This window comes from Athene noctua, chromosome 1 (assembly GCF_965140245.1).
Source record: "Athene noctua chromosome 1, bAthNoc1.hap1.1, whole genome shotgun sequence".
Lineage (NCBI taxonomy): Eukaryota > Metazoa > Chordata > Aves > Strigiformes > Strigidae > Athene > Athene noctua.
The window spans coordinates 137,872,132-137,941,743 of NC_134037.1; the positions used below are offsets into that span (position 1 = coordinate 137,872,132).

The window sequence follows — 69,612 nt, forward strand, 5'->3', positions numbered from 1 at the left end:
GTTAATGGGCTGCATTAAAATTAAATAGAGATGGTGTTAGCTTTCCAAGCAGCATGGGGGTTGCAGAAGGGCTTCGCAGCCCCCGCGAGAAGATGGAGGTGCAGTGTGAAACAAAACCAGGGCAAACCTTTCCCTCCCTCACTGCCCCCCTCCCCTCCATCCTCAGCAAGTGTAAACTGGGGTGGGCCCACTTTTTTCCTCCTCCCCGGGTCAACACAAGCCAACCCCCACCATCGCTTCCCCTGCCACCAGCTTGCATTTCTGCAAAAGGGATGACAGTCTTGTCAGTGTTGCTGTAAATCTGAATTTTTCGTACGTGGTCGCAACTCTCAGAGAGATGACAGCCACTTACCAGCTGGCCACCGGAACGAGGAAGGACCCGGGCAGTCTGCAAGACCAAGTCAGGCTTTAAAGAGGAGGATGATAATAACACATATCCATCCCCACTCCCACCCCTGTCAGGAGGAGGATTTATACTCCTTCTTACAAAGGACTTAAGAAGTCATTTAGGCTCTGCTTCAGCAAAGCACCTGCTTAACTGTTTGCTTTGCTTCACTGCGACTGGGACGCACAGTTAAGGGTATGCTTAGAGGCACTGCTGGGTAGGAATAAACTTAATCATATACTTAAGCTTGAAGAGGTGTTTAAATGCCTTGCTAAATCAGGGCCTTGCACCTGAGGAAAGCAAAAGGAAAAAGTTGCCAAACCAGAACAAAAGAGTGGCTTTTGGAAAAATGAACTGGTTTAGGTTCTCCATTCTGCATTTAATGGAAATGGTGCTGGTCTCTTCTCACGGGTGGTGACAGAACAAGAGGGAACGGCTTTAAACTGCAACAGGGGAGGTTCAGACTGGACATTAGGAAAAGATTTTTCATGGAAAGAGTGGTCAGAGAGTGGAATAGGCTGCTCAGGGAGGGGGTGGGGTCCGCATCCCTGGGTGTGTTTAAGGGTCGTTGGGATGAGCTGTTGGGGGATGTGGGGTAGGGGAGAACTTTGTAGAGTCGGGCTGAGGGTCAGACTTGATGATCCCGAGGGGCTTTTCCAACCTGAATGATTCTGTGACGTATTTCAGGGGCAAACAATTTTCACAGATAAGCAGAAAGAGATCCCCAATGTACACAACATGCAGGTAACTGGGATGAAAGCAAGCAGCTTTTCTCAAGCTTGCCCCACCATTTCAGGGAGGACTGTCATGGCAGGCCTTTCTGAAGGAATCCATTTCATAACCAATACATTTTTGAGAACTGCAATTACTTTGAGATTGCAGTCCAGAAAAGATAAAAGACAAGCTATAAACACTGTCCTCCCCCAGTTCATGGATGAAGGCTTCAAATATATCTGTCTCACAGACATGCAAACGCCTCAAGCAATGTGCTTCAACTGATGTATTTATGTATCAAAGAAATGTCATACCTAAATCAAAAGTATTAGCACCTCTAAAGAATGCTGTTGCACCTTAATTTGCAAATACCTGTCTCTCCTTCTCTCTTAGGGTTGGACAGATCTATGTAACAGCGATGAACAACAAACTACACTCTCATGTACCTGCAGCAACATACTGGCATGATCCCAGCTGGACCGACGACATGTTGGGTCTCTGGAACAGCAGAGCTGCAGGAAATCTTGTGAAACTTGCTTACTACTCTATGGCCCCGCAAGTTGGGGATAGGCTGCTGTTGGCTAAATGGTGATTTGGTGGCAGAAATAACACAGGGTGCACCAGGAGCTGGACAGACTTAAGAGGTGGCAGGAGATGGTCGTGTGGCGAGGGCTGCCTCTTGCTTCTGGCTCCTTCAGAGGTAAACCCTGGCACTCCTGGGAAGGGGGATGGTGAGTAGCTAAGGGTGAGGCAGTTCAAACAAACTCACTGATGGGGCTGAAAACCTCTACAGGGCTCCCTGACATGGCTCTGATTAAAAATTCAGAGCAACAAGTATCTGCAGCTGGAAGGCAGCGTACACACCTGTTGCTCTCCTTTCTCTTTTGTGCTCCTGGGCTTGTTCTCTCTTTGCCCCTTCAGGTCATCCTGAAATGAAGTCCTCCTCCTACTCCTTCAGGGTCCTCATGTCTGTCCATCTCTCAGGCCCCTGCTAGCCCTGCATCTGTCCCTGTGCAGCCACCCACCCCTGCCCATCGCCCACATCCTGAGCATGAAAGCCGGCTGGATTAATCCAGCACAGAGCACATTGTGTCTCAGTCATGACAGGCTCACTAAGGCATGCAGTGCTGATAAAAGGCAGCTCTGATGGGCTCTGTCAGGGATCCCGGAGAAACAGCGTGGAAAAAATCTGCTAACCCACATCCCAGCCTGGCGGCCAGGGCCTGGAGACAGCCAGGCACAGAGGGGAGCGAGGGGAAGCACTTGTGGTGCTGGCAGGTCCCTCTCCAGGCTCAGCCCCTGGGCATGAGCTGGTGCTTCCCGATGCCCTGGGGTCAGCGGAGACCTCACAGGGCCAAATCTGGGCTTGCATGAGCCCCCCAGGTCCTGAGGATGCACCTTGGGATAGCCCCCCTCTGCCCAGCTGGCCAGGGTATTTTAGATATTTATGGAGCTATAGAAAGGGAAGTCTGCCTAAGCCCTTCAGTGCATCCTTCTGCCTGAAAGTTGCCTCTGGGTATTTTTCACAGTGCCGTTCCTCACAGCCATGCACCACAAGGTAGCTTTTTGTGTGGATCCTTTGCTCAGCACTCAACACGTAAGTTACACACAGACCAGCAGGAGAATCCCCAGTGCCCTCCAGTGTGCTGGAAAACTGTCTCATAAACAGCCAGGAACCTGCGGCGGGTGAAATCATCCTCCAAGCAGGTGTGCAACTCACTGTAATGCTGTCCCAAAAGGTTAGCAAGTGCCTTTGCTGCAAATAGGGTTCTGCCTCAGGCCCCATGCGATTCAACAGCTTGCCTGACCACAGGAGTGGAGATAATAGGGACCACATCAGGGATATTGCAGAGAAATGAGGATAATATTAATGTGCACCACTGAGCTGGGAGGAGTTGAAGCCATGGGGTCTGTATGGGAAGGCGGGAGCAGATTTCCAAACAATCTAGATAAATTGGAGAATTGGTCTCAAATCAGCAGGATGGAAATCACACAAGAGCGAGTGCAAAATACCACAGTGAGGTGTTGGAACTCAAATGCAAAATGGGGACTAACTGGGTAAAGAGCACCGCTGCAGGAAAGGCTCCCGGGATTGTAGACAAAAACTTAGTCAACGCTGTCATGCTGTTTCAAAACAGACAAGTCTCTTGACGGGATCCATTAGTGAGAGATTCATAGGCCAGGCATGGGAGAGAATGACTGTGCTGCAGTTGGCCCTGGGGACGCCTCAGCTGGGGACGCCGGGCACAGAACTCTCTGAACTGGGTAAACAAACTGGGGAGCGCTCCGAGGTGCAAGAGCAAGCACGATAAAAGCTTTAGCAAACATAATCTTTGAGTACAGATTGAAAGAATTGGGTTTGTTTAGTCTGGAGAAGAGAAAACTAAGAGGGAACATAACAGCCTTTCAATACATAATGGCTTGTCCTAAAGATTACAGAGTCCAAGGGAGGAGCATGAGGAGAACTGGAGTTGTTTTGCAGCAAAGATTTAGGCCAACAGAGCAGTAATAGGGAGGCTTTGGAGCTGATGAGGGATACTGCAGACTCTCCTTCATGGGTACAACTTAAGCGGAGGCCAGAGAAATGTCTGTCAGGGATGGCTCTGCTATAAAAAATCTTGCTTCAGAAGATGAGGCCGTCTACGAGACCATAACCAAGCACTCAGTGGTGTATTCCTTCCCCATCCTGCTCTCCAAGTGAGCCTGCAGCTTTACTTACAGCCCCTCTCCAGCCAGGCAAGGCAGTGGCGTTACCCCAGGGAGAAAGTTTTCTGTAAAGTGATCATCCATCACCCTTGCCTCCCCACTCTAACTTGTCACCTCCCCAAGCCCTTCTGCATACCCCAGGTTCTCAGTGGGTTTCCAAAGTTCATTTGTGCTCCATTATTTATGTGCAGTTGACTTGTGAGACCCCAGCAGAGAGATCCAGGAGGTCTCAAGTTGCCATGCGTGTACTAAATAACAATACCCATCCCAAAGACCTTACTGTCTAAATAGAGCAGAGGAAAATTACTTCCCACTAAGAAATGTGGGGGCTACAGAAGGCTACATCAGGAGAAGCTGAGAGAAAGAGACCTGTTTACCCAGAGCAGAGAAGGCTAAGGAGGAATCTACTTGTAGTGGGTTCAATTATCTAAAGAAGGTTAAAGAGAAGACAGAGCTAGACTGCACCTGGAGGAGGCCAGTGAGAGGACAAGAAACAGTGGGCACAGGTTGCAATAATTGGAGATGAGAAGGCTGAGGGGAGACCTCCTGGCCCTCTCCAACTCCCTGAAACGAGGGTACAGAGAGGGAAGATGAGCCTCTTTAGCCAAGGAACCAGCGCCAGGCCAAGAGGGAATGGCCTCAAGCTGCGCCAGGGCAGGGTCAGACTGGCTCTTAGGAAGTATTTCTTTGCAGAAGGGGTTGTTGGGCGTTGGAATGGGCTGCCCAGGGCAGGGGGGGAGTCCCCATCCCTGGAGGGGTTGAAGAGTTGGGTTGACCCAGTGCTGAGGGATCTGGTGGAGTTGGGAACGGTCAGGGTGAGGTTCATGGTTGAACTGGAGGAGCTTCAAGGGCTTTTCCAACCCAGATGATTCTGTGATTCTGTGAAGAGAAATGTTCATTGGAGCTAAGGAAAAAAGTCTTGTCTGGGAGGATGTTTCAGCATTGGAACAGGTGTCAAATCTCCATCCTTGGAGATTTTCAAAACTCAGCTGGACAGAGGCCTGGACAACATTATGTAACTTTGAAAATAGCCTTGCTCCGAGTTGGGGCCAAGGTTGGAGGCCGGCCAAGGTCCTGTCCCACCTGAGGTGGCAGGTATCCTATGTAACCACCTATGCACCTGAACCCTGCCACTGGTGCTTCATACAGCACCTTCTCTGCCACACCGGACTCTCTTTATACAGGAATTTCTGTCCCTTTGCCCCATGAGCCTTTCTTTGGTCTTTATGTTCTGCAAAGCTGGATCCCCACTGTTTGCATCAGGCCTCAACCCATTGTAAAGCACTATGTAATAACAACATTTCTTGATCGTGATTCACAACAATAGCTACCACCCAAGATCTTGGCTCGCTGAGTAGTCCAGTATCTAACAGTGTTCAGTTCAAACCAATATTATCTGCATCCCCACCCCCTCTGACTCCAGCTTCAGAGCCTGGCCAGCATTGAGCCCATGCTGTTCCTGTTTGCAAGCCCTAAGCACCCTGACGGCTGCTTGGAATTAAGAGGGAGCACTCGGAGATGAACTTTTAGTGGTGCAAACTGTAGGGAAGGCTAAAGTCCTTGCCGGTCTGTCACTGATTTATTGATGCCTCCCTAATTGTGGAATGCCAACCATACATGGAGATCTGCAGAAAGAAAGGACTTGGCTTGAAGGAAAGAGAGGTCATCGCAGGCAAATCAGACACAGGCACCAAGAAATGTTTGGGGTTTGTTCTGTTTTTTTTTTTTTTTTTTTCTTTGCTGCTGCAGCAAATGTAATAAATGTGCATCTGCTGAGCTGTTTCTATTGACAAGAGTTTTCCCTTGTTCCAGATTTGGCCATAACTCTTCTTAGTATTTGGCCTTAACTCTTCTTAATAACCCTGATTAGCAGTGATCCGCCCAGCAAGGGTATGTGTGCATATGTATGTGAGAGGGAGAGACAGTGCTCATTTCCAAAGCAGACTATTTTGTTCATCCTCTGCCAGCTGTTTTTTGGATAGAGGTATTTTTTCCTTCATTCTTTTGGGTCATAATGTAAGCATGAATTTTAAAAAGATCTGCTAAAGTAAGATTTGATAAGTTCACTGATGTAGTAATACACCAAGCAGAAAAAAAAAAAAGACAGCCAAAATCACAGACCTTTTCTCTAGGCCTTCTTATATATGAATGTGGGTATTTTTTTAATGAAAAGTTAATCTATAGCAAACAGTGCAGAACAACATGTGTTCATTTTGGAAAGTGCAATCTGCAGTAGTTCCTCACCACTCTAACACACATCTTTTGTGCCCTCTTCTTCACTTCCCCCTCTTGAGATGGAGCAGAGCCCTGGTTTAGCAGCCGGCATCTGTTGCCGATTACAGCGGCTTAAGATTTTCCCTCTGAGGAGCAGAGGGGGAGCAGATTGGGGTCTCTGTATGTAGCTGCACACATCTCTTCTCTGGCACTTCACATGCTGTCACTCCTCCCCTCCAGAATGGCTCTTCCAGACCCTCCTCAAATCAGCCCTCTCCCACATTAGCCTTATACACCACGCCTGTGAGATGGATCCTGTTGCTTCATCCAGTCTCAGAACTAAAAAGCATTGACTTGAGGGCACATCAGAGAAAACGTGCAGACTACTTTATACTTTGGATCAATCATATTAATTGGGCATTCTTGATATAGCCTGCTGAGGCATGGCCAAATGCAGCGTCCAAATTAGGCTCTACAGCAGACAAACTGTCGTTAAATTGAGGTTTCCGAGTCATGCTATTGAAGCAACAGTCGTGGTGAAGTATTTTATTAATAACTTTTGTTGCAGAACTTTATCCCAAAAAACAGTCTAAAAATGGTACGAATCATAATTGCACTTACATCTTGTGGCACAGGGTTATTTTGTCATTTATTTATGTCAAGTGGATTTTTTTTTTTTTTTTTTGGCTATTTTAAGCATTCTTCACTGTAGCCAGAAGGCTTGCTCCTGCCCTGCTTTGGTTGCTGCAATATAACTCTGTTTATCGAAGCAGGTTTTTCCCCAGTGCCCAGACCTGACGGTTCAAGCCTCAGGTCTGGTTTGGGCATAGGCCCAGTTGGCTGACAGAAGTCAGATAAGGTGGGGAGAGCAGCTCACAGGCATGGCTGACCAAGCAGAGACTCTACAAAATTTCAGACACGTTGGTTTGAGTATGGCTGGTGCTGAGGAGGCTCTAAGGAGAGAACAGCCTCTTGCAGCACAGGAGCGAGAAGCAGCAGCAGAAGGCTGTGTGTGGCAAAGTCTGTGCAGCACCTTCCCGCACTAAACTTGGACCCAGTCTCTGGAAAACTCTTGCATTCCCCTGGCAACAGATTCACTTTCCAAAACAAAATGAACTAAAACAGAATAATTTCCTACGAATTAAGTCAGGATGGAACATAAAACACAGGCAGAGAATTATACATATGTGACATACTTGAACCACCAGGGAGAATGATTTCATCTAGCATCCAGTGGACTAGTAAAGAGTCAGCAGCCCCCGAGGAGAAAGCCATTAACACACAAACACATTTTATGCTGGCCAAGGTGAGAAAGGAAGGGCTGTAGGTACTGAGGTGACAGCTGCTTTAGGATCAAAGGAGAAGGCTGAAAGGAAACTATAAAACTAACTTCAGATCTGGATGTGGGAGGCTGTGTGAACAGGGGGGAAAACTTAATTAAATGTGGCAAACAATGACTATTTTTTCTGGGGAAGAAGCAGCGATGATTTCACTTCCAAGATACTACACCTGAGCAAACATTATCCAAAGATGGCTTGAATTAGGACTTCACTGCCAGCATGGTAATTCAGATCCAACCTTGACTTCAAAGGCCAAGAAAAGTAGTTGGGCATGGGGGGGTGACTCTAGTTTGCCAGTGGCACTCAGTGTCTCTTCCTTCTCCTGCAGGGTAACTGGAATGGATAGTGGCTGGGCATTGCTGAAGATGTGGCCGTCTCACTCATACCAATCATTTTTGACAAGGCCAAAAGAAAGAAAGAAAAAAGGTGGAACCAGTGCTGAGGTGGGTGGCCCAGACCATCTGCCAGGTGAGATGCTATAGCTAATATAGCTCAGGGAGAAAACACGAGCATCAGTAGCATAGGGTGGCCTACAGGTCACCAGACGTAGGCCTTATCATCATGACAAGCCTCCTGCAAGCCATCACACCTGGAAGCAACTAGCAGATTTCAACCACAGCTCAGGTTTGGTGGTAATGGGGTACTTTTTGCACCCCACAAGTTCCTGGTACAGGAAAGCAGCAAGATACAGTTTGCCCAAGAAAGCTCTACACCAGTGCAGAGAAAGGAAAAGGAGTGCAAGAAAAGAACAGCTTGACTAGATGGATGCTGTTGACCTTGGGCATAAAGAGGTTATGTATAGGGAGTGAAATCTAAGCTGGATTACTAAGAATTAGTATACAAGCAGAGGAAAAGTAAGGAAAGTCAAAATCAGAAAGTCTTTGGAAAAAAAGGAGCTGGGGAATTATGGACTGACTAATTTAATTTCAATTACAGGAAAAATTCTGGAATGAATAATGAAAAAAGCTATTTGCAAGGAACTGGAATGTAATGGGATGAGTAACAACCAATAGTAGCTTCGCAGTCTAGTCTTGACAAACCCATCTGATTTTCTTTTAAAATGAGGAGACAGACCTCGCAGGCCAGTAAGGAGAAGCAGATGTCAAGTATCTTGTCTTTTGACACTGTCTTGCATGAAATTCTCATAAACCAGGAAGGAATGTGTGGTCTATCTACTGCAGAGCAGACACAGCACTGGTAACCCAGAATGCTGTGAAGAGGACTTCACTCTCCACATACAAGAACCTATTGAACAGGGATGTACAGGTTTCTCTCTGTCTGCAACTCCAGTCTATTAGTGACTTGGACTGTAAACTAGAAGAAAAATGATTAAATTTGCAGGATGCCCAAAGCTGGAAGGATCTGCAAGTACATCGAAGACAGGATTAGAATTTAAAAAACAAAAACGAAAACAAAACCAACAAAAACAACTGCCTGACAAATTAAAGAAACAGTCAGGGAAAAAAAAGAAAGGACACAGTAGGAATCCATGCGAGACTCCACACTGAGGAATAACTGGCTGCACAAATATGGATATGGAACTACTGGAGCTGAGGTTTAGAGCAGATTAAAAACTGAACTGTTTGTCATCAGCGCTATATTCTTGGAAAAGCCAAAAAAAGATGTGGGCTAATTAGATACAGTCAAGAAGAATAATCAGACGTCTAGAGAACATGATCGGGGAGGAAAATCTGAAACACTTGGTAGAGGTTAGCCTTAAGAAAAGAAGATTAAGGATAAGCACAACAAGTCTTTAAGTTCATGAAAGATTGCAGCGAGAGGAGAAAGGCACTGGTCAGTTCTACCTGTCCAAAACAGAGAGGTTAAGAAATAACAGGCTTAAACTGCAGTAAGTAAGATACAAACTTGATGTTACAAAAGTATTAGGGCAAATAGATAGAAGCAATGCATAAAGTGTCCAGGCGTGAAGCCTCCTTATGTGGAGAGCTTCAGGAACAGGTTGTACAGCTTTCAGAAATGACAGAGGTATCATGCCTTGGGGATCTGGAAGGGGAACAGAGATTTGGGGGTAGTCAGCACCTCTTCTGGGGTTGTTGACTGATGAGGAGGTCTGGGAAGGGTCCTGGTGAGGCCGCCCCTTGATGAGTGGATTCAGTTTTGGGCCCTTCACCCCAAAAAGGCCATTGAATGACTCGAGCGTGTCCAGAGAAGGGCAACAGAGCTGGTGCAGGGTCTGGAGCACAGGTCTGATGGGGAGCAGCTGAGGGAACTGGGGGGGTTTAGTCTGGAGAAGAGGAGGCTGAGGGGAGACCTCCTGGCCCTCTACAGCTCCCTGAAAGGAAGGTGCAGAGAGGGGGGATGAGTCTCTTGAGCCAAGGAACCAGCACCAGGCCAAGAGCGAATGGCCTCAAGCTGCACCAGGGCAGGGTCAGACTGGCTCTTCGGAAGTATTTCTTTGCAGAAGGGGTTGTTGGGTGTTGGAATGGGCTGCCCAGGGCAGGGGGGGAGTCCCCATCCCTGGAGGGGTTGAAGAGTCGGGTTGACCCAGCACTGAGGGATCTGGTGGAGTTGGGAATGGTCAGGGTGAGGTTCACGGTTGGGCTGGAGGAGCTTCCAGGGCTTTTCCAACCCAGATGATTCTGTGATTCTGTGGAGGGCCTTGTTAGGAGTGTTCAATGGGACAGGCAGGGAGGAGTGCTGGGATGTTTCTCCTTCCCTCCTCCTCCCTCTGCCCTCCAAAACTTCCCTTCCTCTCTGCACAGGGCCTGTTTCCACTTACTCCCCTTGTAGTCCCTTATCTGCAGTAGGTGTCACTGATCTTTTTGCACTGCCCCAGGTGCTGCTGCAGGCCTGAAGAACAGGAATGTCCAGTCCAGACTAGCCTTGTCCTGGGGAGGAGAAGGATGCAGGGCCAGATGGGAGAGCACTGAAACCCTGGAGGTAGGGCTTGCTGCTCCCAGTGCCATGGGCAGAATGGGGTGGGGAAATGCTGTCGCTGCTGCAAAAGAAAGTTCCTTGCAGCCAGCGCTGCTGGTGGTGACAGGATAGGCCCACCAGTGGTGAAAACAGTGGTTTGCCTTCATGCTTCCCCAGCAGCAACCAGCACCTGTCTCCTCTGGCCTAAGCAAAGAGAAAGACTGCAAGTCTGGCACCCAAGGCAACTGCTTGCATTGCCTGTCCCTTAGAGCATGTTACAGATCCCAGCGTGAGAGGTTTTTCTCACAACAGGAAGTATGGTAGATGTCAAAGCCAATCTGCATCTCTAGTCTGATCTTAACAGGGTTCTTACCCTGGTGACAGGGCAGCAATGTAAGCAGAAGATGACTGGTGACCACAGGAGAGAGAGGCAGGCTAAACTGAAGACTGGAGAACTGGAAGTCACCATTGTGTTACCTCTGTTCCATGAAAACTGGCATTTGAGAATGGAATTGTACTGCAGGGAAGCACAGTTTTAGGAGTAAAACATACTAAAAACCTACATATCATCTTTGGATGGTAGAGTTGGTGTTGTTAGGTCATTTGGTCATTAGATAAGTTGCAGGCATCTCGCTGCCATCAGTCACGACCACCCTTTCCTCTGCATTCCCATTCTAAATTCAGATTGTGCCCTATGCTCTGTCCTGACAACCAAGTGCTTCAGGACCTCTCAATTGTGCTTTCTGGTTTTTGGGATCAGAATAAAATTGCTCCCCACTGACACAATGGTATAGACCAGCATTTCAGCTGGTCAGTGGCAATGGAATCACCTCGAGCTGCATGTACATTCTGTACACCAGGACTTACAGCACACTTAAAAAACACAACTCCAACACTGAATGAAAAGCTAGACCCTTAAATATTTGACATTAGTAATAACTGATGATCAACAGAAAACTTAAAGTTTTCAGCTTGCATAGATTGGCTGATTTAGATTTCATTGAAAGCAACAGTGCCAGCACATCAGCTAAGCAACCTGTCCCTATGAACCCACAGAATCCAATCTAAATTATTTACTTGCAAAGAAAGATTGGTTTTAAGCATTTTCCTGCCCTTTTGGGTGTCTACGGATCATTTGTTCAATGGTAGTCTCAGATGCATTCCTACTCATGAGTTATAATCATTTTGCATTGCATTAGCAACTCAGCAGAAATACACTTGGTAGTACATTAGTCTTCTCCTTCCTTGTATGTTTTCATTGGCAAAAACCATCTCTGAGTATTAATTTTCATTCAGCTGAACACTGGTGATACACAGAAGGACCAAGAGATGTCATGACACCCTATGTGCAGCAGACTAGATTCCTGTGGGTCAAATCCTCTTCTAGTGTCAACCAGCATTAAAAATTAACGGAGACGCAACGATTTCACAGATGTAGGAGCTGGGTCAAATAATCTTTGTCCCACACTCCTGCCTTATGGGCCATATCCAGAGCCCATGGCATAGGGCTGCCCATCCTGCTACACCTTTGGCACCAGCACCGTATGCTTTGTTACCACGAGGTTCATTAGCCTTGGCTCCTGTTGGGTCCCCATCTCCCCCGCGAGGATGCTCTCCCTGCATGACGGGGTAAATAAGAATCTTCAGCCAAACCCCGGTGCAGCCAGGGAGAAGTGACAAATGCTTTCTTGGTGACAGAAGTGGCCCCATTGTCAGAAATCAGAATCATTTCCTGGTTACAGTAGCCTCCAGATACATTGATCCAACTTCAATCCCCAAATAAAGACACTGGGAGTGATATATTGGCTATTCTGTTTCGGTGACTGAGCACTCGAGAGCAAGAATGCAGCTCCCAGAGGCACAACACAAGGGCTTGAAGAGGTTGGCTGTATTTTCTTCCACTTAAAACTGGGAGAGGTGAATAGCTGGTGAAAGTGGGGAGGAGATTGATGGCTTTGGAAACTGCAAGGCCCTCTCCCTATGTGAGACAGCTTTGGTACAGACAGTCAGCTTCCAGCCTGACCTTGCCCTCCTTGACCTGTCAGTAACCTCAACCCTGACCTTGGAAGGACCACCCTTCTCCTGGGGTATGAAGAGTTTAGGGAATAAGGGGAAAATTTGAGTGGTGATCAGGTCAAGATTATTTTATTTTCCAGGAGAAGACAGGCCATGAGGCATATAGAAGCTTGATGTCCTTCTCATGCTTTGGTATTCATGGCACAGCAACCTCACAGTGCTCACACAGCATTAGCCCCAAACGTGGTCTGAGACTGACTACCTCATTACACCTCTGCATGGAGCACCTTCTTGCCTCCTCTGCTGAGTCCCCACCCTCATTGCATTTTGGACACCATGACAGCAGTCAGACCTCCTCCCTGATGGAATCTGTTGAGTCTCTCCTTCAAAAGTCATCAAGATCCCGAACAGGCTCTTTCCAGACGCAAATATTTCAGCAGCATGAGCCCCCAAACCATCTTGTAGCTGTTTCCCCCTTCAAGGAAATCACCTCCTTCCCTAGGAGCTGCCTTCCCCTTCTCATAACCAGCCATCCTCCACCGTCCTGTTTCTGTAAAATCCTCAGCACACACGGCAGCTGAGGGGGAGGGACAGAGGGGCTGGTGTAAGCCACTCAGATTTCACATTTATTTAACAGCCGTGGCTGTGCTTGTTTGATTTATCTTCACACATACATTTGACAGATACGGTCTCATAAAAACTCCACAGAGTGAAAACACGAAAAAGGCCTGCAGTCATAGTGTGTTAGCATGCAGTCTGGCTCCAGCTCTGGAGCTAAGCAGAGATGAAGTTCGCTGCAGCTGGCAACACCCCTCTGATGGTAAACCTTTGAGTTTGCAATGCCCAAAACACAGGGTGCTCCGAGTGTAACTGGATCTGAGTTCCCCAGGTGGTGGTGTTTGGGCAAAAAATAAAAAAGGGCCTGGTTTTCTCTTATCTTGAAATAGACTGCTGCACTTTATATAAATTGCTTTGTTCAAATAAACTTACATTTGGGTGGCTAATCTCATCTTTTCCCCTAAATCCTGTGGGTACAGCAGCATTCAGAATATCTCAAGAAAGCTTATGATTTTTATATCGTTTCCAAAAACCCCCTCCCAAGTTGCAGCAATTAAAGAGTAAGCTTGCTTCACCCTTACTTTGCAAGGGCCTTACGAGCTTGCTGTATTTGTATTATTCCCAACATTCCCTTAAAATACTGAGGTCTTATTGAATGAGTCAGATTCATACTGTTGTGGTTTTGATAAATACATTTTCACTGGAGTGGAATCACGCTGTTGTACAATTTGTGCACAAAGCAGCTACTATACAGTTTGGGATACAGGCTCCACAAAAGCACACCCAACTTTAACGTATGCATATTTCAAGGTGTTTTTTTTAAAGGAGAGCAGACCTGAAACTCTCATTCCCAGCATTAAGAGAGGCTAAATGAAATAGCTGTAAATGAAGTCACAAGCACGTTAATGTTGCTCAAAGGTAGGACTCCAGCTGCATTCAGGTGGTGTTTTATTATGCATATAAATAACAACCCCTCCATGTCTCAGAGCTGGCAGCACGGTCTGGAAGAAGTAGCCCAGGGCCAAGAGTGAAAGACCCTGTGTTCCAACCTGCCGCTGCTGCGGCTGCTTCGTTTCTTTATATGGTAGTTCCATGTGTAAAATAATGTTCTCAATACTCACTCGTCCCGCAGAGATAGGATTGCTCTTGTTCTGTTAACAAAAGCGAATGTGAAGGCCTGTGTATCTGGCCCACAATTATCTTGGCTGGTTAAAAACCACTGGAGAAGATTAGTGGGAGAAATTGCGACTGCTTCTCTGCGGGCAGATAAGATACTTGTGGTTCCCCCACTCATTAGGGATGATTTTCCCCAGATATAGAAATGTCATCTTTTCTGCTTTGGGTAAATAACTAAGGAGGATGCAATGAAGGTTTGGAGACCTCATGTTTTCCTGACTTCAGATAATGTGGTTTTGTTCATGGCTGTCTCCTCTACTGCTGATCTCCTCACTGTGGCACAGGCTCAGTGATCCTCTTGGTGCCGTACCCACCCAGTGTTCATGGTCACGCTGAGCAGAGGCACCCCAGTCAGAATCCATAGGTGCAGCTCAGCACCTGGCAGGAAGTTAGTTATTTTCCAAAGGTGAGGTCATCCAGACAGTGGTTCCCACTGTCATTAGGGACAGTTTTTCCCAGCTATAGAAATGCTGTCTTTTCTGTTTTTAGAAAATAACTAAGCAATCTGCAGACAGCCTGCCTTCAGGACACACCAGCTCTCCTGTTTTCCATAGACACTAGATGAGGATTGCAGATACTACTTGTCATGGCCTGGCTTTTTCTCCCTCTCTTACTCCGTGCGGGCAGATGAAAAACTTAATTCACCTTCATTAGTAGCTTTAAGGGGTGGAAGGACACATTCCCAGACCAAGGGCCAACTTCATACCACAGGCTCCTTTCTGGAGTCTGCACCATTTGAAGAGAGGTCATTTGTAGACAAGGTATTAATTACCACAGCTGTTGTTGTACACATCATTACACACCAGTGCCACACACATTGGGCAAGTGACTGGGCTTGGACACTCAAGTCTTGACCTGCAACAACCCAACAGTGAAGAGCCACGGTCTGACATGACTCCTTTCAGAAACAGGCCAGCCTTTGTCAGAGGCAGGGGAGGATAAGCTCCCTCAGAAAGCTGCGGGCAACACAGAAAGGCAGGTCCCTGGAGTGCCCAAAATGAAATAACCATGTGTGAGATCTGGCTATCACAAGGAGGACTGTATCTCCTACGTATAAATGCAGAAAAGGAGGCCACTCTCACACAGGTGACATAGCCCCTGATATGCAGCATTTCTATCCCTTCATTTTCATTGTGGATATCTGCGGAGCTGCGAGGAAGGTACTGACAGGCAGTCAAGGAATTCAACTGCTCGTTGGCTATGCAGGACTTGGGAGCTGGAGGGTGAAAGTGATGCATGGAAATTAAGTTAATTTTAAACCGCAGGCAAGAGAAGAGACTTGCTAGCAGTTACTTAAGAGAAGCTGCTGACTGTTTAAATACCATTAAGAAGATTAATGTCGGCCCGCAGAACCACTGAAAAATTAGGGCTGAAAGGGACCTTGAAAGGTCAGACCAGTCCATCCTGCTAACCCAAGGCAGGATCACCTAAACCTCAGACATCCCTGACAGATGTTGCTTAACTTGATCTTAAAGCTCTCCACTCCCCAGGCAGTCTATTCTTTATTATCCCTGTCATTAGAAAGTTTTTCCTAACATCTAAATTGAGTCTTTCCTGCTGTGACTTAAGCCTTCTTTTTTCTTTTTTTTTCCTCTTCCCCATCACAGACAAGGCACAAAGATTATGTCCTTTTATGTGCTTAAAGACTTCAGTTCTCTCCTCCTTTGGGTTAGGGAATTTCAGTTCTTTCAGGCTTCCCTGGTAGGTAACAGTTTCTTGACTTCCGCTCGTTCTCTCTGCTCTCTGCTGGGCTGGATCCAATTACCCCACATACTCCCCTCAACTTATTTTCCATCACCTCAACACCATGACATAGCTGACTCGCATTCAGCTTTTGATCCTTTTTCTGAAGAATTCCTACTTAACCCATCACTCCCTCCTCTGTACTTGGGGAGTTTATATTGCTGCTCAAGTGTACGACCTTCCACTTATCCTTATTCAGATGCCTCCTGTTTCTTCCAGACCATTTCCCCAATTTGCTCACATAGATTTTAAATCTAATCCTGCCCAACACCACATCTACGGTTTTATTTCATGTGTAAAACGTGAGGTCCTTATGTTTATCCTCTATAACAAAAGAAAAAAAAAACTAAGCTGAATTGAATCGGACTAGGGTGAAACCCCACTCAAAACCACCTTTCACTTGAACAAGAAGTTGCTGGCAGTGGCGCCCTGGGTGAAGTTATTCAAGCAGGTTCCTACAGGACCGGGTCTTCCCAGCCAGCTTCAGGCATCAAACACGAAACAACTTTGAGAGTCACACGACCTTACTGCAGCCAGGCCTCTCCTGCTTCTCACCTCCACCCAAAACCTCCTTTTTGTTTTGCTGTGTCTCTGTCCCATCTGCCTTTGACCACATACCCTCACACTTCCCCTCACTGGGCTGAGCCCAACTGGGGGAGTTTCACTAAGGGCAAGTGCCAGGGGCTGCCCTTGGGCCACAACAACCCCCAGCAGCGCTACAGGCTTGGGGAGGAGTGGCTGGAGAGCTGCCAGTCAGAGAGGGACCTGGGGGGGATTGATAATGAGCCAGCAGTGTGCCCAGGGGGCCAAGAAAGCCAATGGCATCCTGGCTTGTGTCAGCAATAGCGTGGCCAGCAGGGACAGGGAAGGGATCTGACCCCTGTGCTCGGCACTGGTGAGGCTGCACCTCAATGAATGGGTTCAGTTTTGGTCCCTCACCCCAAAAAGGCCATTGAATGACTCGAGCGTGTCCAGAGAAGGGCAGCGGAGCTGGTGCAGGGTCTGGAGCACAGGTCTGATGGGGAGCGGCTGAGGGAACTGGGGGGGTTTAGTCTGGAGAAGAGGAGGCTGAGGGGAGACCTCCTGGCCCTCTCCAGCTCCCTGAAAGGAGGGTGCAGAGAGGGGGGATGAGTCTCTTTAATGAAATAACAAGTAATAGGACAAGAGGGACTGGCCTCAAGCTGCGCCAGAGCAGGGTCAGAGTGGCTCTTCGGAAGTATTTATTTGCAGAAGGGGTTGTTGGGCGTTGGAATGGGCTGCCCAGGGCAGGGGGGGAGTCCCCATTCCTGGAGGGGTTGAATAGTTGGGTTGACCCAGCTGAGGGATCTGGTGGAGTTGGGAACGGTCAGGGCGAAGTTCATGGTTGGGCTGGAGGACCTTCACGGTCTTTTCCAACCGAGATGATACTGGGATTCACATCTCCCCTCACCTCAGCCACCCCTTTTTCCTCCCTACCACAGACACCTAGACCGGGTCTGCCAGCGGGAAGTGCCCACTGGGACCTTCCCAAAACCAGAGCTTGGAGGAATGCTGCGGGATAGACAAAAAAAAAAAAAAAAAAAAAAATTTTTTTAAATGGTAAAAATTTCTTTTATTTCCTAGAAGTGGCTAAGGGCAGGGCCTGGGCAATAACGAAGCAGGCTGGGGGTTACCGCCCACCTCCACCTGCTCCCGGCCCGCAACCACCTTCCCCCCTCCCTGGGGCCCACAGGGCCCACGCCGGCCACGGGCTGCGGCCTCCCTCGAGCCCCGGGCTCCGGCCCCGGCCCCGTCGGGCAGCGCGGGCCGTGGCTGCCCCCTGCCGACACGGCGAGGCGGCGGTTGCCGGGGCTACCGGGCCCACAGCCGGCGGGAGCCGCTAGCCCGGGCGGGCGGGCGAGGCTCCCGCCTCAGGCTGCCTCCAGGTGCTGCCCGCAGGCTCCAGGGCGAGGCGGGGAGCTTCGTCGCCCCCGTCCGTACCCGGGCGCCTGGCTGAGGCGGGGGGAGCCCTCACGCTCAGTATCAGGTCACCCCTCAGTGTCCCCACGCTGAAATAAAAGGTGTCCCAACTGCATCCAGCCTCCCCTCGCTGGCTTCAAAGACCGCTGGGCACAGAGCCGACCAGAGGAGGAAACAAGATGGAAGCAAGCTCCCCCAGACAGATCTCCCTCCTCCGCTCCCACCGCCCCAGTCCAGGCTCCTGCCGGGACCAGGACTAATAATTAAGACTCCTTTTCCCATTTTTCAGTCCTAATTCGCTGCTGGGACAGGACTAATGACTGTAGCTGTGCTTTAAGGTACTAGGGGTGGTGTGAAGGGACCCAACTCCAGAAAGCCTGGAAAGAAGCTGCTTTCTGCAGGTGGGTGAATACCAGAAGGTCCCCACATTTCACCCAAACACAACACTAATAACTAGAATCAGCTGACTCTCAGCAGGGAAGGCTGTGGTTCATGTGATGAAAGGACCCAGTAAAAGACTGGAAAACAGATCAAATCCTGCCTTGTGCTTGCAGAGGGAAGGCTTTCCTCCTAACCAACACCTTTTGGGGCTCTGAACAGAAGGGGGTTTGCACAGTTGCTTCTACATCCCTCTAAAAAGCCGCTCTTGGTCCCAGATCTGTTCCACACAGGAGTCTCCCACTCTGCACCCTGGCCTTGTGGTGCCTGTGCCTGCTCTACCTGCACTCCATGGCTCCCAGGTAAGGCTTTGCCTCCGCTCCCTCCAAAGGGCTCTCCTTGGCCAGGGAAAGGAGGTAACCAGGCTCCTTTGGCTGTGTTTAAACAGGGGTGCGTTTCTTGTAAGCCTGCCCCTGCAAGCTGTCGTGACTTGCCCTGGTCAGGAGCAATGGTTGCACTCCAGAGCTGAAGCAAGATTAGATGTCACTCCTGTACAGGGGACAGAGCTTTTACCAGCCCACTCAGGGGCCAGTGCAACTGGGATAGTAGAGAAGAGCAATGGGAATATGGGTCTTCCCAACAGCTCACTAGATCAGGAATAGGCAGGGAAAGTCAGCACCCAGCCCCCCCCCCCATTCCTTTGCCTCTGAAGTGAAGGTGTTTCCTCACCCCCCCTCACGGTCACAAGGTAGGAAAAGGGGAAGCCAGTTAAAAGAACCCATGTGGCACCACAGCAGATGGGCAAGAGACAGAACCTAGAACTTTGCTCTCCAGGTAGTGTGAAGTCTACCTCAGTGCCATACAGATACCTCCTCGCCATACTGCTGCACCCAGGCTCTGAGAAGCATTTTGGGCTTGCACATTAATCAGAAGAGGCTGATCTCAGCTCATTTCTAGCTCTATCTAAACTACCTCACTCAGCAAATGTCCAAGAGCACCTCCTGCCCCTGGCCCCACACTGTGCCCATCTTGCCAGCGAGCACAGCTGTGGCTTGGCTGCCGTTCCCTGCAGCCTGCAAGGGGCCCACCTGCCTGCTACGGATGTGCCTCCCAGCAGCACCAGTCATGAGTACATGCAGGGGAGGACCTGGGCAGGCAGGCTGCACCCCCCACAATTGACTGAAGGAAGAGGAACACTTGAACTTGCTCCAAAAGGAAGCACAAGCTCCAGCTTCCCCACATTCATTTACTTGCAAAGCTTGCCTAAACCTGCAAGTAGGCATCAGCTTGCAGACATGCAGTTGAGAGGAAGCAGAGTTAGGCCAGTGCAAGTCAGCTGGAGGTATTGACCCTTCTGGCAGTTTGGATACAGACCTTGGGCTCAGCTTAAACATGTCTTTCTTCCCTCCTTCTCTATCTAGAAGAACTGGCCCTTCCCAGACATTATTTTCTTCAGCATGACTCATTCCGACTACAAGTCTACTGTATCCTTTCTATCTAGGCCCTGCAAAACACACCCTGGACAACTCCACCAGAGCACCTACACCCCTTCCATACAGGCAATTCCTGGGGAGAAACAGGCATACTATCAAATATCCCATTTTTTGTTTTAACCACACAAAGAATTTGCCAAAACATTCTTTATTTTCCTAGAACCTCATACATTGTAATAGTCCAGTTTAGCCTAGGGCAAAGCTTAAGACTAATACAAAGAGCAGAAATCTCCGAAGAACTGTCTGCCCCTTAGGTGATGATTGCATTGAGATAACACTAGGTACTTCAGTGACATGTATCAGAGTGCTGTGGTGGCAAAGCACAGAGAGCACACAGCCAAAAACCAAATCAAGACCTGGCTTCCTAAGCAAGCAGACTGAGCAGGAAGGCCAATGGCATCCTGGCTTGCACCAGCAATACCATGGCCAGCAGGGACAGGGAAGGGATCTTACCCCTAGACTCAGCACTGGTGAGGCTGCCTCTCAATGAGTGGGTTCAGTTTTGGGCCCCTCACCCCAAAAAGGCCATTGAATGACTCGAGTGTGTCCAGAGAAGGGCAACGGAGCTGGTGCTGGGTCTGGAGCACGGGTCTGATGGGGAGCGGCTGAGGGAACTGGGGGGGTTTAGTCTGGAGAAGAGGAGGCTGAGGGGAGACCTCCTTGGCCCTCTACAAGTCCCTGAAAGGTCTTTTCCAACCAAGATGATTCTGTGAGCAGGCTGCCTGACAGCCATCACTCCAGTGTGACACACATGAGAGCGGTGGGTTTTAAGTGGTTTTAGTGAGTTATGAGGAAGGAGTAAGAGTTTGCAAAAATGCATGGTGATGTGATCACATTAAGTGAGAGCTCTACTTTCCAAGCCTCTCAGGAATAGAGGTTTTAGGTTAAAAGTTTCCTTGTACTCATTACATAGGGCAAGTCTGCTCATCAGAGAACACAAACAATGCCACAGAACAATGACAATGGCAGGTGCAAAGGAGGAAGTGCTAGAGACATAATAGTGCTTCAACGTTTATTTTCCCCAGACACATAAAAAAACCCAAAACAGTTCTAAAAGCCACAGAGGTTTATAATACTTCACAATACATCAGTACTAACTCTGCTTCCTGCTTAGACTAACCAGCAAGGAGGTCTTTTATTGAAGCCATGCATAAAGCTGTTTCATTTACTTCAGGTACAGAACAAGTGAAGGAGAAATTTATGATAGAGCCATTCTAGGTTAAGGCCAGGAATTTCTCCTGAGAGGGATGCTCTGCTGTTGAGTGGAAGCCACGTTCAACAGATCCTGCTCACATCGGGTACAGATGTCCGCAGTCAGCCAGTCTGCCACAGTCCCTGAGTAACAGCACAGAGGCTGGGCTAGGCAACAGGGTTCCAAAATAACAGGTACACTGTAGTGGGAGAGGGAAAAAGAAAAGCAGGAAAGCTGACCCATGTTTCTGTTAGAGGGCGTGGTGTTCTTCCACCCTTCCCCTATGCATAATCCAACACTGCTAGGTGATTTAGCTCAATGCACAAGTTTCGACAGAGCAGTCAGCTCCACCTAGGAGGGCTACAAAGCACCAGAACAGCTTCATTTACTGACACCTTCCCTCCACTGACTGTGTCAGCCAAAGGGCTAATGTATATCTGTGGCTGATCCAAGGTTATGGCCACATCCTTACGCTGTAGGATTATTTTTTTTTTGCCATCCTGAAGTATGGCAATAATGCAGTCACTCAGACCTCTTCTGCAACACCTGCGTTATGAGACAGGCCAAACCACTGCCCCACACAGTTCACTTCAGCAGTGAGTACTGCCCCTGATTTTTGGCAACTGAAGTACAAGCCTTTGAACCAGAAACTGCTGTGACTTTATTTTGGTGACATTAAAGAATGGTTTCAGAGAGAAAAGCTACCTATTCCCCGGTAGAATATATAACTGATTTGGAAAGAAGAGAACAGATAATGTAGGTTTCCAGTCCTAGATATTAAAGTTATACCCACAAGGTCTTTTTTCTACTCAGAACTGTCAAAAGCTCTTTCTGAAATAGTTCCTCTTCTAGGGACAAAAAAGAAAAGGTGTCTGCATGTGTGTGGAGGGACTGAGAAACCATTTGTGGCATCACTCTTCAGTCAGTTATACCTGGACCATTAGGATATTTTATTTCTCATTACAAAGGAGCTACTCCTGGGTTGTAGTGACAGACCCCCAGCTGTGGCGGACAGACTACAACAGCACCTGGAAATTCTCATACAGATGAAGCTGTCACAAGGAACCTTCTATGTCTGGGCTAATATGGACACTTCTGAATCCATGTCAGGTACCCGATAGCTAAAAAGCAAAATGGATTTCAGAGCACCTACACATCCTCCCTTTGCTCATCTAAAATCCACAATAGTTCAGAGAACTGTAGTCTAGTTAGACCAGTCATTCAGTGTAACACTACACACTGCTGTCTGCATGTTTGTAGGCTTGTAACATACAAGTAAGTGGTAACATCCTTCAAGGTAAAAACAGATCATCCCTGTCCCAGCTTACCCAAAACACTTCCAGTGCTCTATTTCATGCAGCAAATCTGAGGTCTTCTGCTCTTGAGTAGCTGGGTCCTCCCATCTGGAGAGTCTCAGAAGTTTTAGGAAGTGAAGTGGGAGATGTACACACGTTCTGAAGGGCATGGACATCTAGAATCATAACACAAGTCACCTGAGTTCTCAGGGAAACACATCCTCCTCCTTAGCAGGAAAATTTGCATTGTATGCAATTGATTTATGGGTGCACTTAGATAGACATTAATGCAGTGAACTTTCTGACCCTCTTATAAACAGAGCACAGAGTAATCCCAACTACTTTACACAGGATGAAAGAAAGAGAAACCAGAGTTGTTTTAGCTGAGTATGATAAGAGATGTCTGTGACACTCTGGCTGCTTTTGCACTTTGTAATATCTCCTCTTTGATTTTCTTAAAAACAAGCTAGCAGGTAGATTTGAGGTATCAGTGGGATGAAGGAAAGTATCCTATGACTAGGTGAGGTGCAGGGAAAATAGAAAATGTAGAACACCCATATGCTGTTGTAAGGACTAGACTTGCCTTGATGCAGCAGTCACAGCAGACAACACTAAGAGAGAAAAGTTCCCAGCATTATCATTTGAGTAAAGCTCATCAGATACCAATACTGCAGCTAAGGATGACTTTCCCACAGAAGTCTTAACTTGTGATTGTGGCACAGTCACTTGATGGGAAAGTGAGCAAGCTTAGAACTCCCCTCTTCAGTTTGTCAGCCCTCCTATTTATCCAACTTTAAATCATCTGAAATGTGTCACCATCCATAGCTTGAAGGCTGCAAATGCCCATTACTTTTCACCCAGCACTAGACAGTTACTCAATTCCCAGTGGTTGTTTACTTGTTGCTTGTAATCAACTCAGTACTTCACCACTGCTTCAAATAGATTTAAGTGAGCCTTAATGAGCCTGAAGTTCCTCTTTTCCTCTGCCATGAAGAGAAAACCTCTGACAAATAAGTGGATACAAGTAGGCCCGACTCCATTCCCTGTCACAGGGTCTGGAGTTCACTTTTTCAGTCCTCAGCAGGAGATTCTGGTGAAGAGCCTCTCCCAGAACCTGCTCAAGCCCTTGACTGAAGTTAAATCCAACCTTTAGAGCAAAATGCAGAGTGATCTCCAAGAAGCTGAATCTAACACTTGCACAGTAAATTTGGTTTTTGCCAGCTTAGCACTAAGAGTTAAAATTGAGATACCAGTTCAGAGGCAAGTTTTTCCACATCCTCTGCAGCTGTAGACACTTCAGCCTGGCTTGTGCAGCAAGGCAAAACTGAAGGGCTCAGCAACCTGTTCCTATCCAGTAGTACAACTATTTGAATACTGAGTATTTTCAGCACTGTTCTTTCATTCTTTTCTCCCTCCCCATTCAGCCGTTTTGTACCAGCTCACCTGCTGCAGAGGTAACAGCTGTAAGGCCACTTAAGAAACATCTGCTTGTGGCAGCTGAAACAGATCTGTGGAAAGAAAAGTTATTTGTGAGCGCAAATGGGAAATATCTTTGTACCAACAGTATCCACTGCCTGCCAAAGAGCAAGCACATAAACCAACCTTCTACAGGCTTTAAATTCATATACATAACAGAGGTCCAATAAAGGATAGCAAAGACACAGGAATTAAGAGCTAAAAAGGCAAAAAAAAAATCTTACTTGTAGGCCAGTGTTTTTATGATGCAGAGGTTTGGGGCAGCTGCCAGACAACAGGAGTTTAAAAAAAGGCTCTTGAGCAAACAATAGCTGTATTGTGCAACAGTGTAACAGTAGCTAGTTAAGAGAGAGGGAAGAAGAGAGACATTCTTTGAGGCAGACTGCAGCAATCCCAAAGAGATTAAGTCAGGGCAAATTTGAATCCAATCCTGAAGCAAAAAATGAGTCATAAGGAAGTTGATGAGTCGCTTGAACTTTATAAAAAAGAACACATTCATAAACAGCTGGCAGTCAGAAGTGATATTATCTTGAGAAGTAGAGCTTGAGAAAGCTAAAAAAACTCCAGCAGCAAGAACATAAAGGGGGTAAGAGCCATTTTAGAATAGGCAGAGAGAGCAGGCAAGTTAAAGCAGGGTTGGTAAGTGAGGTGAGAAATAAAGGATTCGATCTCAGGAGCATCAGATTGTGGAAGTAGCATAGCTCTGCTAGGAGAACCCTTTGGCTCTGTCTATACTGCTCAGTAAGTGAGGGCAAGAAGCTGACCCCTAAGCCAAGTAGCACAGACACCCTCACATCTGTGTTGCAGAGGGCTTGTACTCACAACATCTGCTTTAGAGGGGCTGGTTACAACACCCCTCTGAAGGGGACTCAGTGAATAAGCCAGCAGTGAAGCAGAGGGGACAGCCAACAGCCCTGGGCTGCAGGTTAGTCCTTGTACCATTCATCTCCCCAACCTTTGTGTCCACTCAGCAAGGTGGTTTGAGAGCCAGCACAACTCAGGTGTGGGAGCCTGAGTTAAGAGCCTTTGTATCACTGTTTAGCAGTACCAAACTCCAAGTAACTACTGTTATTTCAGAGCTGCCCAACAGTCGTAGCAGTTAACTCTCCTAAGCGTGGAAATAACAGACAGGAAGTATCAAGCAGAGGCTGGTTTACTTTGTAGGCAATTTACACAGCTACAACTTGATTAGAAGCCATCAGGGCACAAGTATTATTTTTACACCCTAGGGCCAAACTCGGATCAGCTGGATGAATAGGGTAGGTTTAGGCAGAGAGCACCTCAGCAGTTGAGCACCGAGGGCCAGGAAGCCAGCCAGCTTCTTAGAAGGCAAGGACAGCACAAAGAGGAGAGGAAACATACCTTTGCTCTTGGAAAGGCACCATCACTACCTCCTTGGGAGAAGCCTTGCCCTTCCAGCACCACCATTGCATATCTGGTTCCAATCAGCTCAGCAATGGTTGGGGAAGGGCACTTGGTAGGAAAGGGACAGTCCTATCAAAAGACAGAAGTTAAACATCAGAGAAAGCAGAAACAAGCTGATATTTGGGGAGGTCATTCTCAAAACTGGGTCCCAAAAGGCTCAGGAGTATTTGTCCCCAAAACTCAGTTTTGCCAGTGATGGGAGTATCAGTTGACTCTGATGATACTAGTAGAGAAACTACTACAGAGGTTTTAGTGGTTGTTATAGTTTTGGAGCAGCTTCCTGACACCTCACTAGGGAAGCAGGTTGCTTGGTCACCACAGAAGTTAATACCACTTACAGAGCCAGTCTGAGGAATTCTACCCTTTGGTACAGAGCACAGCACAGATAGCACCCTGGCCCCTCCTAGGTACAGGATCCCTTTCCACAGCACAACACTCTCCTGCCTTCTCTTTCCCAAGACTCACTGGCCCCACACAAATGGCAGCTTTGGTCTGGTGGTCAACCAGGAGAGACAACAGTGCTTTTATCCCCAGGGGGGGAGCCCAAGCCACCTACAGCCCCTACCACACTGTTGAACACAGAGTTATGGTCAGTTTAGAGACTTGCCAGGAATGGGGCAGGGAGGGATACAGAAGGAAAGGAGACCAGGGCACAGCACACCTTGTCAGGGTAGAACAGGGCAAGGTTGGGGCAACCTTCAGAGGTTGCACAGAAGCACACAAAACCCAGCACTGTTCCCCCAACGGTCACTGAGCCTGACAACTTCAGTACAGCATACATTTAAAAGTCACTGATGCTGTGCTATCTACCTTTTTGTCAACCACCTGTTCCCTTTACTGACGCTTAAAGGATGTTTGTGAACATATCAGAATCTAGAAAGAATGAGGGAAGAGGGAGAAAGCAGGACATCCCACTGCCAACTACAGTCTGCTTGAGGAAGCCTTGATGGACACTTTCAGGTGTCAGCAGTATTTTTCTCTTCCTGTATGAGGAACAACTTTATTTCATCACATTCAAAGTGGGAAGCCTCCACAAGGACACTACAGCATTCAGTCTTCTCTTAAGCTCTCCAAGCTTACATACATGAGCCTAGCATGGCCTAAGATAAAAACCACAGACCATGCTTACTGCTTGTATGAGGATCAAGGTGCAAGCTCTGGTCATTATCAGATGTATCAGACCAGGCTTGCTAGCTGATGTGCTGGACTTACAAATTCCTTGCTTTGAAGGCCTCTCTTTAAAGATTTGGACCTTCCTCTGTAAGGAGGCTGCTGCTGTTTGCCAGCATTCAGGACACCATTAGGTTTAATGTCTCCTAGTGTGGGTGCACTCGTGGGAGGATATGTGCTATTTGCAGCGAGACCTGGATAGGAAGAGAGAGTTTTAGGGTCCGGAAACACAACTGGCAGCTTCTAAGTATTCACCCCAAAAGCTGAATGCTCAAGAGCACTGCAGTGCCTTCTGAAGGTAGCAAGGCTTACATCCCTCCCCCTCAACACCCATCAGCTCAGATTACTGTAACCCCTGTTTTTTGTGATTATGCTTGTCAGTAGGTAGTGATAAGGCTTCATTAGCACCATTTAGTTTAATAAAATCCAGTGGTGTGCTTTGTATTTGAACATTCAAAACACTCATTTAGCTTTTACTGTGAATTCCAGCTAGGCCTTTGGGGACACGCTATCATTGTTTTGAAGCTGCAGCAGCTAGACAAGCTTCAGTCAACTGCAGAAGAATGGTTTTCTAAGGGCACCTCCCCAGACTCATTATTAAGTGTTGGAACTCCTGTAGAGTGTCTTCAGCTGATCAGAGAGTGAGCCCAACCTAAGGCTTTGGGAACCTGCCAAGACACTGACTGCACTTTTTCACCTGGTTTAGATGTGCAGCTAGAAGTACACTGACCTGTGCTGCTGCAGGATACTGCTGATAACCTGGTTGAGGCAAGACAGGTGCTGGAAGGCAGCTTGGGAGTGGTTTTCTGTAGACAGAGGACAGGATGTTCTTAAGCTGCATACAAGAGACACCAAGCCCACGTCCTCAGAAGTGCTGCAGCTAAACCAAACCCAGAATAGCCAGGGCTGACCAGAAACGTTCAAAGCTCAGCCAGAAGTGAAGCAGAGAGAGAAGTCACTGTGGTACATTCAGCAACTTTATATTTCAAGAGGTAACAGCAAGTTAATTCCCCCTGCAACCAGGAAGCTCCAGCCAAGCTAGTGAAATTTCGAATTCATCTGTTCTCTCACCCCGGTTCACTTGCAGATACTTTGCAGTCAAAAAGAAGTTTCACCTGTTCAGGAACCAATTTCACAAAATACTCCCTATACAACTCCTGAGTACATTGGAACCATTTTCTTGGCTCCAGCTCACATGCAGCAACACTGGAGAACAGTTCAAGAGACCATGCCCCACCAACCAACCCAATGCTGAATCTCAACAGCTTCTCTAGAAAAACAGAAAACTAATTTGGTTATATTAGTCTCCATATGAAGGTCCTTCTAGTTTTGCAGTAACACATCAACCACAGGGTTCTCAAGTGATGAACATTCCTACAAGTAGCATGGATTTGTGCAAATACAGCTAAGATTTTCTGCTTTTATTAATTCATATCAGTTTTCCTCAGTTAAGTAACAGCATTTCAGACAGAAATGTTTACTGAAAACAGATTCCTGTTTGTATGCCAGCGCATATGTGCTAGACATGATGTGTTAGGGCTCAAGTTCAGTTCCACAGAATTTCTGAATATGCTCAGACTGAATCCCAGAACCAAGCAGTCAAGCTTTTCATGATCAAGCCAGGATTTAAAGAACCTGAAGACTGTATCATGGTTTATTGAAGAATGGTGCTCCCAAAATTGCTCCACAAGCAGAAGAGTGGGAATTCACCAGTGAAGTTAATGATTTATTTTCAGGAAGCAAGTTTTCCTCCCACAAGCTCACATACCACATGAAATGCAAATACAACAGTACATCTAGCATCAAATGCCTCACTCTGAGGTAAGCGTGGGAATAGTTCTGGCCCATATTGGCCAAACTCCTATGCATATTAATATTTCTGCAGGATCTAGTTTTAAGAGACCAGAGCAGACCTTGTTTCTATAGGTTGTAGTTATGCCACAAAAAATAAAAAGTGTTTAAATATGGTATGAGCTTCTGTAAAGGAAAGGACTTCAGTGAACCTAACAGTACCACATTCGTTCACTTTTGAGAGACAAGATTGGCAACACTAGGATTTGAACCTGATGTTCCAGGCTCTATGTGTGTGCAGATCTAATGGCTGAAGTATTTCTGCCCCTCCAGAGCCCTTTTGTTTAAAGCCTTACCTGAACTCGTGGTCCCAGCTGCTGTGTTGTAGTGTTCACAGTTTTAAACTCTGTACTGGCATCTTGGAGGGTTAAGAAACTGTTGCCTGGAGATTTCAAGGTAATATTTGGTGCCACAAGCATTTCTGCAGGGGAGAGGGGGAACAGACAACCCCATACATACAGACAAGATAACATACTGTGCTGTGACAAGAAAATGACAAATCTGATACCCACACAGAAAAATTTGAGATTTGGCTAGACTTTGTCCTGGTAGTTATATAATCTTTTAGTTTTAGGTGATGGTCAAAATCCTGTTCTCTTACTTTGTGGACAAATTTGAACATCCATAAAAAAAAAAGGTGAAACACCTTTTGAGTCTTAATAAGCCACAAACAGATTTTCTAGGAAGATCTGTTCTTAAGCCACACCACCTCTATCACACAAAATTTGCATTCACACCTCCCTTGCATTATACATGCTATGGAAAAGAGAAGTTGGCTTTCATTTCAAAGGCCATCCGTTATTTTTAGCCAACACTACCTTCACTTGCATGCTTGATAGGTCACTTTGCAGCAGGTACCTTTGGGCCTGCTCCCATTGTCCCTTGCTGCTGCTGACCGAAGCTTCTGTGGTTGTTTTATTTCTGCCATGAGCTGTTCATGCCAGCTGGACTCCCTTGGCACATACTCTTCCAGCTTCCTCTCCAGCACCTGCAGGCAAAACACAGCACCAGAAAGAGCCAGTGGATAGAGCAAGGAGACCAGTGGTCACAAAACCACTCCTTCAGCAATGGCACTGGTTTACAAGTGCCTCTCACTTGAGAGGGCACTGGGCTCAGCACACAAGAGAACCTTTAGATTATGCACAGTAGAATACTTTAGCAACTCTCAAATTTAAAACAGAGAACTCCAGGAGTACTTTCAGGACAACAAAATGTTCCAAATTGAAGAAGCAATGAAGGAAGTAGGGACATCAATCACCTTCCTCCTACAAAGATGTTATCTCCCATTTTCCCAACCCCATGTTTTGGCAGGAGTGTCTGCCCAAGAGTTAAGTATGGTTAATATATCCCCATCCCAAATCCAAACTAGTAGCTAAGACATGAGCTCTATATTCCTAGAAACTGTCCTGTCAGCTTCAGAATCATCTTGGTTTGCTATCCTTAGATGCAGCACCAGGTCACCTACAGACTTTAGGCTTGGGAGCAGCTACATCAGCTCTAGGGGTCCTGGGGCTTTGATCACCTGAAAGAGCAGAAACGATGCTTAAGCACTAATTCTTTCCCTGCTCCTGGTACACCCTCCTATTCAATGGCACTGTGAATTATGCAAGTCACAATTTGGGGATGGCTTAAAAAAACCTGAGTTGGAAAGCACAGGATGATGAGGTTTACACACATGGGTTTTGATAGAGACAGATTTGCTTGTGGCAAACTAGAAGCAATCAGAAATGTTGCACAGCCCTTTGAGACTTGCACAAGAAGCATACAGCCTTCTAGCCCCAGCAGCTCCTGGACTGCTCTGAGAAGCCACTGGAGAATACTGTACTCACATTTTAATGTCAGGAGTGATCCCGACAAGCACCGTGGTCACATCACATCCATCAGTGAGAACTCAGCTCCAGGGTGGAGAGTCATTGAATGGGTTAACAAGAACTGTAGCAGCAGGCAGCTGTATGCCTAAGCTAGAGTCCCAGAGACTGGTTTACAGCCCTACATAAAATATGAACAATAGCAAGATAGAATGGCAGGGCAGGTATTCATGTGAGGCAGACTGTCTCCCTCATTGAGCCCTGTGCTTGCCTCGTAGGGGAGAACTGACAAAAAAAGTCAAGTTGCACATGCATGTCTTTAGCTGCCTTATTCGCTTATTCTTACTTTGAGGCTGTGTCACTTACTTTCCACAACACATAGGAGTGCAGGTAGAACAACACTACATCTTCCCACACTAGCTGTGCCTTCATTCATTTGCAAATTAAACTACTGTTTGCTAGAGAAGCTTTAAAATAGCTTTGCAGATGGATAAATCCTCATTTAAGAGCCTTCATAAAGACCTGAGCAGTAGCACTCTACGCTTTCTTCTAGCATTCATGGCTACTACTCTTCAAACATGTTTGTGCTTCTCCTCAACCACAGAAAAAAATTTAAAAAAAAAAAACAACAAGAAAATCAAGACCCAGGTCATCCTGCCACCTTGAGTTACAATTCTGTACTGCACAGTCTGTTGATAACACAGTACATTGCAAGGAACACAAGTAGTTATGATGTATTGTCTCCTTTCCACTATTATTTACTTATATATCAATCAAGAGCTCTCCAGAGAAAAGTCAAAGCCTTATCTGAAGGCTAGAGCCACAGTCAAGACAAGCAGGAGCTGGGGTTTTATAGAGGTGCATGGTTTAGCTGAGGCTTTTAAACCCCCCCACACACACTCTTTAGCAGCACCAATAATGAGAAAAAAAGCATATGTCTAGTGTGGTATGCAAAGTTTTCACTTTTCAAAATAGCGCTCTTTATTACAAGCAGAGTTGTGTCTCATCTTCTGCCAAGATGTCTGTTTGCAAAGCACGCCAATGCCACAAAGTCTTATGCCAAGGTTTTAGATCTGCTCATCATTCCCAGCTCAAGCTGCAGCAAGTGAACAGCATCACAAGCCTTGAGAGACACCCAAGACATTTTTGTATCTGGTCATCTTCACCAACCATCCACATTGCTGGCAGCCCCTACCACCTGAGTCAGCAGGGCAGCTGCTCTGGGCAGGGGTTCAGCTTCTTTTAGCCTGACTCAACTCTTGCAGTAGCTCACCTACACTTCCTAGAGGCCTCTGCCTGCAGCTGAGCAAAGGACTTGCTCAAAAGTGCATCCCACAGCATTGGGGAAGGGAAGGCAACTAGTAAGAGATGCCAGGCACAGCTCAGCTCAGGGACCCCGGGAGGACACCAGTGTCCACAGTCAAGCAGGCAAGGGTCTGTTTCGTGAGACTGGTGTGTGCAAGGCAGCATAATCGCTCCAGGGAAGGGAGTGGCTGGCCCCTGGAGGGACAAAAAAGTTTACCACCCAGCTTCATGAAAGCATGGCTACCCCTGACTTAAAAAGGCATCTACAGCCCCACTGGAACAGGTTGCCCAGAGGCCCCATCCTCATCAAGGCCAGGTTGGATGGGGCTTTGGGCAACCTGGGCTAGTGGAAGGTGTCCCTGTCCATGGCAGGGGGTTGGAACTAGATGGTTGTTAAGGTACCTTCCAACTCAAACCATTCTATGATTCTGTGATACTGAAAATTAAGCACTTGGGTGGACAAAGAGGGTGATCTAATGTTGAGCTGGACTGAGAGGGAGATCAGACACTTCTGGACTTGGAAGCACCTTTGAGAAAGACAGGTTTTGGAGATCTCAACAAATACCGCTTCAAAATGAGGTAGAGCAGGTGGTTTCAGAGTTGTCCGTTGACTCTAAGTCACTGACCTTCCGAAAGGTGTACCTCTTGTGCCGAATATCATCCAGGAGTAATTCGTAGGGAGAGCGGGTACATTCTTCTGGAGGTGCGGGACGCTGCAGTCGCTCAGCAGACTTGCGCAGCCTCACACCGTGCTGCAGCTCACAGATGATGCTGGGCCACGGGGATGCCTTGGAGAAACCAGTGAGGGCCAAGTCAACAGCTGGCTAGAAGGCACGGAGTAGCATCCCCTCCTTCCATGTAATAGGGCACATTTAGCAACCAAAGTCATTCAGAAACACAAAAGCGTGTCCTTAACGCCCCCTTCAACTCATTTCCAGATCAGGGCACAGTACTAGAGCAGAGAATTTCTTCTCTGCAGAAGATAGTTTACAAGGAGGAATCTGGGAGCTGGCTCACCAGGCTCATTCCCAAATTTTATCATTAACTTTATGAACATACTTCAGCAAAACACAGCTTCTGCTGCCAGGTAGCTAGACCCATTTTCTTGAATACCTACTTCCTGCAAGTGCTCCAGGTGCCAGACTTTTTTCATATTATTTAATCCTAGAAAACACTGAGAATGAAACCCTAAATGTTACCATTAAAATCCTCTGAACTTTCAGAAACCAAGGGTTGAAGAGCCCACAGACAAGAGACAACAACAAGGGGAAAGGGATCTCCTGCTTTAACCTCCACAGGAGTATACCATAGCAGCTTCAGCCTGGAGACACAAGCTGAGAACTCTGACATCTGCTCATCCTGTTCCTGTGTTAATATCTAAGGATGCTCAGGCATGCAGTATAACCCAACAAAAGTTAAAGACAGGAAAAGAAATAATCAACTCAATGGCATGTTTAGACAACATTGTAATGGAAGCTCTAAGGTGACAGCTTATCTGGATCCCAACGGCAAATTGAGTAAGAACAAGTGATTGTATTATAAACAGTGAAAGGGAAGCAAAAACACTTTAGAAAAATGCCTCAGAACAAAGTTTGACAGACTCCCTTCTCTCAGCTCACCCCTGCAGATATCTTGGTATAATATCAGAAGAATCTTATGCAAGCTTTGAGTGATGGCTGCCTTCAAGAAGGTGGACTTTTTTGTTGGATTGTTTTAGCCTGGCTTTGGTACAGTCATACCTCAGCTCCAGAGAACTAGAACTGTCAGTGGTGATATACTAGCCATATCTCCTAGGCTGTATTTATTACTGTGTAGAACTCCAGGCAAACTGATCAGTATTAGAGACCTTTGAGAGAGCTTATCCTGAGCCATTTGCACTTCCTAGAGTTGTATTTCACATGGGGACAGAACTTGACTGAAAGATACGACCTGAAGAGAGACTTCCGTACTGTAATATTGCCACATTAGTTTTGGGACAAGAATTGCCTTCAGCAGGCCATTTCAGAGCATTTTATATACCCAAAACATTTTTCAGGTATAGGTGACATTATCACTCATACTTTTCTTTCCCTACTGATTGGATCGCTGCAATTATTCTATTTGGGACATCCCATGTGTTGTCAAACTCCACATAAACTTCCCAAACCTGTGCAATAGGACAAAAAAATTCTACAGTACTCCCAACCCACAGCATTCAGTCCAACAGAGGAGTGGCAAGACAGCTGTGTTCCTAAGGGGTCTCACTGCTTAGATTTCAAGGTGAAGAATGTTTTGTGACATGTGCAGATAGGCTCTGCTGAAATTATACAACCTGCATCCTATCAGGCCATGGCCTATGTTTCAGAAGGCCCGTTTTGTAGCAGTCACCATGAAAAAGTCTGGTCCATAGAGAGCATTAGCTACTTGGCACCACTCAAGACATCAGCTCTAATCTATAGGATCCTGATGAAGTTGGCATCCTGGTTATTTTAAACTCAAGAGTTTATCAGAGCAACGAAATCAACTGGTGGATAGGGACTTGGAAACGAGAGGCAGAGGATTTGCAACAGACATCCTGCTTTTGGAATTCATGTCTCCTGAAGGAGCAGAGGCCAAACACACTGGCCTTCAGGCCACACGGCAAAGCCCATGTATTTATTCATGTGTTCCCTGCAGGAAAGAGCTATAGCAGTTGATGAGTTTGTGGTTTGAGATAGCTTGCCAGTTTATTTTAATAGATCACAAAATTGAGAATATGCCCAAACACACATTTCACAAACATTTTCATACGAATAGTTTGAGCACGCTTCAAAGCAAGTGCTATTTAGACAAAGGGATTAAGTCCACAAGTCTCTCGGGGCTTGCTGTTTGTCTCCACAGACTCCAGACTGCAGTGCATTTGTTTATGCTGGGCAGGGCTCCAGCCAGAAGAGCTATTTGTTTCTGATTGAGCCCTAACTCTGTAGGGCCTTGAAAAGAAAAGAATAAGTTGCTTTCTCTGCCCCAAACACACAGTCTAAGATCTATAGAAGGACAGAACAGAAAGCCAAGAAAGGCAGCGAGCAGAAGGTAGGAGCTACAACTCCAATGTTGCTCACCCTCCTTCACCCCTTTGTTTGAGATGCTGGAGCTGCACAACCACAAATATGGACAGAGCTACTGGCCTTCAGTCCCCTCCTGCCCTGAACCAGCACAGACCCACATAATAAGAGTGAACCAGTCCACCTCAGTACTACCACCAACAGAACAGTTTTCTGGGAGTTTTCAGTCCAGCTACAAAAAAGGAACAGATTTCTTTTGGCAGGTGTCAGTTCCTGCCAACAGCTGGAGTTAAGGGCTCATTTGCAGGAAGAAACAGCCTGAGTAATTACTTGTGGACACTTACTCCAAAGACTGCCTCCAACTCCATTTTTAGAACTGGTTTAAGTTGAACCACAAAGACAACCTTTGTGTAGAATAAATGCCCACATGAGGTTAACACACAAAACAGTTTAACTTCAAGTTCACTTCCCAGCTTGTTTTGCAGACAAGTCTTTAACTGCTTAAGCTCTTGAACAACTTAAATAGTTTTGTTTGTGTTCAAGCTCTACCTTTCACAGAAGAATCAGTGGAAAGCCTCAGAGAGCCAAGGTAGACAAAAAACCCCAACTCCCCATAATGAAGCAATTAAATCTCTTACCCCATGTTTTTCCTTCTTCTGAAGGGGATTTTCCAGCAAATCTTCCACATTCATTTTTCTCAGACTCTGAGAAGCAAACACACCTTGCACTGGTCAGTGATTTCCTATCCATTCGGTATAAATTACTAGATTATCCAGTATCAATTACTAATCTGAAAAGCCTAGAGGCCCCAAAACCCCAAACTTTCCAAAGCTACAATAAATTACTAATACGGTGCAGAGACAGTAGCCTTTTGCATTGTGAAAATAGACCTTCTGCTAGGTACTCCATTTCTGGTGCAATGGGAAGGTTACTCTAGAACTAGGTGAGTGTGTGAAGGCAGAGGGAAGAGCAGCTAAGGGGTGAACCCAGATGTACCTCTTTGGAGATCTGGATGGTGGTCACAAGCTTCTGAAGTTCCATATATTCAGTAAAGAGAGTCCTACATATCATTTCATAATGGAAGGTAGCCTCAGAGGGCCTGGACAAGTGCTCCTCACAGGCCTGAAAGAAGTGCAGCTATTTAAAAGAGATCTTAAAATGAAAAAGACACCATAGGATGGAATAAAGCAAGATTTAGTTTTCTCAATCCATGGCTAAAACACATCTTCCTCACAGCCCCTTTGACAAACAAAAATAATTTTTGTTTTGTTTTCTATTGCACATGCAGAGTAACAAAGAAGCAAGATGCCCAATGTTATACATACAGTAATGTAAATAGCTGTGTAATTTATATATCTTATTCTCTATAGGGTGTGCTTTAAAATAAGTACCTGGAAGGGGAAGCCTCCAGTGCTGCAGACAAAGCACAAAAAGCCCCACAGCAGTTGGAGTCACTTGCCCTGATCAGACTGAGGGATGGGAAGTTTCTCATACCTTTAAATTCTGGTTGAGAGAAAGATATTTATTTGGAGTTGAGACATTCAAATCCCAGCCCTTGCACAAGCTGCATACTACAGACAAGTGACTTTTTTTTTTTCAATATCCATAGCCTTCTAGGCATCAAATTTGGAGACTATGCAGAGAACAGACTTCGCAGACACAGCTGTGTGAGAGCCATACTCAGTCTTCCTTCTTAATTCTTTTTCACAGGCATTTGCACACATCTAAGATAGTTTTGCCATTTGCCTCTGATGGAAAAGCCATGAGCTCCCTCTATGTCCTCCCAAAAAGCTACCCAGCTTTTTCCAGAAATGGTTGTGCCCCTTGGTTAACAGTATCATTCCATGAACTCATCTAAAGCTGTTCTATTCACTAAGTGAGAAGAAGGAAACCTTGATAATATCCTGCAGGGTGACTGCTGGTTTCATTGCCTTCTCATCCAGTTTCAACATGAGGCACAGAAGTTTCTCCAAAGGATCACTCAGTTCTCGCTCCACTTGACTGTCGATTCCCCAGTCCAAGGCTTCGTAGATCACCACTCCCAAGTACTCCAACAGCTGCAGGCAGAGACCAAGGAAGCAGTGCAGCACAAAGCATTCTGGAGAACTTTGCAGCTCTCACTTCCCAGCCATACATGTACCCTCCATTGCCCCTCAGGGCTGAGCACATCTCTCAGGATGAGAAGGGCCCAAAGGACAGCTCATCAGGGAGCCTGAGATACTCCCTACATCAGCTGGTTTAAGATTTTTAAATGGCCTTATCTAGCCCCTCTAAGTTATCTGTTATTAAGACCAAAAAGACTGTGGGCTATTCCGCAGTAGGCAGCATCTGTGCACATTGTTTCCCAGTCCCATTGTCTTACATGAGCTCAGTCCTAGCATTTTGTTTCATTTTCCAGATTGCAGGGGACAGAGTCACTCTCTCAGGCCACACCAAATTTAAGCACCTCGGTAGTTTCCAAAGACACCTGCACTCCTAAGCTGGCCTTCTACCACAGCAGCATTATATCTGCACACATAACAAAGGTGAAGACACAGGCTTACCTTGTCCTCTGACTGCTGAATGCTGCCAGCATCTGAAAGTGAAAAAAGAGGCAAGTGGAAGAAAGATAGTGATTCTAAAAGCTGTTTATCAATACCTATCAAGAGACAGAAACAGGAAACCTTCTTGGTAAAAAGGAAACAAACCCCTCTGACTAAGGTCAGTCCCACCTGGGGAAGGTAGGTATATATCTGGGGACTCCTGGAAAGCAACACAGGATACTCTCCTTACTGTGAGTATTAGCCCCAAAGTAACTGCTGCTGGGTACTGTTTTTATTTGCTAATAGGTATCTAACCTATCTTCCTATCACAAGGAAGGCACTGGATCTTTGTCTTCATCATTTATTACCTGCTCTTGTCCCTGAAGACTAAGCCTAGCACTGAACTCTGCAGCAGTGCAGCCAAGCAGTGCCTTAGACAAGCTCATTGCCACTTGGTGCCTACACATAGTAACAAAAAAGATAAACTACGAATCATCGATTCAGAGAGTTACTATAATAAAGGAAGAATAGAATACAAACAGAGCAGGACACATAATAAAGCCTCAGACTATTTATTTCAAGTAACAGAATTGATAATAAACTTCCATACCAGCTGTTCCCTAGAACCAAGTGATTCACTAGAGCACTATTAGAAAAATCAGGAGGCCATACATCTGTATTAACACTCATCTACAGTCCTCTGAAACAAAGCACAGGCAGTAGAATAGCTTCACAACATACAGAGAAAAGAGAGGGAGGGTGGGAGGAAAAATCCCCACTTTGTTCCCACATTTCAGCCTGTTACAGGAACAGCCCTTGGCATCCACAGCTACCTGTGCTCTTACCAGACTTGTGGTACACCTTGAAGGAAGCAGTACCATCAGCGTGGATAAAGATGCTTCCAGGACCTTTTATGAATACAGAATGGAGTGGTGGGCACAGCCCCTGAGCCAGCTGCTCCATTTTGCAGCAACACTGAAAGCAGACAGCCCAGGCTTGCTCCTCACTTATAGGATGTTCAAAACACCTCAGAATCTCGACTAGAGAGACCTTTGTGATCATCTGCTCACACCATGGAGACTCCATTTTCACCTTCACCCCTCCACTCTTAGCCTAGAAAGCTTAACACCTCCCTTTCCAAGACAGGCAAGTGCCAATAGTAGCCTTTTATCAGTCCTGCCTCCTGGTTTTCTCTCACTTCTCTTCCCTACAGGTGTGGTCATTAATGCCAATTTTGCTCTGCCTTCTTAAAGGGACACCACTTTACTCTCTATTTGTGTGAGGCTCCTTGAAAGAAAATGGAACAAAGGAATCTAAAGAGAAGACTGCACCAATGTCATGCTTAATTTAACTCCATTGTTTCTAATGAATATATTAATTGGAAAACCAGTGTTGGCAGGTAAGAGTACATTCAATTTCAGGCAAAGAAGGAAGGAGGCAGGAAATAATGTTTTATACTCAGGAGAGAAGAACTCACAGAAGACCACAAAAAATTCAGTCCATTTGATGGGAAACTGTTCTGGGAGCACTAATACATTACAGCAACCAACTCCACGGGGCACCTGCATCCACCACAGGCCCCACTCCTGCCTGGCCTTGACCCTTTGGCCCTGTCACAGCAAATCCCAACAGCTGGAGCTGGGAGCAATGCAGGGAGGGACCAGACAGGCCAGGCAGGCACCCAGGGTAAGGGCAGCAAGGCCCTTCCTTGTTCAACAGACTAATACAAATTGCTAATTTCGAAAAGCATTTGACACAGTTCCCCATAGAATTCTCATAGAAAAACCGGCTGCCCATGGCCTGGATGAGCAAACAGTCTGCTGGATCAAGCACTGACTGGATGGACGGTCTGAGGGAGTGGTAGTCAGTGGAGCTAAATCCAGCTGGCAGCCAGTCACAAGTGGTGACCTCAGGGCTCGGTGTTGGGACCATTTCTGTTCAATATCTTTACTGATGATCTTGATAAGATCACATGGAGTGTGTCATCAGTGAGTTCGCAGATGACACCAAGGGAAGTGGGAGTGTCAGTCTGCGTGAGGACAGGGAGGCTCTACAGAGAGACCTGGATAGATTGCATCGGTGGCCAATGTCAATGGGATGAGCTTTAACAAGGCCAAGTGCCAGGTCCTGCACTTGGGTCACAACAACCCCCTGCATGGCTACGGGCTTGGGGAGGAGTGGCTGGAGCTGTCTGGGAGAGAAGGATCCGGGCGTTCTCATTGACAGGCAGCTGAACATGAGCCAGCAGTGTGCCCGGGTGGCCAAGAAAGCCAACGGTATCCTGGCTTGTACCAGCAATAGTGTGACCAGCAGAAGTAGGGAGGTGACAGTCCCCCTGTGCTCTGCACTGGAGAGGCCACACCTGGAGTGTTGTGTCCAGTTTTGGGCACCTCAATACAAGAGATCTTGAGGGGCTGGAGCGAGGGCAGAGGAGGGCAACGAGGCTGGGGAAGGGCCTGGAGAACAGATCCTGTGAGGAGCCATTGAAGGAGCTGGGGCTGTTCAGTGTGAGGAGGAGAAGGCTGAGGGGAGACCTCATCACTCTCTTCTCACAGGTGATTAGTGACAGAACAAGAGGGAACAGCTTTAGACTGCAACAGGGGAGGGTCAGACTGGACATAAGGAGAAAATGTTTCCCAGAAAGAGTGGTCAGAGAGTGGAATAGGCTGCCCAGGGAGGGGGTGGAGTCCCCACCCCAGGGTGTGTTTAAGGGCCGTTTGGATGAGCTGTGGGGGGATGTGGGGTAGGGGAGAACTTTGTAGAGTTGGGCTGAGGGTTGGACTTGATGATCCGAAGGGGCTTTTCCAACCTGAATGATTCTGGGATTCTGATTCTGTGAAGTAAGGTCCTCAGCTTTTTTTTTTCACTCTGGGCTGTGTGAAGGGAGGGGACAGTCACATGGAGAGTGGCGGAGCTCATCCCCTGAAGAACTCCTGCTGCCGCAGCACATCACAGGGAACCTCAGCTGCTGTGCTGGCTTGGAACAGCCCAAACTCCCAAAGCACACCCTAAAGCACTGCAAGCTTTAGAAACTGTGAAACACTCATAATTTATGGTTTTTTCCCTTCTTACTTATGACATTTGGGGAATGCAGTGTGTCAAGAGCCAGGCCCTGGGCTTTGTAGAGGTGTCTAGGCCAGCGTGCCTTGGGGTCCCAGCAACGTGTCCCACCATGGCTGGGGGGTCACGGCTGGGTGGAGTTTTCTGGGATGTTAATGTTACTGATTTGTTATTAATTTGAGATTATGATTTTTGGTGATTTTGATAAGGAATGATTAGAACTAGTTAAACGGAATCTCACAGAAATACCGTTTTTTATAAAAGATAGTGGTGTAATGTAGTCATAGAGATGTTGTTTAAAGTAGCCATACAACCAGTTCCGCTGCTAGACGAGGTACAATTGTTAGACTGCTTGGTGAGGATGATTTATTGCCCTGTAGACCAGGTGTTTTAAAAGCTGCATTGTGAAAAGGCCTCGAAGCATGTTAAAATCGTAATGTGTGCCAAAGTCCTTGAGTCGAGGGCACTGGAGGGTCTTTCTTTTAGGTCTGTGGTTGTCACAAAAGCAGCCCCCAACTCATGACCGGGAAGAGGTGGGAATATGAAAATGAGTTACAGGAATAAACATGTTTATGTATGAGAACTTGATTAACATATATGACTATCCAATATAATCAGCATGTTACACAAGTTAGGGGTGCGTTGTTGGTGCGACTGAAACAAAGAGCTTCACTACACAGTCAGAACGGAGTGTGACTGTTCAGCAGGGATTCTTTATTCGCAGCGCTGAGCAGCACTGGGGATCACTCCACTGTAAGTGCCACGCTTCCTAACTCTCTAATATACACAAAAAGCATACATATGCATCAGATTTCTTAGAAGAGGCAGTCTTGTGCTAATGGGTTCTTAGAATTCATTTACATAGTCTGAGCATGCATAGTAAAAATAGTGAGGGTCTTCTCCCCTCCTTAGGGGTCCCCACAGCCTTTCTCACACTGTCCATTAATGAACTTCAGGTTTCTTGTGTCCATCTCTGGTCAGAGAGTTACTTCATCCATCCTTCAGCTCCTCTTTGTTCCAAGGAGGTTAGTTTAGATCGGCTTTCAGTCACTTCTCTCGACACCGGTGTCTTCTTAGGCCCTTGTTTTCTTTAGGTTCCTGCCATTAGGGATGTACTCAGGGGTTTTTTCAGACTGTCCGGGGTCTGTCTTACCTTTACTAGGCAAGGAGTTAAAGGTTTTAAAACATCTTATAAGTGTGTAACTGGGTAACGACGCGAGAGGGTAGTTAGGGAAATGTATAAATGAATTATACACGTTATTGTAAAATACAGGAAAAATACAGGAAAAATACAGGAAAAAATAAAAGCTAGTAAAACACAAGTGATGTCTAACGTTAGAACTAAATGTCTTATTTTACAGGTCCCTGTCCATTAGCATTTTCAAGTATACTGGTAGCAGCTTCCCTTCAGGACGACTCCCATGCGCACGCGGCCGTTCATAAAGGGGCGTCCGCTTATCTGCACCAAATCGGTGCCCCTAATTTCTTCCACCCCGTTTTGGGGACACCGAGGCCTTTACCCTGCCCCCGGCATCAGCCCGGCCGCGGTGCCCGGCCGGGCCCCCGAGAGGCGCTTTCCCGGTCCCGCCAGCAGTGCCGCGGGCCTGCGGGCCCTGCTCCCGGGCTCGGCCCTCCCCGGTGCCCGAGGGAGCCCCGGAGCTCCGCTCCCGCGGCTGCAGGATGCGCGGGGTCCGCTGTGCGGGGAAGGAGTGAAACTGCCGGGGGTGACTTGGTCCCAGCCGCGCCTCCCCCTCCCGCCCCGCCGACATGGTCCCGCCCGCGCCCGGCCTCGCTGCTGCCCTGCGCGGCGCCGCCCCGCTCCGGGCAAGATGGCGGCGCCCGCGGCGGCCTGGAACCGGCTGGACGTGCCGTGGCCCGCGAGCGGCGCGACGGTGGCTGTGGCGGCCGAACACCCGGCAGGTCCCCGGCGGGGGCCCGGGGGGGGTCTGGGAGGTGTTTGGTCAGTCGGGACGGGCGGGGGCTGCGGGGTACTGAGGCGGGCACTGAGGCGGTGCCCGGTTCCCGCCCGCAGTGAGGTGGCTGCCGGCGCTGCGGCGACGGTGCGAGATGGCCGGCAAGAGGCTGTCGGGGACGGGCCTGGCCGCCGAAGGACGCGTCCTGCGGGCCGTGCTCTACGTTTACCACAGCAGGCTGCTCCGGCACCGGCCCTACATGGCCCTGCAGCAGGTGAGCGGCGGCCCCCGTCGTCACGGGTCCCTGAAGGGCCTTTGGGGCCGCAGGTGATGCCTGAAGCATCGTGCAAAAAGGAATGCGGAGCGGGTGGGGGGTTGTCGCCCTTGAGTCTCCTCACAGTTTCGTGCCGGGTGTGTCCTGGCTCCGTGCAGCCAGTGCAGCTTCCACGTCCCAGCCCTGTGGAACTGATACTTGGCTTCTTACGCTGAGACCTGAAGCAGGTACAATTACTTACATTTGAAGATACGAGTAATACAGGCGTTTAATTTTCAATTTATTGTAAGGGGGGGGGGGGGGGGAAGAATAATCCTAGGCTACTCTAGTAGGCGCTTTCTGTTAAAAGATAAAAAGTGAACTCCTTACTAGATTTCTTGTAAAGGGACTGTCAGTATCTCCAAATCAAGTTTTCAGGAAGTTTTGAAACAGAACAGGAGTTTTTCTTACCTTCTTGATTTGCTTATGCATTTGTGTTCTTGAAAGCTAATACAGCAGGGGAAACCTTGATTAGAAGCACTAATTAACACTGGCATGCTCCAGCCCTTCACTTAATTCCATATTCATAGTAGCATGACAAAGGAATCATTTTCATCATAGTGCAGATATAGAAACATACTAGAACATTCCATCATACAAACCTGCAATTTTTGCTTTTAAACTGATAAGGGGAAGGTATCAATACGGTGACAGTTCTTAGCCCAAGGCACTCCCTTCTCTCAAAATACCAAAGGAGGTTTTTTTTCTAGGTAGAACAGTGCTTGAAGCGCCTGTGGAAAATGAACTTGGTGGGCTGCATAGAAGCTCTGGCAGAACTGATTCCCAGGTAAGTGTCATGATCCTGTGTGTTTTAACTCAGTCTGCAGAGCTGAAGGGGGGAATGCCAGATCATAACCATCTCCTCATCCTTGTATCAACACAGGAAAAACACATCCCAAACCCATGCAGAGTGTTTTGTTCCCAGCCAGCCTATGCTGGAAACAGTGGCTCTGAAGGTATTGGGAGGTTGCAAGCTCATACTACGTCTGCTGGACTGTTGCTGTAAAGCTTTTCTGTATCCTTTTTTCACCATTCTTAGAGTTCACCAGCAGCACCTCATGAAACTAGCACTAGGTCTGCGGTAGGCCCTGTATTGCTGATGGACTCAAATGTGCAACTTGAAGTTTCTTTGATAGCCAAACATCTTATTTTCGAGTTATTATGTAGGAACCTCAGGCTGTTGGCTGGCTGCTATTCCAGCCTTGAGCAACCCAAAGTTTGGATACTCATCTCACAAATGATGCAGGATATTGCCTTGTGAATTGCCTCTAGTCGGTACATTCAGCAAGTCTCATTATATGCTGTTTATTTTTTATCCTTAACTGGTGTAATCTTCAGCTTGTCCGTTAAGCATCTCTGCTCGGAAGAATTCATACTTTTAAACACCGTAGCTTCAGGGTTGTTGAGCAGGCTATGGTTTGTGTATCCAAAACTCTGTCTTGTTTGTTGTCTGTCTGCTTGACGTGCCTGTCAGGGAGAAGGGCTTGTAATTAGGCTTTGCTGCTGAGTGAGCTTTATTCATTTGGGAGGAGGGGGTGTCCCTGCATCCTTTTGGACTTGATTCTATCACCTGAAGAGTTGTATAAGTGGAGAGAGACTTATTCCATGCTGTTACAGGCGGCTTTGTTCTTGGTTCACAGCAAACTTCATGTAGCATAATAAAACCAGGGTTAATGCCAACCTGCCACAAACACTAATATCTGGTACTCTCTGCAGTGAGCAGCAAGTCCTGCTGCATGCTGAAATGGAAAGGATGGGATAAAATTTTATAATACTGCTGAGTTTTCAAGGGAGATCAGTGTTCTGTTCTTTCTTGGTACAAGAAAGTAACTGCTGTCCATAGCTGAAGGAGGAACAGCATTGTGTAAAAGAACTCAGTAAAACGTTCTTCAACACAAGAAATGTGTCTCCCCGGTAAATGTAGAGCAGGTGATTTTACAGCAGCAGTGCTAGCACCATTGTCCTGAGCTGTTACAGGTTGTTTTGGGGGGAAGACCTCATGCCAGATGGTTTGGATGTGACCTGAGAACCTGACTGGTCCAAGGTGTGGTGCTCAGCAAAGCTTGAGGGAAGCAGAAAGCAGAGGGGGTCCTGATCAGGGATTTACTAGTCGAGTCGCTCCTACATTCTGATCTTGAACAGTTCCTCAAAGCTCAGACTAATATTAAGGAAAGTATGATGATGGAGTGTAAGAAGATAAGCTTGTGTTGAAGGGGAATAGGGAAAGGGCAGCTGGGAATCTCTTCCATCAGCTCATCTACTTGAGCTGAAGGTGGCTGTTCAGTGAGCGCGGGGTTTTGCTAGAGACTCCATACCTTTGTGTCTTCTCCTGTCAGGATTCAGCACCGGTGTGTGTTGCAGAACCTCATGTCCTTGTACAGCACGTTGTCCACAGCACTTCGTCTGGTGTCTGAGACCCAACAGATGCCTTACATCAAGGGGTTTACCTTCCCTGCTGATATCAGCAACTTTCTCGGAGTTAACATTTCTTCTGAGGTGAAGAAGCAAAAGGCTAGAATGCGTACAACAAAAAAATCTACCAGATGGCTGAAGCAGCTCATCCCAGCCATGTCAGAGGCTGGGAAAAAGAGAAACACTGCGACCTGCATGAGTGCTGTGAAAAACTATAGTGTCCTGTGCCCCGTGGACATCGGAGAGCCAGTTCTGGTGGCCAGAGCCAGCAGAGGTAAAGCCTTGTGCCACAGTGCTACTGGTTTCTGACATCTCAGACACTGGCTGCAACTTCTTTCTAACGGAGCCGAGCACTTTGTACTCCCCACAGGGTATGGTTCTAGTACACACTCCCCTCTCCTGTCCTTGGAAGAGGAGAATGCTGCATGTACCCTTGTCTTTATAAAACTGTGGATACTGTCAGCAAGGTGGTTTTTTGTTTTTTTTTTTAAATGTGATACAGCCCAAAGAGGAGCAGGTTTAATGAATGCAATATACAGGTCCTGTAAATAGTTACCCATATTTTCCTGCTTCTGTACAGGTGGAGCCCAGGGATAGTGAGGGAAGCTAAGAGCACTGTCTGCAGTCCATATGGGAGTAGATACAGTTGTAAGGACAGGATGCAGGTATCCTGTACTGGCTGCTCCTGGGCTTCCCCCAAGTCTTCCCCTGCAGTCAGGGCTCTGGCCAGTGACTGCAGGCATCCAGGTGTCTGCATGAAGCTTTTACCCATTAAGTTCCCCTTTGCAGCCATCTGCAAATCTCTGCATCCTCTTCATCCCTTGCCAGCTGCCAGGCGACATGAGCGTAGTGCCCTTTGAGTTTACCTGGAAATATTGAGTACAGGTGTAAACCTAGCGATACAGCAAGAGATCTGACAGCTTTGCAGGGCAAAGCGTGTGGTGTCTCTGTGCAGACTTAAAACTGTCTTTACTTCATAATGGGAACTCTCCTCTCTCTTTGTAGGAAAGCACCTGGGACTTGATGTGAAGACCTTGCTTAGACCATCCAGACCTTCAGCACAAGAGGTTTGTATGGTAGCATTTTAATTTTTTTTTTTTAACTTTAAAGACCATAACACTGAAAACATGGTATCCCTGATTGAAAATGTCCCCCTTTCCCTGCCTTATTTTTGCTTGTCTAACAACCCAAGTTAGTGTGGAAGCTTTGCGCTGAAAATCACTACTAATTTCTGCTGAGGAATTTGAGCATTTTTTGCCATGTCAAGTGAAATGACCAGAGAGTAGCAGACAGGACCAAGTCAGTAGAAAACAGGAATACAAATTCTAATTATGTGCCTCTTTTTCTATTCCTGCTCTTCCACTTTCTTCTTATGAAACAAGGAACATTCTGACAAAAACCTCAGTTCTCTGCTCCTTTCCAGCAGAGAGGATCAGGCATGTCATGTTTATAAAAGACTACTTCTGTTATTCTTTATTTCAGGGTATAAGCCTTGCATCAACACCTTTTAAAGCAAAGTTGGCATCGCTTTCCTCTCGTATAGCAAAATCAAAACATACTGGATCTCTCGTACAGATGGTCCAAACAGCTGCATCGTTTGGGGAACTCTCAGAGGCACTCAGAAAAGCCATTCTGTGGTGCAAAGGCAACAAATTCAAATCGGAAGCTTATTTTCTGCGTAACAAGTTGTTGAAAAGCAACCGGCTGCACCACGTGGAGGCTCAAGGATGCAGGTAACTGCATGGGTATGGAGTTTCTGGATCTGACACTTTAATATTATGTATTTTGCTACAGCAAGGGGTCTAACCCACTCTTTGTAAACTCAGATGGGATCACTCAGGTTACTGGGTGCTCTGACATAAAGATTCAGTTTAGCTTCAGTCATTTGTGAAGGGATATAAAAGGCTAACAAATGCACAAATATTTAAGAGGGAGGATGAAAATGCAACTTAAATCATGGGCGTGTTTAATGGTAATGATTATATGATGCAAGGGGTGTTGTCTTTCTTCAGAGTGCCCTGGCTACTGTTGTACGAGGTGCTGTTCCATCTCCTTGGTATGACAGGAAAATGGTAGAGAAGGCTAATAACCAAATCTCTCCAAACCCCAAATGAAATCACACTTTAGCAGCTGATAAAGTTCTGTTTTGTGCTCTTCCTTCCCTTAAGCTTGAAGAAAAAACTGTGCTGTGTCAAAACATCTGTCCGTAAATACCTCCTGTATGGGTCACAAAACACATACTGGCCAAAGCAGTCCCTGAGTGCACGGTTCTGTCCAAGGAGGATCAAATCATCCCTGCGTTTGAAGAGAGCTCTTTGGCAAAAACCTTCGGAGCTTTTTGGGGTCTGTGGGAACAGCACATCGCTGGCCCTTCCAGCTCACCAGGGTGGGCCTCCAGGTGGGGAAGGGCATGCCAGTGCTGGTAGAGGCTGTGTCATACTAAGCACAGCAGAGACCCCAAAGCAGCTGCTGCTGGAAGGAAGCCCTGGCCCCGCATGGAAAGAAGCTACTGAAAAGATGGATATTGATTCTATTTTTGCAGCAATGGGTGTCTGACCCTGGACTTGTAAGGAGGAAAGGGGTCAAGTCATTCCAATTTTTTTTTTTAAAGTAAAATCCTCAGAACCTGAATGGTGTCTTGGTAACTCACACCCTGAATTCTGCTAATAAAGTACCAACCATTTTATTATACTTTTATAAAACAGCTTGCGTTTTTTTTCACAGAAGGGTGTTCCAAACAGCTGAATAGTTTTCATTCTTTTACTTAGCCTTGTCCAGGAACAGTGACTTTAAGTTACCATTACTCAGTGTCTCCTCTCTACTGCTTGCCCACAAGTGCTACTGTGAAAAATAGTTACCACCCATGGTGGAAGGCTGCAGCTGATTGCTCACTGCTGCTGTGGCTGGATGCCAGATGTCCACCAAAGCTGCTCTATCACTCCCTCAACTGGACAGGGGAGAGAGAATATCAAAAAAGACTTGTGGGTCAGGGTAAGGACAGGGAGATCACTCAACAACTGCTGTCATGGGAAAATAGACTCAACTTGGGAAAAGTAGTTTACTTGATTACCAATCAAATCATAGTAATGAGAAATACATCCAAATCTTACACCTTCCCCCCACCTCTCCCTTCTTCCTGGGATTAACTTTACTCCCAGGTTCTCTACCTCCTTCCCTACCAGCAGCACAGGGGGATGGGGAATGAGGCTTGTAGTCAGTTCATCACCTGTTGTCTCTGTCATTGCTTCCTCCTCAGGGGAGGACTCCCCACACTCTCCCCCTGCTCCAGCGTAGGGTCTCTCCCACAGGAGACAGTCCTCCATGAACTTCTTCCACGAGTCCTTCCTACAGGCTTCACCTCTTCACAAACTGCTCCCCATGGGGTCACAAGTCCAGCCAGAAAACCTGCTCCAGTGTGGGCTCCTCTCTCCGAGGGTCCTACCAGGAGCCTGCTCCAGTGTGAGCTTTTCCCCAGGATCAGTGTCCTCAGGTGCATCTGCCTGCCTCACCCTGGGCTGCACGGGAATCTCTGCTCAGGCACCTGGAGCACCTCTTGCCCTCCTTCTTCACTGACCTTGGTGTCTGCAGAGTTGTTCTCTCACATATTCTCACTCCTCTCTCTGGCTGCTGTTGCACAGCAGGTTTTCCCGCTTTTTAAATACATTATCCCAGAGGTGCTACCACCATGGCTGATGGGCTCAGCCTTGGCCAGCAGCGGGTCCATCTTGGAGCCAGCTGGTATTGGGTCCATCAGACATGGGGGAAACTTCTAGCAGCTTCAGAGAGAAGCAGCTACCCCTGTAGCCCCCCCCCCAGCTATCAAAACCTGGCCATTACAAACCCAGTACCTCAGACAAAAGACCTGCCACCACTTTTCCAAGGAAGCAGTCTTCTATCCTTCCTTCTGCTTGTATAGGGGGCAGACAGCCTCGATTTGCAGTATGATCTCTGCTCAGCACGTTATCCTTGTCCCAAAATGAGGTGTTAACATGCTGCCTCTGAGCTGCTCCAAAAACGGGAAAACACAGCCGTGGCCTACAACAGTTAATTCCTGACTGGTGAACACGTCTCTCACTGTCCTGAAACCTTTTTAATGTAAGTGCAATTTCTGCCTGCTCGGCAATGTAAGGCACAGCTACTCCAACAGGTATTAATGAAAGAACATTAGAACAAGCAATGAGGTTAGTGCTTTCTGCCAGGCTCTTGCCTGTAACCAAGTCCCAAGATCAGGATCACCAGGAAATACTAAGAAAGAGTTGTCTCAGAATGAAGAACAGGAATCTGCTTTGTGGCAGATCACCTCCTCACAGGGGTGAGGAAAGGCTGTAAGTGCAAGTAAATCTGGAATAGGTTTACTTCAATTTCTTAGGCTTAATATTGGTAGAAAACAATAGAGGATAGAGGAAAAAATAACCTTCCTAGCCAATTAAGTGCTAAACCCCCTGTATTATGCACTTTGTGTGAACTGATCAATGTAAGTTTAGTTATGAGGAGTGGGCACAAACTTCAAATGTTTTATTCAAAGAGCATATACAGAGCAAAGAGCACAACAACCATAGTAGCTTGGGCTTGAAGACTGTTCAGTTAACCCACATCTATTCTCTAGGTTTCCTGTCACGGGAATACCCAACGATAACTGAAATAGGTGTAAAGAATCACCCATCATTAGCCCTCTAGGTATCTGGATTCAACACAGTCCTACTTCAGACAGACTTCCTGCCATTACAAGAATCTTCAGAGCTCTTATTTAATAAAATAATATAAAAATACCTAAGTATACCACATACAATCAGGTAACATTTGACCATTTGAGTACTTCTCAGAAAAGGCTGGAAGCGAGGTCAGACACCCCTGCAAACCCCTCCAAACAACACACATGATGTTCTTTCCTTCCAGGCAGCAGGTGCCCAAGTAATGCCCCAGTGCAGCTTGTGCACAGAATCAAGAGCCATAGTTTGCTTCATCAAAGGCCTTTCTGGCTCGTTTCAGTTCTTCATTCATGGTTAGGAGGTCTTTAACTCTGGCAAACTTCCGGGGGTCCTTGCGTATTAGAAAGACAATGTCCTCAACCTGTACACGACCCTGCCGCCCAATTGACATGGCCTTGTGTGTCTGTTAGAGGAAAAGAGGAAAGTCAGCAGTGTTCCTTTGCCCTTTTTTTTTTTTTAAAAGCTCTCAATTCCACTTTATTTCCTGTCATTTTATAATCAAAGACTAAACAACTGCAGGATCTGGGCACCATCACCTTAGTCACAAGAGAACTTCCCAGTAAACCATGGACTTATTGTTGCTCTGCTGTCCCCAGCTGCCTGTCACTTACCCCCAGCACATACCACTACATACATGTAGCAGTAATGGCATCAAAACTAAAGCCAGGTTACATGCAGGACACCCAGCCTGAAGAGTGCTTGGAGATGAACAGCATCAGGCAGAACTTGGAAGCAACATGAGGTAGCTATCACAGGACAGTTTAGTGCATTCTGATGTGGGAAGGCAAAGCCAACCTTTCAAAAGGGGATCCACAAACAGTAGGAGTAACTTTTCTCAAAAAACAACAACAAACTTTCAAACAGTATCCAAATATGTGAAAGAGCAATGGCTGCAGGCTGTAGAAGCTTGCATTTGTTTTGTAGCACAGAGCTACATTCCCATCCATGTAAAGACACCAGGAGAACAGAAAAAGTTGATACTGAGCCTTGTCTTTTGTCAGCTGCACATATAGTGATGCCACAGCGAACCCTGAAGTCAACTGTGTATTTCCGCCCATACAGTGCTAATCTAACTACTGTTTAAGGACTTCAGACACTGTTCTAAATCTACACGGAGCAATATGCATGAATTCTGTCTTAATCTTGGAGAAACAAAGTCAAAGTTTAGCTTTTTCCTACTAGCATCAGAGTTTTGGGCATGGGATAATGCAATGTTTGAGTCAGAGGTATTAACCTCCAGAAGACTAAAGCCTTCACGAGGATCTTTTGACCATGCGGCCTACAGCTGACTTACCATTTCTGTGATAAACTCTATTACCAGGTCCTCGAGAATGTCCACCGATTCTGTGTAAGGGTTCTGGTCATCCCCGAATCCATACATCATGCATCTTACTGCAGAAAGAAACACTCGGTGTGAGGCTTCTTTCATCTACTCAGCGCTGTCAGCTGCAGGCATCTAGTTAGAGCTCACCTGCCTACATCTTTGTGCACCAGGATGGCCCTCCTGTCTGTTGGGCAGGACAATCCTCAAGCAAACATACACGAAATAAGCAGGTAGACAAAAGCCAACTAAAGCCTAGTGCTGCATATGCAGGAAAGCATGTCTGATGCCAGACTCCGTAAATACGCATTGAGCCTACCGAGTTCTGAACATCGCCTGGCAGCCTAACTGACTTCTGGCACAACCAGGTTCAGAGGAAGCTTTAGCAATAATCTGGGGAGTGGGGCTCTACACGACAGCTTTCTCCACTTTCAGCCACGGCACAGAATGAGAGCATCTGTTTTGCTAAGGAAAGCTGAGTTTTGGAACTCGACAGCCGCCGCCTCAGCGTTCCAGCTGTGTCTGGGGGAAGGTCATCGGCCTTAAAGGCCGCCGGAGCCCAGCGGCGAGTGCCCGGCCAGCGCTGGACAGGGCTTTCTGCCCCGGCTCGACTCACGTTCTTTGGAGAACAGCCTCTTCCTCTTCCCCTGCCCGCCGTCCAGGCCCCCGCCGGCTTCCTCCGCGTCTTCTTCAAACTAAACGGGCACAGCGGAGGAAAGGCCGCCGTCAGCGCCTGGGAAGGCGGGAGGGGACCCCGTTCCCCTGCCGCCCCTCCGCGGCAACCGAGGGCTGCTCGGCCGCGGGTGGGGTGGGATAAAGCCCGCAGGGACCCTCCCGACGTTGCCGACCCTCCACCGCCACTCACCGGCGCATCCTCCTCCTCGTCCGCCATGGCCGCGGGGCGCCGGCGGCCGCTTCCGGAAGGGGCGGGAGCGCTTCCGCTTCCTCAGCCCCGCCCCGCCCCGCCGCCATTTTGTGCTGCGGCGGCGGGAGGGTCTGGGACTGGGCTCTTCCATGGCGCGCCGCTCCCGCGCTCCCAGGCGGGTTCCGGGTGCCAGTGAACCAAAGAGCTTCACCCGACAGCCAGAATGGAGTGTGACTGTTCAGCAGGGATTCTTAATTAGCAGCGCTGGTCAGCACTGGGGATCGCTCCACCACAAGTACCGCGCTTCCTAAGAGAACTCTCTGAATAATATAGACAAAAAGCATACATGTGCATCAGATTTTGTAGAAGAGACAGTCTTATGCTAATAGCTTCTTAGTATTAATTTACATAGAATCACAGAATCAACTGGGTTGGAAAGGACCTTGAAGCTCCTTCAGTCCAACCACAAGCCTCACCCTGACCATTTCCAACTCCACCAGATCCCTCAGCGCTGGGTCAACCCAACTCTTCAACCCCTCCAGGAATGAGGACTCCCCCCCTGCCCTGGGCAGCCCATTCCAATGCCCAACAACCCCTTCTGCAAAGAAATACTTCCGAAGAGCCAGTCTGACCCTGCCCTGGTGCAGCTTGAAGCCATTCCCTCTTGGCCTGGTGCTGGTTCCTTGGCTCAAGAGACTCATCCCCCCTCTCTGCACCCTCCTTTCAGGGAGCTGTAGAGGGCCAGGAGGTCTCCCCTCAGCCCCCTGTTCTCCAGACTAAACCCCCCCAGTTCCCTCAGCCACTCCCCATCACACCTGTGGTCCAGACACTGCACTAGCTCCATTGCCCTTCTCTGGAAGGGCATTCAGTGGCCTTGTTGGGGTGAGGGGCCCAAAACTGAACCCACTCATTGAGAGGCGGCCTCACCAGTGCCAAGCACAGGGGTCAGATCCCTTCTCTGTCCCTGCTGGCCACACTAGTGCTGATACAAGCCAGGATACCATTGGCCCCCTGGGCACACTGCTGGCTCATTATCAATCCCCCCCAGGTCCCTCTCTGACTGGCAGCTCTCCAGCCACTCCTCCCCAAGCCTGTAGCGCTGCTGGGGGTTGTTGTGGCCCAAGGGCAGCCCCCGGCATTTGCCCTTTGTGAAACTCCCCCAGTTGGGCTCAGCCCAGCGCTCCAGCCTGTCCAGGTCTCTCTGCAGAGCCTCCCTACCCTCAAGCAGATCAACACTCCCACCCCACTCCCGTAGTCTGAGCGTGCATAGTAAAAATAGAGTGAGGGTCTTCTCCCCTCCTTAGGGGTCCCCACAGCCTTTCTCACACTGTCCATTAATGAACTTCAGGTTTCTTGTGTCCATCTCTGGTCAGAGAGTTACTTCATCCATCCTTCAGCTCCTCTTTGTTCCAAGGAGGTTAGTTTAGATCAGCTTTCAGTCACTTCTCTCGACACCGGCGTCTTCTTAGGCCCTTGTTTTCTTTAGGTTCCTGCCATTAGGGATGTACTCAGGGGTTTTTTCAGACTGTCCGGGGTCTGTCTTACCTTTACTAGGCAAGGAGTTAAAGGTTTTAAAACATCTTATAAGTGTGTAACTGGGTAACGACTAGAGAGGGTAGTTAGGGAAATGTATAAATGAAATTATATACGTTATTGTAAAATACAGGAAAAATACAGGAAAAAATAAAAGCTAGTAAAACACAAGTGATGTCTAACGTTAGAACTAAATGTCTTATTTTACAGGTCCCTGTCCATTAGCAATTTCAAGTATACTAGCAGCCGCTTCCTTTCAGTTGCCAGGGTCTCTTCCTTCCCTTCATCAAGACTTGCATCTGCCCTTGTTGAACTTTATAACACTGCTGTCAGCTTTTTCCTCCAGCTAAGTCCCTCTAAATGGCAGCCCAGCCCTTGAGCGTGTCAACTGTTCTCCCCAGGCTGGTGCCACAGACACATTTGATAGGAACAAATTTCCTGTCCTCCTCCAGAGCACTCATAAGGATGTTAAACTGGACAGACCAGGATAGACCCTTACAGTATTCGCCTTGTAACTGCCACACAGGTAGAGTATGACCTATTACTACACTCTGAGCCCAATTATCCAACCAGTCTTTACTGATCAAGTTGTGCATCTCCCTGGACTGTAATGTCCTAATTGGAATACAAGAAGAATGCAGGAGAGTGTGAAAAGACTTGTCAAATTTGGGGTATATGACATCCACTATTCTCCCAGAATGCAAAAATCCAGTCATATTATCACAGAAGGCAGGCAGGTTGGTCAGGCATCATTTACCCTTGGTAAATTCATGCTGACCCCAAATCCTTTCTTCTGTTTCACATGCCCAGAAATAGGCTCCAAGATCACTCACCCCATGATTTTTCCACGGACAGAGGTAAGGATGCTGAACCTGCAGTTCCCTGGATTGTTCTTTTGGCATCTTTGAAGATGGGGGCAGCTTTTGCTTTCTTCCAGTCACCAGGGACCTCTACATTGCAAGGACACTGGCCAGCTCTCTCGGCACCCTCAGATGTGACCTGTTAGGTCATGTGGACTTGCAGGGGTCCAGCTCTTTTGAGTAATCCCTAGTTTAATCCTCATCCACTACTGCCAGCTCTCCTCTTGAACCCTCTTACATAGTTTAAAGGCCTCCAAGACCTTTTTTGTAAAGACAAGCAGAGGTATTGGGAGGTATGACCCACTCTGCTCAGCAACAGGCCTACATTTCTTGTGTTCAGCTTTTTACTACCTGCAGAAATTACTACCTGCAAAAATTCTGATTGCCCCTGACATCCTTGACAAGTCTCAACTGCAGCTGAGTTCTGGCTTTCCTCACACCATCCCTACGCACCTGGGGAGTTTCTAAATTCTTCCTTTGTAGCCTGTCCCTCTTTCCACTTCCTATATGCTGCCTTTTTAGGTTAGAGCTCCATCATGGGTCCCCAGTTCAGCCAAACTGATCTCCTAGTTTGCCTGCTTGTCTTCCTGAGTATGAGGATGGCCCGTTCTTGTGCTTGGAGGATGCTCTCATTACAGACCTGAGCTTTCCTGAGCTCCTTTACCCAAAAAAGCCACCTTCCATGGGATTCCATGTAGTTGTTCCCTGAGTAAGCTGAAGTCCAGGATCTGCTACTCTCTTTCATTACTCCCCTCAGGATCTTCTTCAATTCCACTATCTCATTTCCAAGTTGATTACCACGGTCCCAGTGAGCTCTTCCTTTGTTAGTGAGCAGCAGATGCAGCAGTGTGTCACCCATGGCTGGCGCATCCAATACCTGTATCACAAAGCTGTTCCTGACACCCCACAGAAATTTTTGCTGCTTGCATCTCATCATGTTGCCCTTCCAGCAGATGTCAGGGAGGTTCAAGTCACCCATGAGAACCAGAGTCTGTACAGAGGCTTCCTGGAGTTGCTTAAAGAGGGGAGAAGTGTTCATCCACTTTCTTACCCTGGTTGGGTGGTCTGTAACACACTTCCACCCCTCTGTCACCCTCACTGGCCTCTCTTGTTCCAAAGCTTGTGAAGAAGGCACATTTATCCTTGCAACAGATAATTCGGAAACAGCTAATATGAGAGAAACTTCCTCTTTGCCTTTGCTTGGCAGCTAGTTTGTGACTTGAAGCTGAGTTCCTGTGCACTTCTAGTATGTTGAGTATAAATCTGTGTACTCTGCAGATATGAAAAAAAGCGGATGTGCTGTACCAAAGCTCAAAAGTAATTTCAATTTCTGACTTTCCTTTTAGGAAGAATAGTGCTAGGGTGTCACACAGAAGTCAGTGGGCTTTTCTTTTTCCTGGTACTGAGAAGCTGAAAGATTGAAGGTTGCTTCGTGACAGGGTTTTCTTGAAAAAAGATTTCAAATGAACTCTGGAATTTCTCTTTCACATCATCCATGACTTGGGAAGGAATACATGAACTTTTACTGATGGCCAGGTCTGGTCACGAGAAACCGGAGATGAAACATAACAATATAAGAGAAGATAATGGGTGCAGATACACCACGGAGTTCCTTGCCCTGTCAGGAAAAGGCTTTGTGGAAGTAAACATCCTTGTAATCTGCATGAATTCTAAATAATTAGGACTCTACTAGCTCTTAGAATATTTAAAAAAAAAAAAAAAAAGAAAATATGGGGGTTTTCTACCTTTCCTAATGACATTGGTACATGGTCTTAAACATGCTAAGGTTTTAAATATGGGCTAAATTTAGGTAAGAAGGGAGGACAGCTTGTTTCATTGCTTGCATGTGGAACCAGTATGGCCTAGCTGAGACAAAAGACTGGGATTTATTCTTGTCTCTGCTTTTAGCATGATTTTGGGTAAGTTCTTCCTGCTTTACATGCATCCATATAAACAGGCATCCATGCTTGGTAGGTGGTATGAATTTGAGCACTGTGAATGAAGAGCGTTTGCTTTCTAACATGGTAGATGATTTTAGATCAATAGACTCAAGATTATGCTTTTAAAAATAGATAACATACAGGGAGGGGAATGGGCTTCAGTCTTTTTTTTTTTTTTTGAAGTAACTGATGGCTCTGAGAGCTGAAGTATGCTAAGGGCAAAGAGCTGGTGAGTGAAACTGTTGGCAGTTGTAGAGAGATGTAATTAAATGTTCTTGGTGTTCTCGACAGTGAAGGTAGAAATCCAAAAATATGCTCTTCTTGAGCTCTGGAATTAAGGCAACAGGAATGGATGTGCAGCCTTTTCAGTTAAGTTTTGCCTTTTTGCAGCTCTCTACGTCACACATTGAAGCACAATTGCCTATGACCAAACAACTTGGAAACTGAAGGTAATCCCCACAAGCATGAGAGTCTCCCATGGCAACTTTGAAACTGCATTTTTTTCAGGGGATAGTTCACTCTTTCATCAAAAGTGGGACGTAATGTGAGTGTTATGGTAACTTCAGTGCAAGCTGCTCGCTTCCCTCTGTAACTGAGCGTTGAGCATAGGAGCCTGCAATGGCATCGCTGTCCTGATTGTGGCAGTCCCTCACTGTTGGGGGGGACAGCTCAGAATGACTTCCCCTAAGCCAAAGAACAAGTACATCATGACTCATAAATCCTTTCTTCCTTTTTATATAAGAATACTTGATTTCTGTCAACATTTAAACAAACCGTTCTCTTTGGTTTTGGTGATATGTTTCTTGCTGTTAGCCCAAAAATGTCACAGGAGGGGCACACAAGGATCAGTTGCTTAAGGAATGTGCTCAGCTAAGTTATAAAAGAAGGGCCTGTGCACCATGCCATTTAATTTGTATTAGTGCTCAGTTCCCACCTGGAGCTGCAAGAACTGTATTTCTTAGTGATTTAACACCTAAGGCTTGGACAAGATTTATCCTCAACAGCCTGGACAGCTGGTAGTGTTCCTTAGCATCTTAAAGAAACTTTAACACTGAAATATTTTACACTGAAAAAAAATTTATTTTTATTGCATTAAGTTGCTTACTGTACTCTTGATATTGTTGGTGAAGTTCTTAGAACTACTCCTTTAGAGTACTAGGGTTAGAACAATTGTCTTAGTTATGGCTTAGAAGTCACATTGGAGAGCCACTAAGGAATAAAATTTTTTTCTATTAGAATGGTCTTTAAAGATTGTCCAAAACTATTCCTTTATCCCTATCCCAAATGTTGTAAATACTTTGGCCACCTGAACTGTGGCTGCTATGGGCCAAAGCTGTCAGCAGTAGCTCTGACAGTGTGCAGAACTGTTGCTGTGTCTGGCTTATTTACAGATCTACCTGCCAACTCATCCCCAAGGTTTGCAAGGGAATGCTACTGTTCCTTATTTTTTCCATCATCAGTTTCTAGAATTTCTGAAATCTCTTGTAATTGGGGGCCGAGTACAAGGCTTCCCACACCTATTTTTTTTGAAGACTCTCTAAATATCAGCGCAATGTTTCTTACCACGTTTGAGCACAAAGGCAGCTATGGTTCTGAAGTCCTACTGAATCTACATGTGCCTTGGTCTCAATGCATTTGTTTAAATAATACTTCTGAATTGTACAATAGCTTACATACTTCAAAAATTGTTGTGAGTGGTTAAGCTAGTTTTGCTGATGCTTGACAAATAGGAGTTTCTTGTGCCTTTGACAGGTTTTGGTTTAAGAAAAATTTTTGTCTTGAAGTTTTGATTTATAAAGAAAAATCTGTTATGTCTCCAGTAGGAGGCTCACTCTTCCAGTGTACTAAATGCCTTGCTAAACTAAGATTGAACAAAGGTTTTTCTCTAGGAAGCTGAAAAGGAAGAAGGGAAAGGTGCAGACATTGGAGAAACAAAAACGTACTGGAGAGCAGAGTCAGAGAATCTTGATGAAGCACCGAAGGATTTGAAGGAATGAATTCAAAAGAACTGAGCACAGCACCTTTTGGTGTCAACAGCCTTCCCTGGTGGAGCTCAGGGTTGGGGCCATCCCAAGACACCACATTCTGTGCTTGCCTCAAGAGCAACAGTCCAGCAGTGCACAAGAACCAGTGGAGAGTAACTTCTTGGGGAACTGCATTAACAAGAGCAGTTCCAAGATTTATTCCCTGCCCCCCACCCCCCATTACTACTTGTTGGCATAATATGTTCTCCATCCTTCTCAATGTTTCTCACAGAAAACACTGGGTTAAGTGGCTATGTCTGTGCAACTGGTGGATTTACTGTCTCGTATAACTTTGTAAACGTGCCATAAGATGCACAAATGCCATTACGGGTTATTAGAATACAAACATGTGAACTACCTTCCCTGAAAAAATCTGCTGTATATTTAATAAACAGTTGATGGCTGCTCAATAATTAGCTTATTGAGCAGAACAGCTTCCTATGCTTAAATAAGAGATGCTTAGAAGTAGTTATATCTGAAGTAGCTGGAGATGAAGTGTTTAAGAAGTGCTGGACAGGGTTAAATCAGTGTTAAAACAGATCTGTGCATACAGGTTTAATGCTGTGGTTAGTTCTTGGGAGCAGATCAAACTGCAGTTACCAAACCCAGTATTAAGATCACTTGTGCAGGTAAGGAAGGGATGCTTATTTTACTTTTAGATGTTTCTAAACCAACTGGCTGTAAACGCATCAGATGAGAATAAATACAGGACTGGTTGTAGCATATTGCAGAGAGGTTGGCTTCTCATATAGAGAGCTGTAGAGGAGAGTCACGCCTTAATAAATAAATAAGTTTCCCTTATCTGAGTGGGACGTGACACTGATGTGTTTTGAAAGATCCTGATTTTAAGATAGTAAGAAAAAATTATTCCTGAAGTGTTGACTTGCACCTGTTCCAGCTATCTACATATTACTGCACTTCCCCCTAGGACCAAGCATCCCGCAGGCTGGTTTGCTCTGGAGCATTTTGGGATTAGAGGTAAAATCTTAAGAGAATTACAGGTTTGATCCCTGCTAAGATGTGGGAACTAGAGATCCACATCTTTCTACTGCATTCCTCATGCCCCCTACTTCTTACAGGTGTGCTGAAAACAGAGCTCACCTCACATTTAGTTCCAAGAAACCTCATTATGAAAAAGAAAACACAACAAGTATCACCTCACCCTCAGAGTGGTTTACAAAAGAACCACCACCCTTTCTTGAGGTTTAAACACTTAATGTAAGTAACTCTGACAGCTGCATAGCCACATCTGGCAATGTTCAGATGTGACAAGACAGTGCCAGATTGACATAGGCTTTGGTCCAAGTTCTCCGGTACAACAGCTGCTGCTGGCACTCCTTTTGTCCCATCTGGGACAAACTGGACAGCTTCAGGTGCTCTCAGCCAGACACAGCTGCTGTGGGACATGGTTCTGTGAGCTGCTACAGTGCCCCTGAAGAGTACGGGACATCAGTATTGTGCTTCACCTGCCAGGGTAGAACAGATGCAGATAATGGACAGCGTGTCTCATCTCTGGCAATACATCGGAGTGCAGCTGAAAAACTTTACACTGGATTTAAAACAAAAGGTAGATGCAGCACTGACTGATGATAAAGTGCAGAAGGAGAGAGTTCCTCTCGATGTCAGTCTTTTATTCCAGTCTGTTTCCAGCCAACAGTGATCAAAAAGCAGACCCCATGAAAGATGTGTCCTTTCCTTCATCCACCAGGAACAGGGACAACTTGATGCATGCAAGCCAGGCTGCTGTCACGCTGCACCTACTGAACACACAATGCAGAAGAGTTACAAAAGTAAAATACACAAAACATCCTAAACACACCTTCAGAGACAACATGTTGGCTATTTCCACTCTAGATCACCTTAGAGCAGGTAGATTGCACAGGTGCTAGTTTTTGGCCCTGCTACATCAGCTGAAAGAAGTAAATGCTTAATGTTAGGGCTATAGTTCTTCTTTTCTAAGCTGCCTTTTTATTAATGAGATTATGAGAGCATCTCTAGTATCCTAAATACAGCAGAGCTTAGGAGTGGAGGCATTTGGAACATTTATCTGGAGGGAGAGGAAATGCTGTATTAAAACTCAGCTTCTATTTGGAGGTTCTCTTTGCTTTTTTCTCTTTACACATTTGTGCAGGTTTTATAGAACAGTTTTATAATAACCTGGATTCATTCATAGCGCAAACTTCCTAAACTGATGAATTTATTAAACAACAAAGCTTAACCTTACAAATATTAATTTATCCAAAAATTTATAAAAAAATAAATTCTAATACTTCAGGTTATTTACAACAAAAATCCAGAGCTCTAGTTCTGGTACCTTTTATTCTGGCTGAGCTGAGCAGATCAGAAGCCAGCCTCTTCAGCTGTCCTCTACAGCAGGCAGGTTTCCAGTAACATGGGCTACAAAACACCTCAGCAAGTGAACCCCCGAAAACTCCAGAGAACTGTGAAAACAAAGGGGTGGATTGTTCAGTGCCAGATGCTGCTGTGTCTTGGGAGTAATACAAGCAAACCCAGCCACTGGCTGTATTAAATTACATCTCCTGAAGTGCAGTACAACCTTGGTAATCAAACAATTACAGCTTGCTACTGTTACCACAACCTTAAATAGAGTGGCAAAGCCCAGCACAGGGTCTGCTGCCCCCCTCGGAGAAAAGCCAAAGGAAGAAGCAGCCTTGAAATCTGAACTCCTCTGGCTTGCAGAGGAGGGGGCAGAAGGGGCGTTTCCTCGTCAGCAGCCCACCCTCCATCTGTAGTGCCAGCTCTAGAGCAGACAGACTCACTTCAGGCAGTTTGCCCTACTGAAATCATCACCTGAAAGGGAACACCAGCAACAGAGAAGAGCTTTACCTGACAAGGAATAGCTGAGGAAAGCATCCCTGAGTCTTCCCCTTTACAAACTCCTGGATCTCCAGCACGTTCTTTAACAGCAGCCCCCTGGAAGCTCGATCAATTTTTGTTAACACCATCTGCAAGGATCCAGAAAGTGAAAATTAAGAGAGGGGGAAAAAAAAGATTATTTTGCTGCTAGCCTGGAATATCTATAAGAGTCCTGGACCATCTTACAAGGCAGGCTGAAAGCTCTGGGTCATATCCAGGGGTAAAAATGGTATAACACAGTTCACCACAGCCTGCATAAGGAGTGGACCCTTTCAAGCTCCTCAAGCTGAGCACTGACAAAGAAGTGTTCATTTAATAAATCAAGCAAAAAATCCCTTAAGTCCCACTTGCCCCCCCACTCCCCTATTTTAGGCCTGTTTTATTAGCAATAAAGGGAGGTGTTTCCACTTAGGAGGGACAACTTGCATAAGCTCAGGTAGAGAGTAAACACCTTTACAGATTATCTGTGGTTTATAACCAACACAAGAACAAAGTATTACCTACCACGTAAGGAATCCCAAACTCTTCCAGCATCTCTACTGCAGTATGATCTGTTTTCTGGAGTCCTACTACACCATCAACTAACAGAAAAGTCCTCTTCAAGCTGCCAGAAACACAAGCAACAGTAATCACCACCATTATTTCATGCCTTCTCTGCTACTTCCAAATTCATAAGCAAGAGCACATAACACGGGTTCTGGGGATAGGAAAAGCCAAGAAAAGCCATGCATGGCAGATGAGAGCCAGCATGGAACAGCACCTCAATCTTTCCTGCTGTTTTGATCAGTCTAAGCATGCATGAGTGACACCACAGAAGGAAATGACTTCAGAACTAATCAATACCACCAGTGGAAGTAGCTACCTCTCCCAATTTCTCCACCTAATTACACAACACTGTGTGTAGGTGTCCAGTTCTCACTGCTCTGTGGAGGTACAGCTGAGTCTCTTACTTGTGCCGTTCCTGCAGATAGTCCTCCACCATCTCCACAAAGTCCTGTGGGGCCCGGTAGCCGTATCCCGGCATATCCACCAGAGTAAAGTACTTCCCGACTTTGAAGAAATTAATCTTCTTGGTGTGGCCCTGGGGAGAGCATTTATTTTTTAAAAAAGGACTAAAATGAAGGAAGGATGGGATAAAGAGTTGCTTTAAGCAGTGGACTAGGAAATGCCCCACAAAACATCTCTACCATTACCCTGCCCTGCCCGAGAAGGCTGTAAATATCCTACTGTTGCTTTGAGCTGCCCTACCCTTGTAACAGTCCTATATGGCTCTACCCTTAAAATAGGCTAAAAATACCTCCATGGTTCTCTGGGCTTGGTTCTTCCTAAAGGCTTTACATCATGTCTGCTCAGCTTGTACGACTCCTCCACCTGGCACATGTGCCAGTCCTGGCTGAAGAGCTAAGCTGGGCTTTTTACTTTTCCTTCACAAGAGCAAGGCCTGTGCCAGCCCTGGGCTGGTGGCCACCATGGCTGGCAGCTTCTCCTGTCACTTCAGCTTACCCAAGAGCTCGTTTGCTCCCGCCCTTCTCAGCCCTATCCCCTGGGAGGGCACCAGCTTCTGACCAAGAGGCATGGAAGGTAAAAAGGTCACTTACTGGAGTTTTTGACACTCTGACCTCCACTTCTGGAGACAGCGAGAACAAGGCCCGGATTAAGGAGGATTTCCCCACGTTGCTTCGGCCAATGAAGCACACCTGCAGTGGGAGAGTGATTCGTGGAAAACAGACTCTACAACTCGAAATAGAGTTAGTTACACAGCAGGGATGTTTTACTCCAGCCAGGGTGCAAGGGGATTTCTCCACACAGCACATTTTACCAAAAACTTAGCGAGTGTGGATATACATTTCACTGGATTACAGAATACAAATATCCACATGCATGAGTGAGGCTGGCTTAGTTCTAGAGGCTGGTGTCAGCCGTTGATGTTCTCTTTGCACCTGCCCATTGCTCCTGGGCGTCTTCAGGGGGGCTTTGGGAGGAAGGCTCACAGTCCTCCTCACCTTGTACTTCTCCTCGGAGCATGCACAGATTCTCTTGGCCAATTTCTTGAATAACAAGAGTATTTTTCAGCTGGTTTACTCATCCTATCTTATCTAAAAGTACCAATGGAACTTCTACCATCCATATATGGCTCTATGTTACTGATTTTATTATCAACTGAAATTAAATTGTGTTTGATTTTAATATAAGTAGAGAATTAAGAGATATTTTAGTAAAAATCATTTATATTTATTATACTTTGAATCTAGCAACCGACTGCTACTCTAAAATTCTCTGTACAGCCTCGTACCAAGGCCGAAGGGATTGGTCATAATTGTCTAGTAGGAACGGTTAGAATCTAGGTAACAAAACACAAGATGATTTGTAAACTAATTTATAATACATATATAGGACTAGAAGAATGCAGGTAGTTGTCAAGGTCCAGGATTAATGGGAACTGAGGGAAGTTACCGTAACAGCTTGCAAGTACCTGCCAAGAAAACGATATCCTTAAGCAAAAGGTAATTCCGGCAGGGGGAGATCGCGACCATCGACTCATGGACCACCTACTCACATTACACCCCAGACCCATTTCTAGACATTTCTAACCTTTACTGCGCAGAATCGGAAATAGGAGGAGAATATGCTAATGATTTCTTAGAAATTGTATGTTTATGTATGAAGACTTAATGAATATGTATGAGTGAGTTCTATATAAGGTGTGTGATTCTGGTGCTCGGCACGTGTTGTTGGTGAGAGCACTCCCCTATACGTCCGGCCGTCAATAAAGAAGTGTTTGCTTATCTGCATCAAACTGGTGTCGATAAGTTCTTATTCCGGATTTTCGGTAACACCTATTCATTACCAAGACCAAAGTAGTTAGAGCATACCTGTTCCCCAAGGACAAAACCATAATATTTTGCTGAACACTGCAGTTCTTGGTAGATTTTCACAGTGAACTGCTTTGTTTTGATGAACACAGTAGCCCTTGGTAAAATTCCACAGAACAGTCTGGCCAAGCAGGATTCTCAGCAATATTCAAAAATACTTTTAAGTAATACTATAACTTGCTATAAGTAAGTAAGTTGCTAAGCAGTTTGCTATAAGTAACTAAGTCTCAAAACAAGTAATCATTTATCTGTATCAAGAGGCAGGAGAGCATTTCTACACCCATCTCCCCCCATATCCAACGTGCTTGGGCAAGGGGTATCTTCCCCCCTCCCCCGAGTCCCGGCCCTTTGTCAGCCTTTCCCTGGGGACGGCGCTGCCCTGCGCTGCTGCCCTGCTCGCAGCAGACTGCCGAGATGTGCAACGCGGGGAGCAACACCAAAGAAATGATTAAAAAAAGCGGCGATACACGCACCACGCTCAGACGCTTCCCCCCACCCCCCAGCAGTTCAGGCCGGGCCGGCCGCGGCCTCCGGCGCAAGGGGAGTCCCGACCTCGGGCAGGGCCAGCGGCGGGGCATGGTCCATGCGGACGGCGGAGCTCACGTAGTCGATGAGGTGGTGGGGGCCGGACCTGAAGAACGCCTCGGCCCGCTGCAGGGCGGCCAGGCCGGGCTGGAAGAGGTGGAACGGCGCCGTGTCGGTGCCGGGAGCCAAGTAGCGTTCCAGCTTCTGTAGGGGGAACACGACGCCATCGCGGCGGCTCCGCCCCAAACGCAGCACCTGGGACAGGGCGGCCAAGGCCGGCGGGGAACGGCCCGTCCCGCCGCCCGCCCGCGGCACCAGCATCGCTGCCCAGGCCCCGGCCCCGCCCCGGAAGGCGGCGGGGCCTGGCGGGGCCTGGCGGGGCCTGGCGGGGCCTGGCGGGGCCTGGCGGGGCCTGGCGGGGCCTGGCGGGGCCTGGCGGGGCCTGGCGGGGCCTGGCGGGGCCTGGCGGGGCCTGGCGGGGCCTGGCGGGGCCTGGCGGGGCCTGGCGGGGCCTGGCGGGGCCTGGCTGCCCGCGCTTCGTCCTGTGGTGATACAAGGAAATGATCACCTGCTTTGCAACTTAGAGCAACTCATAATGATTTCTGAATAGTGCTTAATAATCCTGCTTGCCCTCACTGTTCTGTGGAAGCTTACCAAGGGCTACTGCTACTGTGTTTATCAAAACAAAGCAGTTTTCTGTGGAAACTTACCAAGAATTACTGTGTTTGGCCAAAATAAGAAACATGTCCTTGGAAAGCAGATGGGTTCTAACTAGTTTAGTCTTTGTAGTGAATGGATAGCCAGATATGGACAGTGGAAACTAGTATGATAGTGTTTTTTGATAAGATAGAGGTGGTAAACAAGAGGGAACCACTCTTGTTTTTCAAGAAACTGGCTAGATTGAACAGTAATAAAGATTTAGATTAGATACAAGGAAGAAATTTTTCCCTGTGAGGGTGGTGAGGACCTGGCACAGGTTGCCCAGAGAAGCTGTGGCTGCCCCCTCCCTGGCAGTGATCGCCAGGTTGGATGGGGCTTTGGGCAACCTGGGCTAGTGGAAGGTGTCACTGCCTGGGGCAGGGAGTTGGAACTAGATGGTCTTTAAGGTCCCTTCCAACCCAAACCATTCTGTGATTCTATGAGTCTACTCTCTATTCCATATATTATTGCCAAACATTAGGCACTCAGACTAAAATTGCCTGTGGCTCATGTCTCAGGCAGCAAATGTCTCATTTCAGTTGTGGGTTATGTATTTCAGATGTTAGGGAATGACTACAAAAATAATTTAGTCCACATTAAAAACTCTGACAATCATTCCTATGGAGTTTGAAGGAGGGATCTATAAGCATTGACACTGACCTTAGTACCAAAGAATGGTCAAGAGTGTGGAGCTGGAAGGAAGGAGTGACACCAGTTGTCTGGTCTGGTCTGATCTTGCCTATCCCAGCATTGTGCGACAGGTCAAACCATCATTCATTTCAGATACCTCTCAGAGAAGTGTAGCTGTGAGACGAGCTGGAGATGGAGTTCTGGGAGAACAATGAGGGCTCCTTGTCCATTTGAGGCAGTTGGTTAGGGTCCTGTGAGCCAAACCAACTGGGCTTTTGAGCTTCATTTCCCAGAAGAGGAACTGAGACCAAATACTGTCACCAGGAAGCATGCCAGAAAGGATGGGACATGTGCACCAACTTTTCTGCTTTTTTGTAACATTAAAAGCACTGTGTCCAAATCCATGCTTTCCCCTAAAATGCAGCCCATGTTCTTTGCACTTGGAGGGTGGTTTAGGAACTAGAGTTACTAGGATAGACTGTTTTAAAGGATAAATTACTTACATAAAATACTAAGAAGCTCTGCATTTTCTATTTGGGGTAGGGTGGAGATGTCTCTTACCTCAAGAAGGAATTTAAAGCCACAAATCTCTCAAGGGCTGGACATTCTGAGACAAAAAAAAAATAATTAAAAAGTAAGAAAAAACAATTAAAATACGCATTAGTGGGAAGGTTTTCTAAAAGTTCTCGAGTAAAGTAATGCAAGAGAGAGGCATTATTGCTCATGTGGCAGCCAACGCTGCTAGTCCTAGCTGAAGAGTGGCTCCCACTGGCTTCTCTTTCTTCAAAAAGAGAACTGAAATTCTCTTTTTGATATTCATCTCAAGTTTGATTAATGTCTTCCATTTGTACCTGGTCTGACCTCTGCTACAGTGTTTGCTTTTACACTTCAGCCTTTGAGGAGAGGCAAAGAGCAGAAGACTGAACTACTCCATCCATTTGCTCAGAGCTGGTCATTAGCACAGGAAACTGCTGTGAATATGGAGAAGAGGAGGAAATTCCATGTCTTATGGGTTCTAAATCAGTTAGAAACCCCTTGAATCTGTCCTGAAAAATTAGAAATATTGCAAATAACACTGACTAGTGAGGACACTGACAAATGGAAAATCTCCCCATGATCGCTGCAGGTGGGATGGAGAACCATCTAACCATTACATCAAGAAATGATTTGAGAAAAACTTTTGTTTCCTTAATGCTAGTTGCTATGGCCATGACCAGGACTATGGTAGCAGCAGGTAAATCTTGAAATAAAGGAATTGGGAAAGAAGGAAGATAGTGCCCTGCATTTCCTCCCCAGTCTTGCTGTGCCTCACCGTCCCACAGCGATTTTATGGCAGAGACATTCAAGATATCAGACAAAGCTACGTTTGGACACTTCTGCACTCCACACTGTTAACCAGGTTTATCAGCAGAGGGCCTGCCTTCATACAATCTTCATACAGCCATATCTGTGCTAGAACAGTGCAGTGGCATGGAAAAAAAGGCTCAAACAATGTAATTCCTGCTACAAATTTCCAAGCAAAGTACCAGCTTATGCAAGAACCGAGTGTCGCGTGGCTGAGATCCCACAACATACCTTTGTTCTGTTTATAATAGTAATCTATAAATGTAATGTTACTACCTCACCAATAGTTTTGGAAGTTTCTGTGGGTGTAGGATCCAAAGGCTATCATGCGACACAATTCAGGGGCTCTGATGGCTCATGTAGCCCACAGGCCTGAGCTTTACATTGTAAGAGCTGGTGGGGCTCGTTCTGTCCCTTGCAGATCTACAACAAGTTTGCTCAGATTACAGTGTTCTCTAATGATCCACCCCAAAAGCATTTCTGATGCAGGCAAAGTGTTTATTTGAGAATTTATAAATCCAGTAATAGCTTCAGCAAATGCCTTCCTCTTCACTCCCAAAAGGAAATGCCCTAGTTCAGGAATTACAAATGCTCCACTTAAAAGTTAACCCAAACTTACCCCATCAATACTAGAAAGCAACAGTGAACATCCCTGAAAGTAAAATGTTCTGTCTTGAACACGATACAGTTAATCGTTCAGAAAAAAACCCCACCTTTTCAAGGTGAGCATTGTTGCTTGCTTTGACCAGGAGATGGGGAGGAAAGCACAGCTAGAGTCTGGGCCCTGGCAAAAGCCCTCACAGAGGGACTGCACAGCCCGAAGCCAACATTTGCCAAACTCTGCTCTCCCAGGGGCTGAACCACTCCTAACAGGTGAGCAGCCACATAGCAGTGTGCCCTGAAGCACCCGGGGGGAGCTAAAACCAGCATTTAGTACATCAGGAACTGGGAGGGAGGAGGAGGCAGCCAAGTCCCTCTGCTAGAGGTAAGATGTACAGCTTCAAGTAAAACCGGGTCTTAAAACACAGAAGTCTTCTGAGCTGAGGAAGAAACAATCTAACAGCGAAGGACACTTAAAACCAGTTCCAGGGCTGTGCTGGAGGTGGATAGAGGACCACCAGGTCCAGCAGCTGAGTTGCTTGGGTCAGCTGCCTGGGGCACAAGGGTGCTGCAGTATTACAATGCTGTCTGGCTCCAGCTCTAGCCTCAGACTGAGAGATTTTGATGAAAAAAAGCCCATCAACCTTCCCCTCGCCAAATCGACCATGTCCAACCTTTCCACCCTTCACAGCTGTGCAGTAAGTTGCTGTGCTGTGGCCAGGCCATGATCCAAAGACTCAACCCCCAAAAGGCTAATTAAAGAAAAATGAACATGATTTTCCTGCCGTCACCTTCAATATCAGAGAACAAGCAGAAACTTTAGCAAAGTACACCCCAAACCCCAAAACATTAGGCCTCACCCCGAAGATAACTGGACTAGGTTGCATCACATGCTGTAAGGAATCCTTCCTTTCCATTTCTCAGGTGTTTTCCTGTCTTAGTTTCTAAAATGACCCTAGATTCTTCCAGGTGCCTGGGTGCATTGCTCCCAATGAAACCTCAAGTGATTAGGACCCTGAAAGCTTCTGATTTTCATGATTTGGACCATTATTTCTTGCTGCCTCTGCCATTTAGCGCTGGGCTGTGTCACCCACAGATTCTGTGGCTGAAGCTATGGTATGTCTCATGCTGTGGGGATCCAAATGTGGTCTTTGCAGCTTGGACCTGTCTCCAAACATGAGAAATCGTTGTTGTGCTTAACCACCAAACCACACGGTGCTGAAGCAGAAGCTGTACTGAGCAAGGTGCAGGGAGCTGTCTGATTTTTGGAGAGTTTAACTGCAGCAACAACAGCCAGCAGAGATGAAGGTTTCATTATATTGCTGCCGTTGGCTTTTCTGAATGTAAGAGCTGTGAACCCAGGTTGCCTAACTTTCTTTCTGACCTTACCCAGCTTTTCCTCTGAGTCACTAACGGGCACTGTGCCTCCTTAGTGAAACAGCACCCACTGTTTGTCAGGGGGAAGAGACAGGGCTGCCTGCCTGCCAGTGATTCCCTCCATTTGTGGATGACTTGAATCTGTTTGACCACAGAACGGAGCCCTTCCAGGCACATTTTGTCACAGCCATGGCGATACATAAATCTGCTGCGACAGTAGCTGTGGGGGGAGAATTCTATTCTTAGAGCAGGGAAATAGTCACCAACTCATTTCAGCTTAGTGGCATCAGAGTTTGGGGAGGATAACATTTTTCTGGTAAAGTTAAATTCAGTGCATTGATCTCCAGGGAGGTTCATCTTCTAGCTAGGGAAGCTGGCTTTGCTGGTAGAAGAAGCAGTCTTAATCACGTGGGAAGACTGACAGTAGCAGCTTGGGAACAGGTCTTTAAGGGCCTTGTAAAACTTAAGGGACTCTTCTGGCTCTAAAGAAAATCCCACAGCTCACCCTTGAATGTTCACTTGTGTATGTATGGGGCGAATATACTACCAGAACTTTCTGAAAACCAAACAAAACAGTGGAGCAAAAGAAGCAACCTTGGCCTAGATGTACTTTTATCAGAAAACAGAGCTGTAATATAAATGCACATTGTACCTACCTACATTCCCTCCCTTTTAGTGCCTTTTCAAGAAAAGGTCTTAGGCTGTTGGGTATGTGGAGAATGATAGAGTGGGAGGAAGAAGAATTTGTTTTAAGAGATTTTTTGGAATATGTTGAGCATCCTCTAAGTGGTAAACTAAGAATATCCTCCCCACAATTCCCAGTGATAAAATTCTCACTGCAAGAGAGCCAGACATGAAAAATCACACTGCTTAGACTTGGTGCAAGTTCTGCTATTAGAGTTTGTCTTCCCACGGTAACACCATACAGAAGGCCAATAGTCGGAAAGCAAATACCAGTACCATTTCCTCTCTGTTCACCAATTCTCAGCATGAGACGCTTTGTGCTAGGAAGAGGCACAACCACCTCTTTGTAGCTGCGCTATGGGGCTCTCAGGAACAGGGGAAGAGCAGTGACTGCCTGCTGAGGATCACTGGCAGGGGATGATGGGGAGGTCACAGCAAGCTGGATGGTGCA

General features: G+C 46.7%; 5 protein-coding genes across 5 annotated transcripts in view; 2 read left to right on the plus strand and 3 right to left on the minus strand.

Moving 5' to 3' along the window:
• Nucleotides 1-20,757: 20,757 nt before the first annotated feature.
• On the minus strand, nt 20,758-37,688 carry LOC141957983 (protein spire homolog 1-like). Its single transcript, XM_074900344.1, is given in 16 exon segments — nt 20,758-20,929; nt 22,059-22,201; nt 22,609-22,636; nt 23,469-23,533; nt 24,864-24,995; nt 26,139-26,290; nt 26,827-26,910; nt 26,913-26,931; nt 28,244-28,368; nt 28,806-28,935; nt 31,687-31,884; nt 34,719-34,784; nt 35,077-35,202; nt 35,973-36,137; nt 36,624-36,655; nt 37,448-37,688. Coding segments are annotated over 16 exon segments (1,878 nt in total).
• A 3,797-nt stretch (nt 37,689-41,485) lies between these two features.
• On the plus strand, nt 41,486-47,377 carry RMP64 (ribonuclease MRP subunit p64). The gene is made up of 9 exons (XM_074897569.1): nt 41,486-41,582; nt 41,695-41,849; nt 42,599-42,675; nt 42,772-42,903; nt 43,227-43,304; nt 44,225-44,574; nt 45,306-45,367; nt 45,876-46,033; nt 46,469-47,377. The coding sequence occupies exons 1-9, from the start codon at nt 41,492-41,494 to the stop codon at nt 46,854-46,856; spliced, it is 1,491 nt and encodes a 496-aa protein (XP_074753670.1). The 5' UTR covers nt 41,486-41,491; the 3' UTR covers nt 46,857-47,377.
• A 1,390-nt stretch (nt 47,378-48,767) lies between these two features.
• On the minus strand, nt 48,768-51,266 carry TAF13 (TATA-box binding protein associated factor 13). Its single transcript, XM_074928160.1, has 4 exons — nt 51,196-51,266; nt 50,947-51,025; nt 50,304-50,401; nt 48,768-49,412 (listed from the first exon to the last, which is right to left on the minus strand). Exons 1-4 carry the CDS (start codon nt 51,220-51,222, stop codon nt 49,242-49,244), a joined length of 375 nt encoding a protein of 124 aa, XP_074784261.1. The 5' UTR covers nt 51,223-51,266; the 3' UTR covers nt 48,768-49,241.
• A 5,321-nt stretch (nt 51,267-56,587) lies between these two features.
• On the minus strand, nt 56,588-64,169 carry GTPBP8 (GTP binding protein 8). Its single transcript, XM_074897581.1, has 7 exons — nt 63,855-64,169; nt 62,028-62,126; nt 61,380-61,510; nt 60,934-61,033; nt 60,400-60,518; nt 59,867-59,993; nt 56,588-59,312 (listed from the first exon to the last, which is right to left on the minus strand). Exons 1-6 carry the CDS (start codon nt 64,146-64,148, stop codon nt 59,909-59,911), a joined length of 828 nt encoding a protein of 275 aa, XP_074753682.1. The 5' UTR covers nt 64,149-64,169; the 3' UTR covers nt 56,588-59,312; nt 59,867-59,908.
• Nucleotides 64,170-69,581: 5,412 nt separating this feature from the next.
• Nucleotides 69,582-69,612, plus strand: part of LOC141971077 (cell surface glycoprotein CD200 receptor 1-B-like) — a 4,869-nt gene continuing 4,838 nt past the window's right edge. The window contains exon 1 of the mRNA XM_074928171.1: nt 69,582-69,612. This exon is cut by the window's right edge and continues 117 nt beyond it. Within this exon, the coding sequence (XP_074784272.1) occupies nt 69,582-69,612 (31 nt within the window).

Coding starts and splice junctions, on each gene's coding strand:
- RMP64 (XM_074897569.1), top strand. CDS start 41,492: ATGGCGGCGCCCGCGGCGGCCTGGAACCGGCTGGACGTGCCGTGGCCC. Junction 43,305..44,224: donor GGGTTGTTGAGCAGGCTATG/GTTTGTGTATCC, acceptor TTCTCCTGTCAG/GATTCAGCACCGGTGTGTGT. Junction 45,368..45,875: donor CCAGACCTTCAGCACAAGAG/GTTTGTATGGTA, acceptor TCTCTCGTACAG/ATGGTCCAAACAGCTGCATC.
- TAF13 (XM_074928160.1), bottom strand. CDS start 51,222: ATGGCGGACGAGGAGGAGGATGCGCCG. Junction 51,026..51,195: donor ACGAGGAGGAGGATGCGCCG/GTGAGTGGCGGT, acceptor GTGCCCGTTTAG/TTTGAAGAAGACGCGGAGGA. Junction 50,402..50,946: donor GAGGCTGTTCTCCAAAGAAC/GTGAGTCGAGCC, acceptor TTCTTTCTGCAG/TAAGATGCATGATGTATGGA.
- GTPBP8 (XM_074897581.1), bottom strand. CDS start 64,148: ATGCTGGTGCCGCGGGCGGGCGGCGGGACGGGCCGTTCCCCGCCGGCC. Junction 61,511..62,027: donor TCAGAGTGTCAAAAACTCCA/GTAAGTGACCTT, acceptor TGCTCTCCCCAG/GGCCACACCAAGAAGATTAA. Junction 60,519..60,933: donor AGTTTGGGATTCCTTACGTG/GTAGGTAATACT, acceptor GGATCCTTGCAG/ATGGTGTTAACAAAAATTGA.